We start from the raw sequence: 52622 nt of genomic DNA, 5'->3' as shown, positions 1-52622 counted from the left end.
GGAACTCCATACAGTCTGACTAGCTCTCAGATATACAATCTAGCGTAGTCCTCAGCAGTATATGATGTATGAACAGGCAAGAAATGAGTAGACTTAGTCAACCTATCAACCACAACCCAAATGGAATCATAATGGTGTCGGGAATGAGGTAAACCAATCATGAAGTCCATATTTATCTCTTCCCACTTCCAGGTAGGAATACTAAGCTCTTGAATCATACGACCAGGTCTTTGGTGTTCAACCTTAACCTGTTGGCATGTTGCACACTTAGCTACAAATGCTGCTATATCTTTCTTCATGCCACTCCACCAATAGATTTCCCGCAAGTCTCGATACATCTTGGTGGAACCAGGATGAATAGAATATCACGCCCCATGCGCTTCAGCCATAATCCTCTGTCTCAGATCATCAACATTTGGGACACACAATCTACCCTGCAATCTCAACACACTATCTCCCCCTTGGGAGAAAACCTCTTCTTTTTGTTCCTTGACCGACTCCTTCAGTCTGACCAAACTAGCATCTTAGTATTCCCTTTCCTTCACTTCTGAAACCAAGGAGGATTCAGAACTACTCTGAACCCCTATACTACCTTCAGCAGAGTCAAACAACCTAACCCCTAATCTAGCCAACCGATGCACATCACGAGCCAACTCTTTCTTACCTTCTACCACATACGAAACACTACCCATGGACACTCTACTTAGGGCATCTGCCACAACATTGGCCTTGTCCGAATGGTACAGCACATTCATATCATAGTCCTTTAATAATTCTAACCATCGTCTCTACCTAAGATTCAATTCTTTTTGGGTAAACACATACTGCAGACTCTTACGATCAGTGAAAACATCAAAATGGACACCATACAAATAGTGTCTCCAGATTTTCAAAGCAAACACACTAGCAGCCAACTCAAGGTCATGGGTGGGGTAATTTTTCTCATGGGGTTTCAACTGTCTAGAAGCATAAGCTATCACATTACCCTTCTACATGAATACGCAACCCAACCTAACTCTCGAAGCATCACAGTACACCACAAAACCATCAATACCATCAGGCAAAGTCAAAATAGGGGTTGAAGTGAGTCAAGTCTTCAACTCCTAAAAACTCTTCTCACAAGATTTGGACCACAAGAACTTCACTTTCTTTGGGGTCAACCGAGTCATAGGAGACGCTATAGAGGAGAAACCCTCAACAAAATGGCGGTAATAGCCAGCTAAACCCAAGAAACTTAGAATATCAGTCAGAGAAATAGGTCTAGGCCAATTTCTAATAGCTTGGTCTTTTGGGGATCAACTCTAATACCCTCGAAAGAAATGATATGACTCAGAAAAGCAATTGACCTTAGCCAAAACTCACACTTACTGAACTTGGCAAATAACTTCTGATCTCTAAGGGTTTGCAAGACAGTTCGGAGATGATCAAAATATTCATCCTCACTACCGAAGTACACCAGTATATCATCGATGAACACTATGACAAATATATCCAGATATGGCCTGAACACTCGATTCATGAGGTCCATGAAAGATGCTAGGGCATTAGTTAACCCGAAAGACATAACAAGAAACTCAAAATGGCCATAACGAGTTTGGAAAGCAGTTTTTGGAATGTCACACTCCCTAACTTTGAATTGATGATAGCCGGAATGAAGGTCTATCTTTGAGAAATAACTTGCACCTTGCAATTGGTCAAACAAATCATCTATTCTCGGAAAGGGGTACTTAATTTTTATGGTGACTTTATTCAGTTGGCAGTAATCAATGCACATACGCAAAGAGCCATCTTTCATTCTCACAAACAACACAGGAGCACCCTAAGGAGAAATATTGGGCCTTATGAAACCCTCATCTAGTAGATCTTTGAGTTGCTCTTTCAACTCCTTAAGTTCTGCAGGGGACATACGGTAAGGAGGAATAGAAATAGGCTGCATATCGGGAAAAAGATAAATCCCAAACTCTATCTCTCTATCAGGAGGTATCCCTGGGAGATAATCTGAAAAGACATCAGAAAACTCATTGATGACGTTAACAGACTGGAGAGTTGGAGTCTCAGACTTAGTGTCTTTGAATCTAACAAAATAGTAAATACACCCCCTGGAAATAAGCTTTCTATCTTTGAGGTAAAAGATAAAATAACTCTTGGGTCTCACATAATTCCAAGACCACTCAAACACGAATGCACAAGGAAACTAAAACTTAACCACTCGCGTTTGACAATCAATAGAGGCATAAGAAGAATACAACCAGTCCATACCCAGAATCACATCAAAAGCTACCATGTCTAACTCAATCAGATCAGCCAACAAGACTCTATGAAGAACGGTAACAAGACACTTTTTATACACTTTCTGGGCAACAATCGAATCACCCACTGGGGTAGAAACTAGGATAGGCTCAGGAATAATCTCAGGACTCATTTCAAAATTCACAGCAATCAAAGGTGTAACATATGAGAAACTGGATCCAGGATCCAACAAAGCATACACATCAAACTGAAATATATGAAGCATACCAATAACAACATCGGGAGAGTCCTCCTGTTCCTGGCGGGATGATAAAGCATAGAATCTATTCTGGTGCTGCCCACCAGCATTGTTAGAAGAGGCGCCCTGAGCTGGGGCTGGGCGAGTCGCTGAAACTGGACCACTAACAGCTTGAGTCTGGGTCTGAGGGAGATAGTCACAACGCCCTTGTCCATCCTGTGGACAATCTCTAACTCTGTGACCCATGTCACCTCACCTGAAATAACCCCTCTTCTCACCCCAACACTCACCCGAATGAGCCCTACCACACTTAGGACACAGGGGATGATTTGGCTTACTGCCAGCACTGTACTGGGACCTTAATGCATATGACCTGCTACCTTGCTCCTGCCTACCTCTAGGCACAGGAGCACTAGCAGATGACAGTGCTGGCATAGATGAACGATCCTGATACTGAGGGAGACTCCCTCCCTCCAATCTAGTCTGACCTTGTCTGTGCTGCTCGGACCTAGCTCTCCTATTCTCTCTCATTCTATCTCTTTCCTTAATCTTGTCAGTCTCAATCTATTGGGCATAAGTCATCAGCCTAGAAAGATTCATCTCACTATTCCGCATAGAAGACCTACACTTCTTAACCACATAACTAGACACTCCAGTCACAAACTTACTCATACTAGCCCGATTATCAGCCACTAAGTCAGGAGCATACTTGGCCAACTGATTGAACTTTAGACAGTACTCCCTAACAGTCATAGAGCCCTATCGCAGGTTCATAAACTCCTCCACCTTCGCCTCCCTCATCTTCAAAGGGAAAAACTTATCCAGGAATGTATCTTGGAACTCTTACCAAGTTGTAGGGATAGCTCCCTTACCTCTACCTTTCCTCCAAGCAACAACCCAGTCATAAGCAAGGTCTTTCAACCTATACGCATCCAAATCCATACTATGTTCCTCAGATACATGCATCACCTGAGTAATCTTCCGCACCTCCTCTAAAAACAATTGTGGATCCTCATCAGAATTGGACCCATAAAATTCCAGTGGATTCATCCGCATAAAGTCACAGATCCTGGTAGTAACTGAATCACCTCCCTGCTACGGTGGAGCTAGGGCCGGGTTGGCCTGAATATTTGCAGTAACAGCTTGGGCCAGCGCCTGAAAGGCTGCCCGAAATTCAACATGAGACAGATTTTCATTCAATGGGTCAGCGGGTTAAGGTTGCTGACCATCATTATTTTTTCTCGCTCGATGTAGAGGCATATTTCTGAAAGAGGAGAGCATGAATCAATAGTAGATAAAGACACTTTAAGCATGATAGACTTCTGAAAGAAAGAATCACATTTTTCCTAAAACGTCTTGTAGCCTCTTGCTCGTAGATGTGGTGCACTACACACTGATGATCAAGACTCTACTTAACGCGGCTTGTTAGACTCCCTAGGACACCTTAAAACCTTAGGCTCTGATACCAAGTTTGTAACGCCCCAAAAAATAGGTCCCAGAGCATCACAAAGTGCTTGAGGCTACGAGTAGCCCCAAGCTAACCCTTTGAGCCATTTTCATTAAGTTCAACACAAATCAACGGGGTTTCCATAAATAACTTTCAAATATCAACAGAGTAATCACCATCTAAGAATAAAAGAATTTCAGAAAGATAGCAAAATACGACTTATTAGTCAACTCCCAACATCTATACTAGTCTGACAAGCCTCTAAGAAAATCAATAAAACCAGCGAGCCATTGAGATATGCCCCAACTGACTCATACTCAGTTATCAAATGTAAACAATTCCGTGAAATCAACATCAGACATCACGTCCTTGGAACATGAGGACTCACAACAACAGAGGATGTAGAACAGTGTACCCAAAGAATAACTGTCGAACCTAGAACTAAGCATCTGAACCTACATTCCGAGAAAATGCAGCCTACATCCAAAGATATGGGTCAGTACCATGGAAAGGAACCAAGTATATGGGGGTGTATGCAGTTGTATAAAAATCATCATCATAAATATTTATAAGAAATAAGCAGGATGTATGAAAGACTCACATAGCCCGAAGAAAATCATCATAATCATGAGAGGATAAAATAAGTAAAATAACACATGTGAGTCATCATATAATTTGTCAATCACTTTCAGTTCATCAAGAATATCAATTCTCATAATGTAAATATCATTTAAATCTTTCGAAAGAATAACTTTCACAATTCCACTTTCAAATTACTTCACCATTCACCATAGGCACATGGAAACACACACACACGGGGAGATCCTCTAATCGACATAAACCATGTGAGCTACATGGAGTCCAATGTACAACCCACGTTAGGGAGAGCCGTCCTATCCTTTCATCAGAGTAGGTCTATCGATATCAAATCCACACAAACTAGTGATCACTATATAAATCAGCCTCGAGCTCACTCCTATGGGGGCACGTAGTTCTAGGGAAGTAAGGTCGCTTTATACCTCCCACTCGGTGCTAAAGATTTCTCTCGAACTTAGCTCAGATTATTTCAAAGACAATCCACAACAAAACAATTTAAGTAATATATAAATATACATCGGGAGCCATCATGCTTCCCATCTATCAAAATCAACCATGTTGTGGATTTCTTTCACACTCGAGTTCAAAACAACTCCATTAAGACCAAAAGGTCAAATTATTCAAAATATCACAAATATTCAACATCAACGTGGTTATAACACACACTTTCTAAAAAAAACACAATTTCCAATGGGGATTCATGACCTAAATATCAAAATCATGATAAATATCATTCAAGATTCATGCTTTATATCTCCACACATGTAAATTCATCTTTCAAAATCATAAACATCAAGATTTCATAATAATCATCATAAGACATAGGTTCATGCTTCAAATTCGTAAAAGTCAAATAAAAAGCATGCCTTTGTAAAGAAAATTACTTTTGGGCACAAGAACGAAAGGAAGTTCTTGTTGAAAAACCCCACATACCTTGAATGATGAACTTTAGATCGATACTCATTTTTGAGATGTTAATCGTGCCTTTGAATGATGGTTCTTGGAGTTTTTGAACTAGGAACTTGGAATCTTGAATAAATTTGCAGAATTAATTGTGAACTTTGGAGGTTCTTGAAGTTGGATGTGGGAGCTTAGGGTTTTCTTTTTGAGGGAATTTGATGAAATATAACATATAATGCTTCTAATAGGCTTTAATATAGGGTTTGGATGGATTTTGGGTGAGGGGGAATGACCAAAACGCCCTTAAAAATCAAATAATTCTCAAATCTGCCCTTTGGTGGACTGTTTTGATAGTCTGAAGTAGATCAACCATAAAGTTTTACTCCGATATCCAAATTGGATGAAACCAATTTCATTAGAAAGAGGACTCTCATACATTTCTGTTTATATATAGTATCTCACTCAGATCATTGTGTACGAGGAGTTATGATCATTTGAATTTGACCCAAAAATTCACTTTCGATAGGCTGAACTAGATCAACCATAACTTTTTGCTTCGATAGAGAAATTGGATGAAACCAATTTCATTAGAAAGAGGACTCGCAGATCTTTTCGTCAATATATAGTAGATCACCCAGATCATTATGTACAAGGAGTTATGATTGTTTAAAGTTGGAGCTTAAAGTTGGAGCAAATATGCCTGGCCTTAGTACTTTTTCCTGCACGTTTTACAATTCACTACTATTCACGGTTCGATCGGAATGTTCATAACTCGTCGCTCGGATTTCCGTTTGGGATTATACACATATCGTTGGAAAGCTTATTTGATACTCTACGCAATGGTGGGTCATAATCTAAGACATTCCGGATGGAAAATTTATAATTCATTCTAGAAGATAGAACCCAACACGTTTACGCACAAAATTTCAACGAAAAACTTCCTAGGGTATTACAATGGGGTATCTCCCCCATGGGACCTATGTCCCTCTATGAATTCTCAATTCACTAAGATACTTAGAAAATTGAGGCGATGCACAGGGCACCTACGAATTGAATCATAACTGAACATTTGGAATCTGAATTTAATGCATGATGTATGAACTGGGCTATACTCGTAACTACTGGTATACTCTATCTTGGAATAGTAGCATGTCTGAGATTTCGAGTAGCATGAATAAGTGCAAAGACGAGAAAACAAGTCATGCAAATCTGACTGCTAAACTGACTTATTGGTCATACAGACTGAATTATACTACACCCTCATACTTAACTGGAGTATCTCTTCAGCACAATTATCTAAAGAAATTCTAACAGTAATAGGGAGCCATGAATCTTGGGTATGGATTACACAAGACATCCAACTGAGGAAATCACAACATTGACACTACTCTGCAGTCTGGAATATAAACATATAACTCCTAAATTAGGATAGAATTTTCAGACCTTTGGCAATACAACTTCTTACTTTCAAGCTTAGTGTACTTCCTGAATATCCCTTAACTAAACTATTCCCTATAAATATCATATTCATTCAACTCAGCTTAAAATTCTCATATGAGCATTGACAAATCTTTCTACTAATGTCGGAAATAACTTAATCCCTTCGCTGTGATCAAGCCTAACTCTAAGTCACAAAAAATACAACATGCCAGACCATGCTATTATTCTAAACCATATGATGCAATCTTCTATATCTCCTTTAAAGATCACATCCTAAGTATAAAATGCCTTACCACTTCAATGACTACTTTGAACTCTTAATATGAAGTCGCTAATGCATATTGCGACCTTCCACTACAATCCTAAAACCTTATTCAAGCCTAATTTATAACCACATGTTAACTCCAACGCAATCACCCATAAATACATACTTCACATAGTTTCTAAACTATTATCAATATAACTCCCACGCGCTATCCTAAAAACATACACACACCAACTTTTCCACTAACCATCACATGTATCAAACACTTGGCCCCAAATCTTACTTCATACTTATGGCCTTATCTAAACAAGCATACTATGATCTTCCATCAACAAGAAGATTTACATCATCACCACTATCATTGCATAGGAAGGGTCACTAAAAGGTTAAAACATAAGACCCTCAAGAGTGAAAAGATCTTTATACAAGACTGAGCACACTATAAAGAGTGAGTACATGCGTCATGAGTTGCATGACCTCAACTAGACTTCATAACATAAGGAATATGATTCCGACTACTTGAATGAACTAGAACTCATTATCTTGGAACTGGAAGAGTACGTGACTCTCTATCATATACCGAAATCATGAACTATTATCACAAAACTGAATCGTAAGGCAAGAGTAAGCATTCGGATAACTAAAAAAAATACTGAGGTAGGAATGGGTTGAGATCCACCCTCACTTTCCGATGTTCTAAATCATACTGCATCACTACTAGAATCTGAGAGCCTTACTTGGTCATTTGTTCTATCATCTCCCCCTCAGCTTCACGTCATCATCTAGAGTTTGGGAGATCCTTTACCAGATTCTAACTGAAATACACTTACTGCACTCTAGGGTCTAAAAAAAATGACAATGCATGCATATCATAGAACTTAACCCGAATGAATACCTTCTGGGATACATTAGTTTGCACACTTATTTCTATCGGTTCAACCTTCAAAACTCAAACTTAGATTCTAACACTTAACATGCATATCACCAAGCCGTTAATGAACCAAACCACTTTTGACATAGCGTACTAATATCGCGACTCCCAACTTATGCCTCATTACTATAAGAATCAAGATCATATAAAAGGCTCAACACTATCAATCAAAACTCTTTAACCTAACTATTTAGAACCCATATAACATCTACTAGTCTTTCCCCATCTAGCAACTCAACGGTACTACTAGCCATACGCAATATGTAATAGCCTTAGAAAGAATGCCGCAACCTCATGTTACCTTAGGCATACTTCTACATCACACATACAATATCATACATCACTACAAATCAAATAAACTTAATCTATTGCATACACTGTTTAAGCCTATTAGATCACTTCTATACAACTAGTATTCATTAACCAAGAAATCTTCACATCCACCTTCATGGACATCAACTATTCAAACTTAATATCTAGTGCTATGCATGATTTACAACCTAACCTACACAAAATTTTCACTTTGAAACTATAAATAAACATCACGAAACACTAGTGCACTAGAACTTCATAATCACAATAATCGATCATGACCTAATGGTTTTCCTTATCATAATCGATTAGCATGTACTATTTCAGCACCTCAAACCTACTAATTTAATCCCACAAAACATGCATCATCAAACTCTTGCCATTATTTACCACCACACCATTTAAATTCAAGCCTACAGTTTGGTATCAATCATCTACCACCAATGAAGAATGCAACATAATATAAATATACTAATCCATCAAATTGGGATATTCTACCCAAATATCTCAAAAATCTACTACATACCTTCTTATAAGTAGTACTAGTTTACAACTACCAATTAAAAGAGGGTCAAGGGGGTTAAAGCCTCATAATAGACATGGTCAACCTTATCCTTATATTATAACCCCGTATAATCGTATCTACTTATACTACTTTCTCACAGCACAATTACTTACCCAAGCGTACATTTACACTACCTTCAAAGTCTACAACAACCATGAGTCTATACTTATAACCTACTGGCTAATCTAGCCATTTTCATACTTCAATCAAGGACAATTCACCTCACCTAATAACTCTTTCTCTATCTTCTACTAATTAACTAACACACAAAGACGAATCATCTCTTTACCGGCCCAATCTCATCTAACCAGATTCAGCTATACATACATTAAACTACACAAGAACAACAAGTTGGACAACAAGTTGCTAGTGAATCGAAATAGGCCTCACACGGCTTCACTAGACTTTGATTTTGTATTTTGAACAAGAAAATGGGATGAATGACAAGTTAACTATTCTAGTGAATCGAAAGAGCCCCACACGGTTTCACTAGACTTTATTTTTCAACAACACTTTGATGACAATATTTCATGAGATAGAAATTTAATACTCAATATTCAATGAACTAAGAATACACATCTTACTCTGTAGAAATAAAATCGGAGTCAAAACACTTCCTCCATGGACTACCATACTATCAACACATGCTGCTAGCTACCAAATTAGTTTATCACTATAAAGGGGTAAATCATCCTCACTCTGACTTCTAACTTTTTGACTTCACATCACCAACTTCTTGGTCTAATTTCATTACCAATAGGTCATGACAACAACACTTTAAGACACACTACTATTCAGGTGGAAATACAGTTCCAACATTCTGCTACACCTTATTACCTCTGAAGCGTGACACTGGCAACATAAGTTCTGAAAAGAAATGAATACACTTAATACTGTATGCTGAAAAGCATAATTTCATCAAAATCAAGGTTCACACTAGAACCAAAACACACTGAAGCACTACCAGAGTCTTCTCAATTCCTTGCGAAAATCTTATATGATTCGATCAGAACGAACCATACCATTTAGACTCTAAACTTCTGCACTTGAATCAGCCCAAATAATGAGACATGTCTGAGAATGTCCGAGTAAGGAAAGAATTAGGATGACTGTTACTTTTGTATGGGCAACACTATAGCATGAATTTGAGAATGAAAGAGGAACATTCTGACTCTATTGCACGAACTAGAACATGAAGAAAAAGAGACATTCCTAAATGCCTAGTAGCCTCCTGCTTATAAGTGTGGTACGCTACACACCCATAAACAGGACTCTACCCGATGCGATTTCACAGAAACCCTGGGACCATGAACCATGCTCTGATACCAAGTTTGTCATGACCCAAACCGGGGCCCTGGCAGTGACGAGTATCCCAAACCATAAAGGCCCGAAACACCCCTATCTGTCTGGTAGTCATGCACATAATTCATATGAAAAAAAAATGCGGAAGATAAACAATATTACGGAAACATGGTCAGGAATCATACGAAAGCAATAATGGGAAATAATGTCCCACAATCTCAACACAACATCTCTATAACGTCTGCGAAATCTCTACTACATGACTGAAACAAATATCTATCTGAAAACTGGGACAAGGCCCCCAGTAGACCCAAAACTAATAAATGATAAATGAAACTGCCAGATATCAGGCCTTCCAAAATATAGAAGGATCACCAAGTTACTCTGCGAATCTGTCTGAGGAAATCTACTGATTTTTTGGACCCCTAGAGTGTGCCTCCGAACCTGGGAGGGAAGGGGATCAATACAAAAGTACTGGTACGCAGAGATATCAAAACAAAACATAATATTTTTATAAAATATAGTTGAGAGCCATTATAAAGTGATTTCATATCAGGTCACTTAAAAATACATGGGCGTAATGTAATTGTTTTCAACAACAATTCAATGCAGCTGAGCTAGGTGGAATACCCTACATATCATATTTACAACAACTGTCAAACCTCGGTTGCCTCCGAGATCAGAGTATAAGTGAGGGGAAGACACACAAGATCACACAACAGGGTGTCTCAACCCAATGGTAGTGCACAAGATTACCTAGCAAGGCTTCTAACCATAGTCGCAATTTGGGAATGACATAAAGTCAGGTACGCAAGATCAAAAAGTAGAGTACCAAATTCCTATGTCGGCAAACACAGTTTCCAGCGATGAGCCCTTACACTCAAACACCTTCTTCGGGCATCCATCTATCTCATGAAAAATCAATGCATTCAAATTTTATCTGATTCAATAACATATCATATTCTATAGGGTATCATCATACCCGACTTGCAAGTCATCAGTAACATATTATTCACTTCATTCAATCATCATATGCAACATATTTCAACATAAATAAAACAACCCTCTCTTTGAAAGTCAAAAACCTTATCCAAGTCATGACATTTTTAAGATATTTCATGACATGCATTTCAAGATGATTTCAAATGATTCATATCATGTGAAAACTGAAAACAATATCATATCAAGAGAGGGGTTCCATGTAAATCATGCTCTCAATTTATCATCATTATGAAACACATGCATATCCATATATAATATATCAAATCACATTGAAATTAGGCCTAAAGACCAAATCAATATGTTAAAACGTTTAAAACATAATCAAATTCATAATTTCAAAACCCCCATTTTGAAAACTTGAATTTTTAAAGCCCATGAGATTTTTGAGATAACCCCACGTACCTCGATTACTACGAATATTAGGTGCTTCTTGAAGCCTAGTTGCGGAGATTCCAAATCTTCAATTTATTTTGAAAACCCATGGTTGAATCTTAAACTACTTGGGTTTTTATTTTGAAACCCTAAGGAGAATTCTTGAGCACTTTTAATGAATGAAGGTGTATTTTAGGATCTTTGGAACTGAATTTCATGTTTAAGGCTAAGTAAGGGTGGAAAAGGACCATTTTTCCCCAAAAATGGAGCGTTTAAGTCACTTAAAATCTTTACATAGGCACCGCCTATGCCATCGCCTATGTTTACATAGGCGCCGCCTATGCCAATGCCTATGTTTACATAGGCGCTGCCTATGCTATCGCCTATGTTTACATAGACGCCGCCTAGGATATCACCTATGTTTACATAGGCGCCACCTATGCTAGCGCCTATGCTTTCCAGTGTCCATGTGCGATTGGTTAGGTGACGCATAGTACTTTGAAAGGCCATAACTTCTTGCTTGGGTGCCGAATTTTAGCAAAATTGGTATCGTTGGAAATCTAACTCGAAGACCTATCATTTGACACATAGTAGGCTCTCTAATTCGACATATACAGAGAGTCATGGTCGATGGAATCTAGCACAAATTACAATGTCCACTAAAACTTAATCGATCAAAACAGTTTCAACTCGTCCTTGAGTTGAAGGACCTCTATGGTCTAAATTCAAGCTTGAATGGATTCACATACTACACAAATAATTAACATTCCATATTGGCATAGGATTTATGTCTTCGGGATTATCAACACATCAGAGTCATGGTTTTTATTCTAGCCCGAAATGAGGAGTGTTACAAAAACATTTCATGTCATGCTTTTCAAGATGTTTTCAAACAATCTACATCATATGAAAAATTAAAACAAATTCATATCAAGAGAGGGATTTCATAATAATTCATGCTCTCAAGTTCACATCTTTTCGAAACGCATGCATATGCATATATAATATATCAAATCACTTCGGGAATAGGCCTAAAGACCAAATCAATATAGTTGAAACATTTAAAACATGATTATATTCGTAATTTCAAAACCCTCAATATTAAATATGAATTTTAAGCCCAAGAGATTTTTAGGATAACCCACGTACCTCTATATGCGAATATGATAGGTGCTTCTTGAAGCCTGCGTTACGGAGATTCCAAATCTTCAATTTGTTTTAAAAACCCATGGTTGAATCTTAAACTACTTGGGTTTTTATTTTGAAACCCTAGAGAGAGTTCTTGAACAATTTTGATGAATGAATGTGTATTTTGGGGTCTTTGGGAACTGAATTTCGTGTTTATGGTTATATAAGGGTGGGAAAAGGACCATTTTGCCCCAAAAACGGAGTGTTTAAGTCACTTGAAACCTTTACATAGGTGACGCCTATGCTATCGCCTATGTTTACATAGGCTCTACCTATGCTATCGCCTATGGTTTCCAGGGGCCATGTGCAATTGGTTAGGCGACGCATACTACTTTGAAAGGCCATAACTTCTTGCTCGGGTGCCGTATTTTAGCAAAATTGGTATCGTTGGAAAGCTAACTCAAAGACCTATCATTTGACACATAGTAAGCTCTGTAATTAGACATATACAGAGAGTTATGGTCGATGAAAGCTGACACAAATTACAACATCTACTAAAACTTAATCGATCGAAATAGTTTCAACTCGTCCTTGAGTTGAAGGACCTCATGATCTAAATTCAAGCTTGAATGGATTCACATACTATGAAAATAATTAACAGGCCATATTGGCATTGGATTTATGTCTTTGGGATTATCAACGCATCAAAATCATGGTCTATATTGTAGCCCAAAATGCGGGGCGTTATCTGGGCGCAGGTGACGTGACTGTATTAAAAAAGGTGCCTTTCTGCTGAACCAATGTATATTTCTGAAAGGACACATTAAAGGCTATAAATACCTGATATATTCCTCAGGTATAGGCATGATTTTTGACAGCAAAAACAGTCTTCGTCTATACAAAAACTCTGTGATAATCATTAAGCTATTGAGTGAGTTTGACGAATCCAACAATTTGAGGTATTGCTATTGTTCAAATTGAAAGCCATTTTATCCTGGGAGGAAGTTTTGATAACCTCGGGTACAGTGAGGGGAATTATTCCTTAAGGACACTCCGTGAAGTCGAGGGACTTGGCTTTACATTTCTATTTCATCTCATTTTTGAAATATAAAATACTTCTTGGATAGATTATTCATAATCTTGTGTTGAAGGTGTTAAGGAACTTCATAAGTGTTAGAGTACGCGTCCTACTAATTGCCTATCTGTGGAACAAGTAAGTAAATGTTGTTTACAGAAGTAAACTCAACACAGTGTTTTTACGTGGAAAACACCTGGCTCAAGAAAGGTGTAAAAAATCATGACCTGTACCTCTACAGAATTTAACCCAACTTTACTAAAATACTTGAGCCTCAGCAATCAAAAAAATTACAAGACTTCTTGTAACCAAGAAATTAAAACTTCTAACTCCTATTACTACAAAAACACTAATCTTCCCAAGATAAGTGTAACCAAGTCTTCGAGTTCCCAAACTTGAAGACAACAACTCCTAACTCAGTTTATAGATTACTGAGACTAGAATCAATGAATCATTACAATACCAGAACCTAACTACTATACAGTTTATGACCTGCTAAGTAAGAGGCTTGGTTCTTCCTCAAGTATGTATGCTGATTGTGGATTGACTTTTTCAGTACGTGCGTCAGTACTGGCTTTGAGTCATGTTTTTTGTATTTAAGCCAACCTGTGATAGAGTGCTGCTGCTCGGTACTCTACTTCAGTGGTTGACAAAGACACTGTTGGTTGTCTTTTGTTACACCAAGAAATTTCTCCTGACCCAAGCATGAAAACATACCCGATAGTTGAGCGTCGAGTATCATGGTTACCTACATAGTCAGCATCACAGTAACCAACTACTGTACAATCTTCACCTCTTTTGTACATAATACCATAGCCTAGCATATTTTTCACATATCTCAGAATTCGGCGAACTACTTCCAAGTGAGGTTTCTTCAGATGTTGCATGTATCAACTCATCATACCAACTGCAAAAGAAATATCTGATCTTGTTAAAGTTAAGTAAATAAGACTTCCAACCAACTGCTGGTACATTGCAGCATCTTCTAAATCTTTCCCTTCATGAGTACATATTTTAGAGTTTGGCTCTATTGGCATCAAGATTGTCTTACACTTAAGCATTCCGAAATTCTTTAGCAAATCTCTGAAATACTTTTGCTGATGGAGAAATATTCCTTCTTGAGAGTAACTGAGCTCTATACCAAGAAAATGCTTGAGCTGTCCAAGTTCTTTCATTTGGAAATAAACTGACAAGTTTTCCTTAGTTTAGAAAATTTCTTCTTCATAATCTCCTGTGATGATTAAAACATCCACATATACTAGTACAGTAGCTTTTTTCTCTTCTTTATCTTTGACGAACAAGCTAGCATCTGCACTAGTCACCAAATACCCACTATCGGTAAGAAATTCAGCAATTTTACCATATCAGGCCCTCGGTGCTTGTTTTAATCCATAAAGTGCCTTCCATAACTTACACACATACTCAGGGTAATCTTGATTTTGAAAGCCAATTTTCTGATCCATGTATATCTTCCGATTCAACTCCCCATGTAAAAATGCATTCTTTACATCCATTTGCCACAAATTCCAATTTTTACAAGTTGTAAGTGCTAATAGGACTCGTACAGTTGTAAACTTTGCAACTGGACTAAAAGTTTCATCATAGTATAGTCTATATTATTGAGAAAATCCACGAGCCACCAAACGAGCCTTATGCCTTTCGATTGACCCATCTGCTCTATGCTTTATATTGAAGACCTACTTGCAAGATATTGGCTTCACATCACTTGGTTTTGGTACAAGCTACCAAGTCTGATTCTATTTTAGTGCTGTCATTTCTTCTTTCATAACTTTACTCCCACTTCTGATCCTGAGATGCTTCTTCAAACGTCTCAGGCTCATTTGCACCTTCTTTCTCCATTAGTGCAGCATTGGCATACTTTGGATTTGGCTTTATGAATCTTGTTAATTTTCTAAGCTGAGTTGGTGTTTCCACTCCACTAGGTTCAGCTTGTTCACATGGTTGTTGATACACACCAGTTTTCCAGGGACATTGGGTTGCACCTTCTTCGATATTGTCTTCATCATCTGCATGTTTTGCTTCTCCTAAACCCAATTGGATTTGAGAAGATTGCACCACATCTTTAAGAACATCTGATTCTGGCAGTACTTCCTTGTCTGATGACCACCATAGAGAAGATTCATCGAACACCACATTTCAGGATGTGTTACACTTTTCGGTTGTCGGGTCACAACATCACCACCCATTTTTTTGACTATCATATCCTACAAAAATACATCTGACAGCCTTCTTGTCCATTTTGCTACGTAAATGATCAGGTACAAATACATAGCAAACACATCCGAAAACTCAAAAATAACTAACTGAAGGTTTCATATTCCATAATTTTTCAAAAGGTGAAATAAAAAATAACCTTTGTTGAGGAAGCCTATTGATCACAAATGCAGCCGTCCTCATTGCTTTTGTCCAAAAATATCCTGGTACGTTCTTCGCGTGAAGCATGCTTCGACAAATTTCTCTCAGGTTCCTGTTCTTCCTTTCTGCTATGTCATTCTATTGTGGAGTGCTAGCACATGTGAACTGATGACATATTCGACTTTCTTAAAGGAAATCAGAGAACTCGTCTGAGGTATACTCTCCCACATTATCACTGCGTAGACAAGAAATTCTTTTGCCAACTTTCGCTTCTGCTACCTTCTTAAATTCTTTAAACTTTGAAAAAAATTTAGATTTTTCTTTCACAAAGTAAATCCACACATACCTTGAGAAGTCATCAATAAAAGTCACCATGTACTTCATCCCATCGATGGAAACTTGTTTCACAGCCCAAACACATCGGAGTGCACCAACTCTAATGGTTCTCTTGCTTGAAAGTGGGATTCTTCAAAAGGCAGCTGATGTGCTTTTCCATACTGGCAGCCTGCACATACTGTGTCTTTTCTCACTTCAAGTTGTGGAAATCCCTTCAACATCAACCTCTTCATCATCACCTCTAATTTGTAATAGCTAATGTGACCCAGTCGTATGTGTCATACGTGTGTTGTTTCATTTCTTTTTGTCTTATCTACATATGCAAATTCTGTAGACATTACATAGACTGATTCCAACCTTTGTCCTTTCATCACCCGTTCTTCTATAATATCCAAGTCCCGATAGAACTTCACATCTTGTGGTCCAAATAGGATAAAATGGCCAAAAGATGTTAACTATGCTATAGAGAGAAGATTTTTCTTCATACTTAGGACATGGTAAACATTTTGGAGTGGTACCTCATTATCACTATATTGAGTAGAAACTACTGTATTACCAATGTGAGCTATCTGTAACTTTAAGTTGTTTGCCATTATGACTACCCTGCTGCCCTTATACTCTAACAGGTATTGCAAATTTTCTTTGTTACCCGTCATATGATTTGAGCATCCCGAGTCAACAATCCAATCCTTCTCGTAATCAATTGTCTTTGTCATTGTAATGAGAGCCAATTCTTCTTTTTCAATAGCAAAGATGCATCTGCATCCCACTCTTCTTCACTATTTGATGTAGCAGTATTGCTCTCAACAATCTTTTTCTTTGACCAGCAATCTTTTGCCACATGACCTCTTTTTCCGCAATTATAACACTTCCTGGAAACTTCTTACCGTCGTCTTAATTCTGTGAAGCTCCTCCTACACAAACCCTCTCTCCACCTTGATAACTTCTTACCATATCATTATTCTTCTTGGATATACCAATGGTATGCTATTTGGAATTCCATCTGCCTCGATTGGCATAGAGTGCCTCTTTTTCCTTCTTCAACGAGACTTCTCCCATTTGCTTAGCTAAGGTTTCTTGACCAGCTAACAAATTTTTGAATTCTACCAGCGACGTTTGAACTTGCCATCCTTGTATGGTAGCAATGAAACTCCTAAATTCTGGCTTTAAGCCATGAATGATGATGCGCTTCATCCTAGTATCACCAATAGGAGCCTCCAGATCCAACTCAGAAATCTCCCGGCATAGAAACTTTACTTTATGAAAGTACAGTGAGATCTTCATGTGGCGTTATGACACTAACAGCAACTCAGACTCTAAGATTTGGAGCTTTGTATCGTTCTTCTTGGAGAAAATCTTGGCGAACGTATCCCAAGCTTCCTGTGGAGTTTTGGCATCACGTATATGCTCTAGTACATCTTCTTCGACTGTGGTCTTCAAGGCAAACATTGCTTTACCCACTTTGATTCTCAACTTCTGTAAGATACCATTCGTGTCTTCAGCCTCTGGAGACATAACCTCGTTTCCATTTACTACTTCCCACAAGTCTTGGCCTTGCAAGTACAACATCATTCATGTAGACCAAGAATTGTAGTTTTGGTTGTTGAGTTTATTGATTCCACCAACTACTTGAAGATCACCCATCCTGGAAGCACCTAGACGAACCTGGCTCTGATACCAGAATATTGAATATTAAACAGAAAAAAACAGCCAGAAAAATTGATAAAAAAAATTGAGAACTCGTTCTTTATTGAAGCAAATAGCCTGTATATACACTTTGATAGATAAGCGGCAATAGGTAGGGTAGGGAGCATACTGTACAACGGTAAATCTCGTCACATAAGATGCAGACATAATACCATTAGAGAACTTCTCTCTAATGGAATTATCACTGTTGACTACATAAATTCAAAGGATAATGTGTCAGATCCATTTACAAAAGGCCTATCTAGAGAAGAAGTGGAAAGGACATCCAAGGGAATGGGTTTAAGGCCTAGGACAAGTCAACATAGTGGTAACTCTACCTAGAAGACTGGAGATCCCAAGAGCTAGGTTCAAAGAGATCAAACAAAGTTGTGTCTGATAGGTTCAACATTGTTAATAGGCCAACCCATTTTCATGATGTAGACAATATGTAGTAAACAAGGATAAGACTTAAGGTGAAAACTCATTTAATGATTATCTAAATTTGGAAGATTTTACCAAATAGTTTAATCTACTAGCTTGACCATTTAGAAATCACCTATGTGAGGGCGAAGTGGAATCCTCTTCAAGGAGAATGTTAGTAAAGGCCTATTCCCTAATAAGCTCTCATGAAACCGGGACGTGTTCATGGCTGAAAAGAACAAAACCGTGAGAACTATAAACAGTAAAAGGCTGATTGTGTGACATGTGTTATCTAGGTGTATATTAAAGCTCGATGGTTCAAAGATATCAAATCTACCGATTGACCGAGTGCATCCGATGCATGTTCACTACGAAAAGTTCAAAGGAAAACCTACTTATCCAGATGCAATAAGTCTTTGCTAAATGATCACATACTTGTTCGTAAATTCTTCAAAAGATAGTCATTCTCCATTCATGGGGGATTTTTGGGTTCAATATGTGTGTGTGAATGGAGAATGGAGGGAAAAATAGTGAAGGGAAATAGAGTAACCAAAATAGAAAGTATACTCTTATATTGGAAGGTTCACTAATTCTCTCACATTAGTGAGAGAAGGAAACTTGTAAGTGTTTATAATGAGGAACACCAACTCCACATGGATAGTGAGGCAAGAACAAGGTGGTCCCTCGCGTCTTCGGCGTCGTCACTCGCTCGACTCGACTCGACTTCGGCTTTGGCTTTGGATTTATCAATCGATAAGATCTATCTTTTTAGACGAATTTTATTTGAAACTTGTTTTACACGTGAAAAATTTAATCCAAAAATCTGATATAATTATTTTTCTCCAAGTACGGGCGTATTTCGGATGCCATGCAAATGCATACGCAACGCATCACGAAGGGATGCGACCCTTCAAGGGAAAAGGCGCACTGTTTTGCGTTGTTGGGTGATCTGCACGCGCAATTCAATGACCTACGGATGCAGGTGCAGCGCAGATGCTCACTGGAATTCGGAGAGTGTCACCTGCGGGCACAGTTCGGGCATAGTTTCAACACAGACTGGGCGCAGGTGACGTGACTGTACTGAAAAAGGTGCCTTTCTGCTGAACCAATGCATACTTTCTGAAAGGACAAATTAAAGTCTATAAATACCTGATATATTTCTCAGGTATAGACATGATTTTTGACAGCAAAAACACTCTTCTTCTACACAAAAACTCTGTGTGATCATTAAGCTATTGAGTGAGTTCGATGAATCCAACAATTTGAGGTACCACTATTGTTTGAATTGAAAGTCATTTTTTATCGTGGGAGGAAGATTCCATAACCTCGGGTACAGTGAGGAGAATTATTCCTTAAGGACACTCCGTGAAGTCGGGGGACTTGGCTTTACATTTCTATTTCATCTCATTTCTGAAATATAACATACTTCTTGGATAGATTATTCATAATCTTGTGTTGAAGGTGTCAAGGAACTTCATAAGTGTTCTTGTCTTAGACTTGAACTTGTATTGAAGTTGTTGTTGCATATATACATATTCTTGTACCCAAAAATATTGAAAATAACACTTAGGTCACAGGTTTGAGCCTCGAGCCATGCAAACTAAGCCTTGTATTGGTATTTAAACAGAGAAGGACAGAGGGGCGGACCCATAATTCTCTGTAATTTTGAAGCTACGGTCGGTTTAAGTGCTGACCCTAGGCGAATTTCTAACAATTTCAATTTTTAGGTGAGATAGATTACACAGTTCAACTTGGTATCAAAACCATACTCGTTCCCACTCTTGATTTAACCAATGTTAGTCCCCCATGCTATATTGTACATGCACCAAATTTCCAATTTTGGACGCGCAATAGGGTATTGAATGGGCCACACTGGTTCGTACAATGGGCAAACTACAGTTTTTATCCAATGTACATTGCTCTTTTATTAGTTGTTGCCGTTTACCCAGAGTTAGCTATGCCTCTTCTTGTTTTTGATGGTTATAGTAATCTCGTAGTATGTAGCTACGTACTTTAAATAAACCTTGGTTTTGATGAAGATGTCTATATCTATGAATTTGCAGCGAAACCACAAAAAATGTGCTGATTACCACTTTATATTTACACCTAAAGCATAGAGAGCATGATAGATATACCTCTAAGTTTCCAGCGTTCAACTCAAGAATTCTACTTTCTGGTCCTGCAGGTTTGTTGCTTTCTCAGTAATCATTTAACTTATTTTGAATTGTTATTAATTATTTCATTTCTCTCACTAGAGTGCTTGGTAGATATTAATCTAAGGGTACTGATTAGTTCTGCTTTTGTTTTCCAGGATCGGAAATATATCAAGAGATGCTGATGAAGGCACTTGCTCGTTATTATGGGGTTAAACTGATTATTTTTGATAGCCAAGCTTATTTGGGTGTAAGATCACATTACTCATTATATTTTTGAAGAACATTGCAAAATTACAACTTATTTTTCCTTTTTTGTTGTTCTTGACCCCTCCTTGAAGTACTACTAGTAGCCCTAGCATTTAAGACGCACTTCTCTATAAGTGGACTTTGGTAGTTATTAAAGGGGCCGGGGAAATTTTCTGCGTCTTTTGAGTTATAAAGGGAAAAGATCTCTAGAGGAGCTATGGACATATTGAGGGATGTAAGGGAAATCTTCTTTTCTTGTTTTTTTAGTGTGTGTATTGGCGGCGGTGGGGGTGGGGATGATGATTTTGCATGTCATCTTATTTCTCAGAGTTGGAGTCTTTTCAACTAAATCGAGAATCATTGGACTATTAAAATATTTCGCATCTGTTTCTGGACTTGGTTATTTCCTTGGTCGTGTACTGTTCTTGCATTTTTATTTATGCGGTCAGACGCAAATCATGGATATATTTCCATATCATTCAGGGGCTATCAGCGAAGGCTGCTGAGCCAATGAAAGAGAGATATAGTGCAGACAAAATCGCAAGCAAATTGAAGCAAATTCTTGGGGACCTACTTGACTTGACCGAAGGCACTGAACCATCATCTAGCCAAACTGCTAATACTAACTCTTTGGATGGGGCATCGAAAAACACCCTCTTTATGGCAGGTATTGTCGGCCTTTTGGTTAGTCCAATTTGAATAATGAGATAAGCATCCAGTACTCCCCCCCCCCCCCGCCCCCCGCCCCCAAACTATGGCCAATTTTGCTACGATGCACTCCAACTTCACACGAGTCCTATTACCCCTAAACTCAATTTAGCATATTTTTTCTCACCTTTTTGTGCTGACGTAACACCTTTATTACATAAAATGGAGCCCACATCAAAGGTGTCACGACAGTTAAAAAGGTTGAAAAGATTATGCTAAAATTTAGTTAGGGGATTCCATGAAGTTGCAGTGTGTCGTAGCAATTTTGGTCATCGTTCAAGGGTACTAGATGTTTTACTCTTTTTGAATATGAAGGAATTACATTTTTTTCCTTCAGCCTTTTCTTTTTACTAATAACTATTGTTGAAAATGTTTAGGTGATAGGGTCAAGTTTGTTGGTTCTACTTCTGATGCACAGCGCTCGACTCCCGTCAGGTAAAATTCTAATTTTCTTAGAAACCCAATACCAACTTTTTTATACTTTTAAATGATCTGTACCTTCTTATATTTGAACAAATTTCTTATGTTATTTTGTGATGGTCTGTTTGTCATCTTCTCCCTTTCAATTTTGTCTTTCCGGTTTCTCATAAATGAAAATAATATTCTTGAGGCATATCTCTTAATGTCATCCATGGAACTGCGTTATCCAAAAAAAAAAAAAAAAAAAAGAATCATTCTTGATACATATACAAGTAACTATATGGTTTAATGATAATTCGAGTAATAAACAGGTATGTGGTCTTATTGAAAATGAGTATATATGTTCATATTATCCCCTTTGGGGTGTGGGAGTTGGGGGGAGACATAAAAGATGGAAAATGAGTACAGAGAAAACTACTAGGTCTGCTAAGAGTCTAAGACATTTGCTCCAATAAACGACGACTTAGCTTGTTTATTCAATTATTTCCAAGAGTAAAATATTTCTCCCTCCGTCTCAATTTATGTGACACTCTTTTCTTTTTAGTTAGCCCAAAAAGAATGACACCTTCTCTACTTAGTCCTCCCTCCGTTTCGATCAGTTTGCCTTAGTTTCTTTTTAGTTTTGTTTCAAAAAGAATTGTGTTTTTCCTAATTTGGCAACTCTTTAATTTAAACATCTCTCATGACGTGTTAAGACCACAAGATTAAAGAGCAATCTAAGCAGATTATACATAATTTAGTTTAAGATTACTTTCTTGGATTCTGTGTTAAGTCAAACTATGAAAAAATAAATTTCTGCATTTTCTAGACAGTGAATTATTCTTCATCTCCAGCACCACATGTTGTTCTGCAGCCTATAACAACCCGAGGCTGTAATTTTTAACCTTCTCCATCTTGTTCCATTGTTCCAGGGGACCAACATTTGGGACTAGAGGGAAGGTGGTATTGACTTTCCATGATAATCCATCAGCAAAGGTTGGCGTAAAATTTGATAGGCCTATCCCTTATGGCATTAACTTAGGTGGACTTTGCGATGGTGATCATGGATACTTCTGCGAAGGTACTTTTTGGAATGCCATGGCCTTAAATTATTGCCTTTCGTTTATTAAGTTAACGACATTCCTAATTGCGCAGTCTTAGTTCACTTTCAATGCTTTTTATCATCTCTTCCTCTCAGTTAGTGAACTGCGGTTAGATGAAGCCACTGACGTGGACGATCTGGAAGAATTACTCACCAATACATTGTTTGAGGTGTGACTTCTTTCAATAAATAGGAATAAGTTCATTTGAAAACTAATAGTGCTATGTGGGATTTCTGTTTTCTTGTAAACTTTACGCTTTACATTTCATTCTACTTTAATTTTTCAGGTTGTTTCCAGTGAAAGCAGAAATTCTCCAGTCATTTTGTTCATAAAACATGTTGCGAAGTCTGTGGCACGAAATTCAGTATCTTATTCAACATTCCAAAGTCGGCTTGAGGAGCTACCTGATAATGTAGTCATTATCGGTTCTCATGCTCATACAAACAAACATAAGAAGGTACTATTTTAGATCATAATGCCCAAGAATAAATGCCGGTGATTATATCTTTCCTGTTATAATGTGTACACAGTTTATTAAGTGGCTTGCTATGGAAATTTCTTATGGATCAAATTTCTTGGCTTTAGTAGTTATTGGTAGCAAAACTTTGTGAGACTGATGCTTGATCGAGAGAAAGAGAGGTGACTTATTACAACAAAAATTTCAAAAGACCATCTTCGAAGCACAAAAGAGACATTAGGCTAGCTATATATATCGATGCATGCATGCACATGCAGCATACACAGACACACACATGCACACACATATATGTATATACATACTACATACTGCGGCGTACACTCACACTCTCAAGAACTACAACAACAATGACATACCCAATGTAGTCCCACAAGTGGAGTATGAGAGGGTAGTATGGACGCAGACCTTACCCATACAAGGTAGAGAGACTGGTACTGATAGATCCTCGGCTCAAGTAAAAGCTTTACAAAGCAATTTGAAAAAATAGATAATGGGAGTGAAGAAGACAACAAAATACTAAAGAAAGAATGACCAGCGTTATTAAAAGCGAGAAGCACAAAAAAACTCTAAGGCTCGTAGGGGGTGCTACAGTCTCACATTAGTTGGGTATTAGAGTGGTGATTTGTTCACGGACTTGGGTAAATACTCCCCTCATGAGCTAATCCTTCGAGTCTAGTTATGCCCAATGCCATATTTTTACACATATGGGTGGGGGAGAGGAAGAGTTATGCCCAATTCCTTGACAAAATAAGGTCTAAACATGATTTTCCATTTTACTCTTTGCAGTCAGAGACTGGAGGATCGCTCTTCACCAATTTGGGCAGCACTTTATTTGATCCCGCCTTCCCGGTATAAGCTCTTCAACTTTTTTAATAATTTTCAATTAGTGCTGAAAATATCTTGTAAATGAGGATGTCGAATTATAAATAACGGGAAAAGAATCCTACTTTACATTTAGGCCTGTGTTCTTTTTCATCTTTTTTTTTTTTTGGTCCTGTTGGGCATGTTGGGGGTATTAATTTTGGAAGCGTGCTATGTCTTTTATATTAATCTAAGGCATTTGGATACGAATTAATACTTTGTTTGTTTGGAAACTAAACTTATTTTTGAAAAACAAACTAAAAGGATTTTCGAAAACCATCAGCATGATCTAGTTTTCTAAATACAGATACTTCTTTGATAAATGTCGCAACAAGTATTCTATAAAACCAAACCACAAAATAATTCTAATTCTAACTAATACCCATTTGCTTATGGCCGTGAATTAGGCCTTTCAGTTCCTTTACTCTTCATTTTAGGCGCTTTTTCCGCTTTTTCAGTGGCTTATAGTTCTGAATTTTGATACGTTCAGGATAGTTTTGGGGAGATGCATGACAAGGGGAAACGGTCTGAAAGGACAAATAAATTTTTGATGAAACTTTTCCCAAATAAAGTGGTTATTCACATGCCACAGGTCTGTTGTTTAAATTCTATAGAATTTTATATGATCTTGTTCTTGCTTTAGCAAATCACTGAGTAGCTTTAAGTATTGCAGGATGAAACACTTTTATTGACTTGGAAACAACAACTGGATCAAGATGTTGATACCCTCAGAATGAAAGAAAATTTTAATAGCTTGCAAAGAGTAACGCTTTCTGACCTTTAAAGTTATGAATGACTAATTTTAATACATTTGTGACTCCCCTCAGAAAGTACTAGAAGTTTCCTTGCTGCTGGTCAGGAAAAACAAACAACTTCAAATGGAGCCTTGACTTCGGAAATATGTTTCCAATGCCAGTTGGAACCCTGTGTAAAAACAATAAGTTGACCTTACTGTAAAGATCGTCTTAATGTAGCCTTTCAATGTTAAGTAATCTTCACTGTCTGTTGTCCCCTGGAACACCTCCAGCTGCTGCAGAAGTGAACTCTGAAACTGAAATTCCACCCTTGTTGACTCAATACATCTGCTATATATTCCTGATTTCCCCATAAATGCTGTCAACGTATTTCCAGCATTCTAAGACTGGGTTACTGCTCTCTGATATTTTCTTTTTTAAAAAAAATTGTGTGAACAAGTTGAATGATTGATTTCTGAATTCAATAGATTAAAAACTTATTTATATATGATTGTCACTCTTATATAGGTTCTGAGTCGGATTGGATTAGAATGCAGTGGACTAGAGACATTGTGCTTCAAAGACCAAAATTTCTCTGTTAAAAGTAAGCTGCTGCTTTCACTGTTTTTCCTTTTTCTTTATATAGTTGTGAGAAGGGGGTTGAGGGATGTGTGGGATACTTTAGATTCTCAGTATAGTTTCGTCACTATGTCTTTTAGATCCTTCAAAATCCCTACCACATCAGTGTCAATCCAACATGATTTGGGTGTGGGTGTAGAATCTATACAGTATTTGGTCGAGCTCTATACAGTATTTGGTCGAGCTAACTTATGTGCTTTGATTATACTAATGGCTAAGAACTATAGGTTGATCGGATATTAAGTGTTATCAAAGAGTTTAAGGATTCTAATTTAATTTAATAACTTATATGAATTGTCGAAAATTTACTTACATACATGTCGCAATATATATTGGTTGTATCTTAATACTCGTACCCATACTCCTATCAGTGTCCTCGCATCCTAAGATTTAGGTGTTGATGAATCTAAATTTTAGATGCATTACATCAATGTAAATACATCCAAGTGTTTTTTGCAAAAAAAGCTGAACTTAATACTGTTTTTGGGTGCTTGAAGGTGCCGAGAAGGTTGTTGGATGGGCGTTGAGCCATCACTTGATGCAGAACGCTCAAGAAGATCTTGACATGGGGCTAGTCTTATCTCCTGTTAGGTAATAAAAATAGCAGCACCTATCCATGATTTTCTTCGACTGTAATAATTGTTGAATTGAACAATTGCGGGAATCTTTTGTGATTTAACAGCATTCAGTATGGGTTAGAACTCTTACAAGCTAAGCAAAATGACACCACTAGCTTGAAGAAAGTTAAGGTGATTATAATATTCCTTATCTGATGGTTCGCGAAGTTTGTATAAGAAGCTCCTTAATTTGATATGGCGAATACTAACTTGTGAACTCATGAACAAATTTGTGTCCAACTCAGGATGTTGAGACAGAAAATGAGTTTGAGAAGGCACTTCTCGCTGATGTTATTGCCCCCAGTGATATTGGGGTGACATTTGATGATGTCGGTGCACTTGAAAATGTGAAGGATACATTAAAAGAGCTGGTCATGCTTCCCTTACAAAGACCTGAACTTTTCTCCAAGAGTCAACTAACCAAGGTTTACATCTGCAATTTATCCATATTTTGCTCGTCTAATTACATTAGTTTGTATAAAAGCTTGGAAGTATTTGACCTTTTTGTTCAAGGATCAATTACTCCAGCTTTGTTTTTATCCATTTGTTTTTCCCACTAAAACAAGACTATTACCTAATAATATTGGTTTAAGTTTGACCACATTACTTCCACAGTTAACTTGAAGATAAAGACAATTACCTATATTTCTTATTACTCTTTGGTTTGCTTCTTGGTTATAATTTTTCTCAACTTCATCTGAGCGATTTGCCTAGAAGTTTGTGCTTGATGAAAAATGTTACTCCAACTGTTGTTTCGCCTTTTGGGACTTGAATTTTCAAGCACTATCTAGATATTTGTAATTATTTAAGAAAATATTTCTCTTCAATTTTGTTCACAGCCCTGCAAAGGAATACTTTTGTTTGGTCCTCCTGGAACTGGGAAAACCATGCTGGCAAAAGCCGTTGCCACTGAAGCGGGAGCAAATTTTATTAATATTTCAATGTCAAGTATCTGTTCAAAGGTTTGTTTGCTTGGAGTTTATTTGTGTTCTATTTAGTATAGGTGATGTTGTTCATAGTAGTTTCTTCACATTAGAACAACCTTAATCTTTTTCTTTTCCAATGCTGCAGTGGTATGGTCAGAGTGAGAAATGCATAAAAGCTGTCTTCTCGCTGGCTAGTAAAATTGCTCCCAGCGTTATTTTTGTAGATGAAGTAAGACGTTAGCATATTTCTTTGATCTTTCCTGCTTTAAAATTCTATACTTTTTCAGATCCCTTTAGTCTCCTGTTTGTTTATGCGGCTTTCTCAAGGTTGATAGTATGCTGGGAAGAAGGGAAAATCCAGAAGAACATCAGGCAATGCGCAGATTGAAAAATGAATTCATGCTGAATTGGGATGGGTTGCGCACAAAGGATACTGAACGAGTTCTGGTACTTGCAGCAACAAACAGGCCATTTGACCTTGATGAAGCTGTTATAAGGCGACTGCCACACAGGTAAAAGAGGAACGACTAATTTGCAGATATTATTGAAGAAATTATTTTTAACACTTGCTTAATGCCGTTTTCATGTCTTTTCTGTACAGGTTGATGGTCAATTTACCAGATGCTCCAAACAGAGCAAAAATTCTAAAAGTGATACTCGCAAAAGAAGACTTGGCTCAGGATGTTGATCTGGAATCAGTTGCAAGTATGACAGATGGATATTCCGGAAGTGACCTTAAGGTGTCTTTGCTATTCATGTTTGCTTGGATAAATGACTAGTCCTTGTTTCATCTTTCTGATGTTTGAATTTGCTGTGTTTTTCTAATTTAACTCCTTTATCATGTAGAATCTGTGTGCAACTGCTGCATATCGACCTATTAGAGATATCCTAGAAAAGGAAAAAAAGGTACTATTTTTCTTTTGTTTGATGTTTGTTCATTGATTGCTTAACTGAGGTAGAAAATAACATGTTGGCTGTTCCGGTGGATTTTTTCGGCAGTTCTGCTATGGATGTCTATTACACTTTCTTTAGATAATTTCTCATGGGCTTTAGAGGATCCCATTGAAGCAACTTAATTCAACCATCACATATCTGATGTGTTTCGGCCAACATGTAAGGTTCTGGGGGTAATGTGGAATTTTTCTTGAAGTTCAATTGTTTGGTACGTATGGTCCTGATTTGGTGAAGAGGAGTTTTCTTCTCAAAATCATGGAGTTAAACTCTTAAAAACTTGGGTTTGAGATAAGAAAAGACTGTCTGGTGCACAAAGTATCCAGGTTCTCGCAAGGTCCAGAGAATGGCCGCACTCCAATGGGGTGTGATGCAAGAAGTCTACCTTCATTCAAGCATTAGCGGCTGATTTCACAGCTCAGAAAAACCATAAGTTTGAGGGGCAACTTACTTGGTGGGCTCCCCTAATGTAATTAAAAATGTCTAAAGAATATCTAACAACCTAGAAGGAAGAAGCAATATAGATTCCTTAATGGTTGAGTTGGCCATTCTGTTCATCTGATTTGAGTTGTACTTGCGAGTATGATGTAGAAAGCAATTTAGGAGGCTCTTATGTGTGTATATATGTGTGTTTACTAAATCAGGTATCTAATGCTTACATTGATTATAGGAACAGGCTGCAGATCGTGCTGATGGTGGACCACCTCCAGCACTAAGCAGCAGTGCAGACTTACGGCCACTAAATATGGACGACTTCAGATATTCTCATCAGCACGTGAGTTGTAAAATTCTGGTGGTATCTTTAAACTTTCTAATTATATAACTGCATAAGCATGCTGACAACTGGATTGTGATTGCCTGTTCTTGTAGGTTTGCGCAAGTGTTTTATCTGAATCTACAAATATGACCGAGCTTCTTCAGTGGAATGATCTGTATGGAGAAGGGGGATCTAGAACGAAGCAATCCTTCAGTTACTTCATGTAAAGGTTGTCTCAATATGTGTGAATTTTTGTCAGTTGTCTGCCCTTTTGGGTTGCTGTGGCCTTGGTCATTTGTACAATGAGTTTTGACATGTTATAGTGGGGGAGTTGGCTCTGAAAAATAGCTACTTCATATGCTTATGTCATAAAATTATATTTTTTTTAAAGGGGAAACAAGGGAGGGTATTATAAGTGGGGAATCGAACCTTCACCAATAAGGTAAAAGGTTCAGAGTATTGCATTAAGCTAAGGGGTCGTTTGAACAATATGATGTAATGTTGAGATTATTTCTCACCCACACCCAACCTCCCAATTTAAGATTGAGCTTTCTTCTTCCTTTGTTGGTTTGCCTTGCAACTTCTTGATTTTTCTTCTCCAACCACAACCTCACCTTCTCATGTAGCTTCTTCATGGCCTCAGCCCATTTGCTTCCATCTAAGCTTGTCACAAGATCACTTGATAAAGGGTTTAAATCCAAAGAGATGAGGGGGTTGGTGCCGTATACACACTCAAAGGTTGTCATCCCCGTGCTTGTGTGTATAACACATTATAAGCAAACTCAATCAACGGTAAGTGCTTATCCCAAGAAGTAATTTTTCCCTTAACCATGGACCATAGCATAGACCCTAAGGTCCTATTTACTACTTTCATTTGGCCATCGATTTGTTGGTGGCATGAGGTCAAAAATAATAACTTAGTACCGAGCCTACCCTATATAGACTTCCAAAAGCCTACCCTGTAACCCTTCCAACTGGGTTACAGGTTGGACCCCAACTTAGCAAGAAGGGGCATGTTGGTTAAATGAATACTTCCCACAGTCTCAGATTCAGAATCACTCTGTAAAGGAACTCAGTTCAGTAGTACAGAGTAAGGACTGTCAGATACAGTCAATCATTATGATTAACAATAGAATCAGAGATCACCCGCTAGGACTGGTCTCAGATTTAGTTAATCATCTTCAGTATCATCAGATGCAGAGATAACCCACTAGATAGGACCAATCTCAGTTAAGTCAAATCATATTCATTATCAGTATATACAGATATCATCGCTAGATAGGACTAATCTCAAATTCATCTAAGTACTCTCATTATCAGTAGATACAGAGATCACCCGCTAGATAGGATTGATCTTTGATTTCAGTCGAGCATTCCCATTATCATTAGATTCAGAGATCATCCGCTAGATAGGACTGATCTCAACTTCAGTACTCAGTTATCAATATCAGAAGATTCAGTTATTCAGTATCTCAGTATTAGTAGTGAGTTCAGATATCAATAAAGCAGTATCCGAGTATCAGTATTCAGAGTCACGATGATTTCAGTTATGGTTTGTGCATTCATGCATATGTCCTTATTCAGTACTCTCATGTTAATCAGTTAAGCTATATTTATGCATAAGCACTTGCATTTAGCCTTACCTTATCTAGCATACCAGTATATTCAAAGTACTGATGCATACTTTTCTTTTGTGCTATGGTGTCTTAGACCATAGGTTCAGTAGCGCGAGATCCAGCGCATCCTTAGCAGTCCAGACTCAATCTGCAGTAGATGTAGCATTGAGTCCTCTTCATTAGAGGATGATCCTTATTTTATCATGGCATCAGATTGAGTTTATTTTTCGTAGACAGAGTTAGTTGGGGACCTGTCCCATTAGCTCCATAGTTCAGACAGTTAGAGGCTTTTTGGATAGATGTATTAGTATTCAATTTTCTGCATTGATTATTTTCGCTGTTTTGAACCTTATGGCAAGTTTTCCATCATTTTTTTGCATTATTTAGTATTTTTATATAGTTATTGCAACAGGTACGAGATAAGGGTTAGCTTGTGGTCCTTCGGGACTATGAGCATCATGTGGAATTCCGTTTCTAGAAACTCAGGGCATTACAGGTTCCCTCTATTGTCAAGATATCACCTACACAAGCAACAAATAAGTTAGTTTGAAACCCCTCTCCTCACTCACACTCTCTTGGTTCACTCACACTCAAGATCCACAAGTGCTGTAGATTGGCAAGTAACCCGTGAATACTTAAGGTATGAGTATGCTCTTGTCCGGAATAGATTCTTGTTTGAAAGTCAAAGAATTCCCGTTGACCTAGATTCAAGGAGTTATAACATATTTAAATGACAAAAGCACACAAACAAATGATGACACGAATACAAGGCTTCAAAGAACTAATTGACAACCTAGTAGGAATGTACTAGCTTGCTAATTAGTTGTCAAGTCAATTAGAAGAAACTAAGAATCAATAATTAGAAACTAGAATATCCAAATTGAGATTAATTAATGATGTGAACAGTGATTAAGGTGACATGGAAGCATAGTATTGGTCCCGGGTCCATACATTTTGTTCAACAACTTGAAGCCTTAATCTTCACAATTTTGTAATGGATGACTTTGCTTTTGGAGGGAAAGTAAAGTCTTGTAACTTTTCAACTTTTTCCAACTCAAAAAGATGAGGCTTGACTTTACTAGTTCCACAAGACAAGGCTCCTTGTTGTAAGGAAAAGTGGTTGTTAAATCAAGGAAGTGATGTTGGCAAGTCTTCTCACAAACAACTTTACAACTTTGTCTTGCAACCCTTTTGGATCTATTTTAGTCTTTATACTGGTCAAAATATGAGATGAGGGGAAGATCTAGATGAACACAACAACAATACTTTAAGAACAAAACTACAAATCACCAACAACAGCCCACTTTAAACGTCAAGCAACAACAACACATAACTCGACCTACTTCAAGTTCATCATACTACCACTTCAAGTCCACAATAGCAATGTCAATATGTTAAGCTCCACTTATCTTTAGACACATTTTGTGCTGATAAGAAAGCAATCAACACAAGAAACAAATTAGACAAACAAAAGAATATCTATATCTAAAAAGACAAATACCAATCTCGGCCAAGACAACAACACAACACAATTTTCTCGGCCAAGAACAAGATGGATAGATTTCTCTTTTTTCTGGAATTTTCAGATTTCAATAACTTATTTTTTTTTGTATTTTTTCAACTACCAAGCCCAAGATTGATTTTGTTGCAACAAAATCAATCACAAGATTTGATACCAAATGATACAAAGCTACATGTGTATCAAGAGATTTTAACCAACTCAAGAACAACAAGTTTCTAGTGAATCGAAATAGGCCTCACACGGCTTCACTAGACTTTGAGTTTGTGTTTTGAACAAGAAAATAAGATGAATAACAAGGCAAAAATGCTAGTGAATGAAAATAGCCCCACACGGCTTCACTAGACTTTAAATTCAACAACACAAAGTTAACAAAATTACAAAAGAGAAAGAAACTTGACATACAATATTCAAAGATCTAAGAACCCTAACAATGAGAAAGGACTATAAGAGTAGTGAATATGAATACCAAGTTCTTACTTGGACAAAGAGGAACTCAAGAGCCCCAAGATCCTAGTTCCTAGTTTCTATCCAAGAGACAACACTAGTATCACTCTACTAGTGAGTTTTCAAAATTGGGGCTTCTCCAATGGAAGAGAGAAGTTCCAAACTATTTCAAGTGTTTTGTTGTCTTCCAAAATATGAATGCACTAACTAAAATACTAGCCCTAATAAATGGCTTATATAGTCAATTACAAAGGAAGGACAAAAGACCAAAATACCCTTGACATTAAGTGGGTGGTTTGGGGTATTTTTTTGGGCCTCTTCACACTTTAGTAAGTATAGGCCCTTAGATGGGATCACAAGGGCCTCACACATAGCCAAGGATATGAACAAGGCTTGGAGTCATTGCAACTCACGCGCTTGACTTCATGTGAAAGGTCTTGAGCTAGGAATTCTCGTATTATCATCACTATCTTGAAGAGAATTTGTCCTCAAATTTGGCACATTGTCATCCTCCACCATTTCCACCCGAGAGAGGTCACACACGTTGAAAGTGATGTGCACTTGATATTTTGGGGGTAGATCAATCTTGTAGGCATTTTCATTGATCATTTCTAATACTTAGAATGGGCCACTACCCCACGGCATCAACCTACCATTCCTTTTAGACAGGAATCGATCCTTCCTTAGGTGCAACCACACCCAATCTTCTGGTTCAAGAATAAGCTTTCTTCTTCCTTTGTGGGTTCTCCTTGCAACCTCTTGGTTTTTCTTCTCCAACCACAGTCTTACCTTCTCATTTAGCTTCTTCATTGCCTCAGCTCATTTGCTTCCATCTAATCTTGTCACATGATCACTTGATAATGGGGTTAAATCCAAAGGGGTGAAGGGGTTGGTGACGTATACACATTCAAAGGGTGTTATCCCCGTGCTTGAGTGTATAACACAATTATAAGCAAACTCAATCAAAGGTAAGTGCTCCTCCCAAGAAGTCATTTTTTCCTTAACCATGGACTATAGCATAGACCCTAAGGTCCTAATTACTATTTCTGTTTGGCCATCAATTTGTGGGTGGCCTAAGGTCGAAAATAATAACTTAGTACCGAGCCTACCCCACATGGACTTCCAAAAGTGGCTTAGGAATTCAGAATCCCTATCACGTCCTCGAAACACCATAAAGTTTTACAACATTATCAACAAACAAAGAGGCTACACTAGGCGCATCATCACATTTAGAACAAGGAATAAAGTGTGTCATCTTGGAAAACCGATCCACCAAGACAAAAATACCATCCCGCCCCTTCTAGTTATGGCAATCCCAACACAAAGTCCATTGATATGTCAAGCCAAGAGTGCAAAGGGGTGGATAATGGGGTGTACAACCCGTGGGGTTGGATCCGTGACTTGTCTCCTTTGTACTCAACACATTAGCCGCAAATCCGGGACACATCCTTGTGCATTATAGGCTAATAAAATTGTTCTTCAAAAATTCCGAGGGTCTTCTCGATCCCAAAATGGCCCATTAGACCGGAATTGTGTGCTTCCCTCACAAACAATTCTCTCTGCGGACTTTAGGGAACACCCAATCGTCTACCCTTAAACAAGTATCCATCAAATTTGGTATAAGGATGGGAACCCCTATCCATAAGCCACCTATCCCTATCCAACTATTCACTTTTCCTATAGATAGGAGCGAAGTGAGGGTCCTCGGGATATAAAGACATAAGGCTTCAAACCCCATCAACTTAGACGACAAAGTAGATACAAGAACATGTTTTCGGGATAAAGCATCGACAACCACATTGTCTTTACCCTTATTGTAATGAATAACATAGGAAAAGTTTCAAGAAATTCAATCCATTTGGCATGCCGCCGGTTAAGCTTATCTTGTGCCCGTAGATTCTTCAAGAATTCATGATCCACTCGGATCACAAATTCTTTAGGCCACAAATAATGTTGCCAAGTGGCCAAGGCTCTAATCAAGGCATACAACTCTAAATCGTACGTAGAGTAGTTTAGAGTTGCTCCTTTGAGCTTTTCGCTAAAGTAGGAAATAGGCTTCAATTCTTGCATTAAAACCGCACCTATGCCAACTTTGTTAGCATCACATTTGACCTAAAAAGTCTTGTCAAAATTTGGCAATTCCAGCAAAGGGGCCGAGATGAGCATATCTTTCAAGTCCTCAAGGCCCTTAGCTTGCTCATCTCCCCACTTGAAAGACCAATCCTTTTTAATCACTTTGGTCAAGGGGCGGCAATGGTGCTAAATCCTTTGACAAAACGTCTATAAAAACTAGCCAACCCATGGAAGCTTCCCACTTCACCTACAATTTTGGGAGATGGCTAATTTTTAATGGCGTAAATCTTAAATTCATCCACTTAGACCCCTCTTGATCTCACCAGAAACCCAAGAAATACAACGTCATGGACACCAAAAGAACACTTTTCTAGATTAGCATATAACTTCTCTTTTCGAAGGACATCAAACACACATTGTAAATTGTTTACATGCTCATCTAAGGATTTACTATACACCAACACATCATCAAAGTAAAAAACAACAAAATTTTCGATAAATGGCTTCATCATATAATTCATTAGCCTCATGAAAGTACTTGGAGCATTTGCTAGGCCGAATGGCATAACCATCCATTCATAGAGATCAAATTTGGTCTTGAAGGTGGTTTACCGTTCATCACCTAGTTTAATACGTATTTGGTGATAGCCACTCCTCAAATCAATTTTAGAAAAAAAAACAGGAACCACTCAATTCATCAAGCATATCATTTAGCCTAGGAATAGGGTGATGATATTTTACCGTTATCTTGTTGATGGCTTGGCAATCAACGCACATATGCCAAATCCAATATTTCTTGGGAACTAGTAGCACCGGAACCACATAAGGGCTCATACTCTCTTTGATGTACCCTTTGTTGAGAAGTTCCTCAACTTGGCATTGCAATTCCTTGGTATCCGTCAGGTTGCTTCTATAAGCCGGTTTGTTGTGCAATTGTGAGACCGGCATAAAATCAATTTATTGCTCAATGCCCTAAAGTGTATGCAATACTTTCATAAATTCCTTTGGGAAGACATCCTCGTAATCCTGCAAAACATGAGAAATAGGAGGAGAAATGGAAACATTAGCGGGGTTAGTATTAAAACAATAAGCCAAGAGGAGCATCAGAGTGTCCTCATCATGATCCACAAATTATTCCTTCCTCTTAGCCAACACCACCATGATCCCATGCCCCTTAGAATTTAGGGGAACCTCGGCTTCCCCTACCCTCTCACTCTTAGATTCCCCTCTCTTTCCCTCAGTCCCAACCTTCTTTCTATTTTTCCTCAATTCTTGCATCTTTTGGTGTAAGTCATTCACTTGGGAAGGCAATAATGGATGAAGAGAAACCTTTTGGCCATCCTTCTCAAGTGTATACCAATTGGACCTTCCATCATATTTAGTCGACCTATCGTATTTCCAAGGCCTTTCTAACAACAAGTGACAAACTTGCATTGGTATCACATCACAAAGCACCTCGTCATAGTAGTTGGCTACCTTAAAATGTATCACTTATTTCTTTGTGTCCTTTAATTCACCGGATTGATTCAACCATTGTAATTTGTAAGGACTAGCGTGAGGTGTAGTTGGTAATTTTAAGAAGTTGACCATTGCAACACTAACCAAATTCGTATAACTTCTACTATCTATCACCATAGTGCACACACTTTCTTTCACAAGGCATTTAGTATGGAATAGATTCTCCCATTGGCTAGGATCATCTATCACCTTGCCAATCATGGCATGCCTCACTACAAAGTTTGGAACCACGCACTCTCCTTCTTGTGGATAAGCATCCTCACAATCATCATCATCATCATGTGGCTCCTTCTTATCCGTCTTTCCATCTTGAGGCTCAGCCTCACTCTCATCACCCTCAATACCCACTTCTTTACCAAACAAATACAATCTATCTTACCTTAGGATTACATTGATTCGGTTAGTGCATTCATTGGCTTTATGCGTCCAACCTTAGAACTTGAAGCATTGGAACCCTTCTCGATTAGGATGCTTGTGAACTTTTTGCCTCAGAGGGATTTTGTGGTCTGTTTTGGGCTCAGTCAGCCTAGTAGTGGCGGGTTGGTCATTGTTTTTGGGCAAACCCGAAGACGATTGAACCATATCCTTGCCCCTCTCTAACCTAAGGTTGATTGTCCCTTTGCTTTGAATGACGACCTCTCTTTAAGTTCCCTTTCAATCTCAAGAGCTACTTGGAAAATACCTTCAACGGTATCAAACTTGTGAAGTGTCAAGTGAGTGGAGATCTCTTTGTTCAACCCACACTTGAAGCGAATGATGTCATAACTAATTTGTTCCCCACGATGATCAAGTTTCAACATGAGTTGTTGAAACTCATCATAATATGCCATAACACTTCAATTACCTTGTCGCAAGTTATACAATCTAACAAAAAACTCATGATGATAGCTTTTGGGAAGATACAGTTGCCTGATTAGGTACCTTAACCGAAACCATGGTGGTGGTTTCTCCTCTACTAACTCGTTGCCAGACTACTTGATGTATTCCCACCAATTGTTAGCATAGCCTTTAAAATAAGCAATGGCATAATAACTCTTCTTCTCTTCTGAGATATTATTAACTTGAAAAACTTTATCATACGCTAACTCCCAAGAAAGATATACCTCGGGGTCACTTTCACCCTTAAAGATATGTAGGATCAATTTGATGGTATTGATGCCTACATCTCTCTGTTAGTGTTGGTTTCCCCTTTCTCCATACACTCGATATCTTCTTAGATCTACACACCCTCCTCTCATCTCCTCCTTCCTCATGTAAGCATCATCAAAGTCTTCATACCTTTCAAAATCCTCTATGATATTTCTCAAAGTATACAGGATGGTTTTGGATGTTTGGAACTCAATTTGGAGGGATTGGGTTTTATGGAGGTGGTGGTCTTTGGTTTAGTGGGGCTCGGAAGGGTGGGTTTGGATTTAGTGGAGGTATTGGACGGCCAATTCCCTCTTAATGAACTTGAGGATTTTGGGAATGGGTTGGTCTATTGGAGTCTTGGTTTAGGGGGTTATGAGTAGTTTGGCTTTCAGCATTTAGTGGAGCTAGTGAAGAATTTGGCAATTGTGGCCATGTTTTGGGAGTAACAATGGCGGAGAAATTTCTATCATGTCCACTTGACGAAACATGTCGAGGAGTAGAAGGGTGAGAGTTCCTTTGACTCTCAACTTGTTCTAACCTCCTACTAATAGTCATCACTTCTCCTCTTATGGCTCCTACTTTCGTACTCAACCTTTTAAGAGTCAAGGTCATAGCCTCAAGAGTGACCCTTATATTCTCCATTTCATTAGAATCCACGGTTTGAGATGTGGTTCCCTCCATTGTCAATGTATCACCTACACAAGAAACAAATAAGTTAGTTTAAAACCGCTCTCCTCACTCACACTCTCTTGGTTCAATCACACTCAAGGTCCACACGTGTTGTAGATTGGATAGTAACCTGTTAATCCTTAAGGTATGAGTATGCACTTGTCCGGAATGGATTCTTGTTTGAAATTGAAACAATTCCTGTCGGACTAGATTCAAGGAGTTAAAACATATTTAAATGACAAAACCACACAAACAAATGATGACACAAATACAAGGCTTCAAAGAACTAATTGACAACCTAGTAGGAATGTACTAGCTTGCTAATTAGTTGTCAAGTCAATTAGAAGAAACTAAGAATCAATAATTAGAAACTAGAATATTCAAATTGAGCTTAATCAATGACGTGAATAGTGATTAAGGTGACATGGCAGCATAGTATTGGTCCAGGTCCATACATTTTGTTCAACAACTTGAAGATTTAATCTTCATAATTTTGTAATGGATGACTTTGCTTTTGGAGGGAAAGTAAAGTCTTGTAACTTTTCAAATTTTTCCATCTCAAAAATATGAGGCTTGACTTTACTATTTCCACAAGACAAGGCTCCTTGTTTTAAGGAAAAATGGTTGTTAAATCAAGGAAGTGATGTTGTCAAGTCTTCTCACAAAACAACTTTACAACTTTGTCTTGCAACCTTTTTGGATCTATTTTAGTCTTTATCATGGTCAAGATATAAGATGAGGAGAAGATCTAGATGATCACAACAACAATACTTGAAGAAAACAACCACAATTCACCAATAACATCCCACTTTAAACGTCAAGCAACAACAACACACAACTCAGCCTACTTCAAGTTCATCATACTACCACATCAAGTCCACAATAGCAATGTCAATATGTTAAGCTCAACTTAGCTTTAGACACCTTTTGTGTTGATGAGAAAGAAATCAGCACAATAAATAAACTAGACAAACAAAAGAACATCTAGATCTAAACACACAAACACCAATCTCGACAAAGACAACAACACAACACAATTTTCTCGGTTAAGAACAAGATGGACAGATTTCTCTTTTTTCTGGAATTTTTAGATTTCAATAATTTATTTATTTTTTGTATTTTTCAGCTACCAAGCCCAAGATTGATTTTGTCGGAACAAAATCAACCACAATCTTTGATACCAAATGATACAAAGCTAAGTGTGTATTAAGAGATTCCAACCAACTCAAGAACAACAAGATGAACAACAAGTTGCTAGTGAATCGAAATAGGCCTCACACGGCTTCACTAGACTTTGAGTTTGTGTTTTGAACAAGAAAATGAGATGAATAACAAGGCAACAATGCTCATGAATCAAAAACTCCCCACACGGCTTCACTACACTTTAGATTCAACAAAACAAAGTTAACAAGATTACAAAAGAGATAGAAACTTAACATACAATATTCAAAGATCTAAGAACCCTAACAATGAGAAAGGACCCCAAGAGTAGTGAATATCAATACCAAGTTCTTACTTGGACCAAGAGGAACTAAAGAACTCCAAGATCCTAGTTGCTAGTTTCTAGCCAAGAGACAACACTAATATCACTCTACTAGTGAGTTTTCGAAATTGGGGCTTCTCCAATGGAAGAGAGAAGTTCCAAAATATTAAAAGTGTTTTGTTGTCTTCCAAAATATGAATGAACTAACTAAAATACTAGCCCTAATAAATGGATTATATAGTCAATTACAAAGGAGGGACAAAAGACAAAATACCCTTGACATTAAGTGGGTGGGTTTGGGGTATTTCGTTTGGCCTCTTCATACTTTTATAAGTATAGGCCCTTATATGGGTTCACAAGGGCCTCACACACAGCCAAGGATGTGAAAAAGGCTTGGAGTCCTTGCAAATTACGCGCTTGACTTCGTGTGTCAAGCTAAGAATTTCCATATCAAATCTAGACACTAAAATATTTAAGGTTACTATTTTTAATATATAATACATTATTTCCTCATATTTCATGCATAGTTGTGTTGTTACATCATTATCTTGGTGTTTTTATATTTAATAAGAGTTTTATGTGTAGGAAATTCATTAAATGAACACGATCAAATTAAAGTGATTTTGGATTGTTTTGAAGCAAAAGAAAAAGAAGGATGGCCAGACTTATCTAAGGACCCCATGAAGTGTGATAGACAGAAAAGCTAAGAAACAAGAGAAAGTTTAGAGCTGCCCAGGCTCATCTGTAATCCCCGCAAAGCTTGATCTTAGACGAGTCAGAAAAAATTGATCCTGCAAATTTTAATAGGCTTATTTGAATTCCCACACATCTTAGGTCATAAAACGTTAGAAAATATATTGAGGAGGTTGGCAATAAAAAATGCAAATGATTCTTTGGGAGGTCTCCCAGTCGTACTATGGATCAGAATGCACAGACAGATGAGGTTCGTCCTACTCATAGGATGAGGACCCAAAATAGAGCTCAGACTCTGGAGATTGATGCTACTCTGGGAGTCCCACCTACTCAAACCAGCCCACTTAGGGCACCCAGAGCTCCTCGAATGGGACTAACCACACTCAGCCTCGTGAGAGAGAGGTATCTAATACAGAATTCAGATAGTCCATTCATATTCCTACCCAGTTGGTAGCCACACAAACTTAACGGTCAGAAGATATTGGGTCTGCATCTATTACGTCTAAGGCTACAAGAGTAGGTCAGTTCATCTGGATAAACCCACCCAAGTTTATTGGTACCAAGGTATAAGAGGATCCACAGGATTTTGTCGATGAGATAGAGAAGATCTTTAAGGTGATGCATGTAGATGAGGTAGAGGGGGTTGAGTTAGCGGCTTACCAGCTTAAAGATATAGCAAACCAAGGGTATAACGAGTGTCAAGATTCAAAGAGTAAGCATCCTGAGCCCACAGTTTAGGCGAGCTGAAGGAGTCCAAAGCCAAAGAGTTTAAAATATAAAGCAGGGTAAGATGAGTGTCTAGGTGTACACTCTAAGGTTCAACCAACTAGCCCGTTATGCTCCAGAGATGACTAGTAACATGAGAGCCCGAATGAGGAAATTTGCATCCGGCCTTTCAGATAACATAGTAATTGAATGTCAAGGAGCAATGTTGAATCGGGACATGGATTTTGCCAGCCTACCAGTCCACATGCAGCAAGTTAAGGAAAATAAAAAGAAAATCACTAAATCTAGGGAGAAGGACAGACAGGAAAAGAGAGCCAAAATAGTAAACTAGAGCTACAGTCAGCAGCAGAGTGGGAATTGGGGTAATAAATGGCAGAAAAAGAAAAATTAGGGTAATGCGCAGTCTGCAGCCAGTGCCCCGATGACCAAACCCGTAGCTGGACAACGCACTCAGTATTTTCAATATAGGCAAGGGTCGAGGATGCAGGGTTCACAATTTCAAGGATGTGTAGCTCAGACCTCTCGGACAAACCTGTGCTACGAGAAATATGGGAGGAATCATCAAGAGAGATGTCAGTTTGGCGCTATGGTATGTTATTTATGTGGCCAACCAGGCCATATCCAGAGAGAATATCCAAAATAAAATGGTAATATTGGTGGATCCAAGTCACAGGCTAATTCTTATGCACCACCAGCGCCTCAGAAGGGTTCCACTTCAGCTACCAGAAATGACTGCAACAGGTTGTACGCCTTGACTAACCACCAAGAGGAAGAAGCCTCACCGTATATAGTTACTGGTACATTGCAAATCTTTTCCCGTTATGTTTATGTGTTACTTGATACCTGGTCTACCCTGTCTTACGTGACCCCTTATGTGGTTGTTGGTTTTGGGTTTGAGCCCAATGTAATTGCCGAACCTTTTTCTATTTCCACTCTCGTGGGAGACTCTGTTGTGGATAGAAGGGTGTATAGAAACTATATAATGACTGTTTGTGGGCGGGATACTATGGAAGACCTCGTATACTTAGACATGGTTGATTTTGATGCTATCTTAGAAATGGATTGGCTTCATTCGTGCTATACCACGCTAAATTGTAGAACCCAAAAGTTTACTCTCTCTTTTCGTAATAAGCTAGTAATAGAATGGGAGGGACATTCTTTAGCACCTAGAGAGAAGTTTATCTCTTGTCTTAGAGCCCGTAAACTCATTTCTAAGGGTTGTTTCATCATCTTATTTAGGTTAAAGATACGAATACCAAAAGCCCTTCTCTTCAGTCCATCCCTGTGGTGAATGAGTTCCCAAAAGTTTTTCTAGATAATCTCCTAGGAATACCACTTGATAGGGAAATAGATTTTGGTATTGATTTGTCACCAGATACCCATCCCATCTCTATTCCACCATATAAAATGGATCCTATAGAGTTGAAAGAGTTGAAAGAGTTGAAAAAGCATCTACCAGGCCTTCTAGATTAAGGTTTTATTCATCCTAGTGTTTCTCCCTATGGTGCACCTGTACTCTTCGTGTGAAAGAAAGATGGTTCCCTATATATGTGTATAGATTACCATCAACTGAATAAGATCCCTGTTAAAAATAAATATCCTTTTCCTAGAATTGATGATATTTTTACCAGCTTCAGGGTTCTAATTATTTTTCAAAAATAGACCTTCGTTCGGGATACCATCAGTTGAAGGTTAGAGAGTCAGGTATTTCTAAAATAGCTTTCTGAACCCGATATGGTCATTATGAATTCTTAGTCATGTCTTTTGGTTTGACTAACGCCCCTGCGGCTTTCATGGACCTTATGAATAGGGTGTTTCGTTAGTTTCTAGATCTATTTGCTATAGTTTTCATTGATGATATTCTGATTTATTCCAAGAGTGAGGTGGACCATGCCAATCACCAACGAATCATCCTTCAGACTGTCAAAGATCATGAGTTGTATGCAAAATTTTCCAAGTGCAAATTCTGGCTTAATGCTATTGCTTTCTTGGGGCATATCATGTCTAGTGACAGGATTAAGGTTGATCCCCAGAAGATTGAGGCAGTGAGAAAATGGCCCAGACCTATGACTCCAATTGATATTCGAAGCTTCTTGGGTTTGGCAGGGTATTTTAAAAGATTTATAGAGAGTTTTTCTTCCATAGTTGCACCACTTACTAAGTTGACTCAGAAAAAGGTGAATTTTGTGTGGTTTGACTCCTGTGAGAATATTTTTGAGAATTTTAAAGATAAGTTGACAACTGCTCCTATTTTGACTCTTCTAAAAGGTACAGAAGGTTTTGTTGTGTACTGTGATGCATCCCGTATGGGAATTGGGTGTATACTTATGCAGCATGGTAAAGTGGTGGCTTATGCTTCCAGGCAGTTAAAAGTGCCTGAGCGAAATTACCCCACCCATGACTTGGAGTTAGCAGGTGTGGTGTTTGCGCTCAAAATCTGGCGGCATTATCTCTATGGGGTACATGTTGTTATATTTACTGACCACAAGAGTTTGCAGTATGTTTTCTCATGGAAATAATTAAACCTCAGGCAACGGCGTTGGTTGGAACTTTTAAAGGATTATAACATAAGCCTGCACTACCATCCGGGTAAGGCAAATATGGTTGCCGATGCCCTCAGTAGGCTATCTATGGGCAATCTTTTGTATGTTGAAAAGAAAAGAGGGAGATGGTTAAGGATATTCACCGACTTGCAAATCTAGGAGTGCGACTCTTAGATTTCGAAGATGGGGGAGTAGTTGTTCATGAGGTAGCTAAATATTCCCTTTGTGCTGAAGATAGAAGTAGGTTGAAGATCCCATCTTGATGCAGATCAAGAAAGATATGGGTCAATAGAAGGTGATATCTTTTGAAATTAGTGGTGATGGAGTTTTGAGATACTAGGACAAACTATGTGTGTCAGATGTAGATGGGTTACGAAAGAGGATCCTTGATGAAGCTCACACTTTGAAGTCTGTTGTTCACCCAGGCTCTACTAAGATTTATCATAATCTGAAAGCTATTTACTAGTGGAATAATATGAAGCATGATGTGGCTAATTTTTTTGCCAAGTGTTTGAATTCTCAATAAGTGAAAGTAGAGCATATGAAACCAGGTGGTACTTCCCAGGAGATAGCTTTGCCTTTGTGGAAATGGGAGATGATCAATATGGATTTCATCACGGGACTTCTGAGGTCCTGAAGCCAGAATGATTCAATTTGGGTGATTGTTGATCGACTGACTAAGTCAACCCACTTTCTACCCATTAGAACTAACTGGGAGATGACTATGTCAAACTGTACATTGAGGAGGTATTCCATTAGCATGGAGCACCTATATCCATCATATCTGACCTAGGTATACAATTCTCTTCACAGTTTTGGAGGTCTTTTCAGAGGGGTTTAGGTACCTAAGTGAACCTAAGTACTGCATTCCACCCTCAGACTGATGGGCAAGCTGAGTGCACCATTCAGACTCTTGAGGATATGTTAAGGGCCTGCATAATTGACTTTAAGAGGAGTTGGCTGGATCACTTGCCATTGATAGAGTTTGTATATAATAACAGTTACCATTCAAGTATTAAGGTGGCTCCTTTTGAAGCATTGTATAGAAGAAGATGTAGGTCGCCAATAGGGTGGTATGAAGTGGGTGAGACTCAGTTTTTTGGTCCTGATCTTATTCATCAGGCAATGAAGGACGTGAAAATTATTAGAGAACGACTTAAGACAGCCCAGAGTCGACAGAAGTCCTCCGCCGATGTTAGGAGAAGAGACTTAGAGTTTGAGGTTAGTGATTGGGTGTTTCTCAAAGTTTCTCCTATGAAGGGAGTCATGTATTTTGGGAAGATAGCTAAGCTAAGTCCTCACTATATAGGGCCATACCAGATTTTGAGAAGGATAGAAAGAGTTGCCTATGAGTTAGAGTTGCCTGCAAGTTTGGGCTCTATTCATCTAGTATTCCACAAATCCATGCTGAAGAAATATATTGGAGACCATTCCCTAGTGTTGCCTATAGAGGAGATCAAGGTGACAGACTCATTAGCATATGAAGAGGAACCTATTGCAATCTTATATCGCCAAGTTCGGAAGTTAAGGAGCAAAGAGATAGTGTCAGTTAAGGTGTTGTGGAGAAATTAGAAAGTTAAGGAAGCAACTTGGGAATCAGAAAATGACATGAGAGATAGATACCCAGACTTATTTGATCCGGTGGATGACGAAATGGAAGGTACAATCCTAGTATTATTCTTTTATGGCCTTAGTATACTTTAAATCGTGTTTGTCTATGTTTTGCGTCATTATTCGGGGATGAATCATCCCAAGGGGGGATAATGTAACACCCCGCAAAAATCGTCCATGCATTAGCTCATGGTAATATGCTCTTACAGTTAAATGACTAGAGTTGTGTCAAAGAAGCTTAGTCTCATTTTTGACTTCCAAAGTGAGTAAAGTTTAAACCATATATAATTTCCATAATTTGAACTTTTTATCATATGGGAAATTGAATGAGCTTTCCTTCGATAAAAGATTCGCCCAAGTCCGATACCCGGGCAAGAAGTTATGGCTAATTTAAGTTCTAGTCGTAAAATACCATCATTTTGGTGCTTGGCGTGTCGCGAAGGGGGCCTATTTAGAAATTGTGAAATTTCAGTAGCATAGCGCGATTGTGGCGCATCGCACTAAAGTTTCAGGTCCCAACCAGTAGGACAACGCGATGGCTCTGCGTCGTGGTAACCTTAAGAATCCCACTCGTCAATTTCCAGTGAACCACCGCTATTGTGGCGCATCGCGGTAGCCCATGAAATCGGGCTCCCAGTTATATTTTTAGTCCATCTCATTAAGTATATAATGGGTATTTTCTACCCCCTTATTAGCCTAAACACGGGATTTAATCCCAAATGACCTCATTATTGATATTTTCATCAAAAACCTTCAATAACACTCCTTATGGTTTCAAACAAGAAAATCCAAATAACTCAAGATTTAACCGTGGGTTTTCAAGATTGATTGAAGATTTGGAATTTTCAAATCGTAGGCTTCAAGAATCATCCATCAAATTTCTAAATTAAGGTCCGTGGGTTTTATCCTAAAAACTACATGAGCTTGTAAACACTAGAACATGATTTAAAGATTATCAAGCATGAATTTAAAAGGGGGGTTTTGAAATTATGATTTATTATGCATTATGAATGTTTAATTGCATTGTTTATTTGGTCTTTAGGCCTTTTCCCCTTAAATTGAATTACATGTATATGTATGAAAATTTAGATTTAAGATTGTTTGAGAGCACAACTTATGAAATCCCTCTCTTATGATGACTTTAAGTTTATGATCTTAATGTGAAGGATTTGAAATGCATGATTTATGGCTTGAAATTTGTTTACTCAAATACCATAGTATTTTGAGCATGATTTAGAGATTTAAGAGAGGGAGTTTCTTAATGTAAATATATTTTTTTAAAAGAGAAATATTTGCATGAGATTAAGAGATTTGACATAACCACCTTGCTTTATTGAAAGTTTGACCAGGAGAGTTGTATACATGTGTTTACATGAGTTTTAGAGAAAGAGTTCTTTGAAATGATTTACTGATATGGTGGTCCCGAATTTATGTTTTGAAAACAGAGATAGTAATATGCTAATAATGGTTCAGAGATGTGACTTGCAATTCAATGGTATGATGATACCATAAGTATGTATGCCATAACAGAGTATGTTTTCAGAGTTTGATTTTAGAGAATGCAAATTTTAAAGAGTTAAAATTGGGCTTAAAGAGGGTTAGGTGGTTACCCGAAGAAGGTTTGAGTTCAAGTAACTCTTAGCCTAAAATCGTGATTTGCCGATCTGGGTATATTATTTTTACGTTGGCGACGGCCGTGTGGCGTAGCAGAGTCAGAGACTCTAACCCTTACGGAACACTTGGGTTGGAGGCTTCCCCTTCGAGTCAATGGCGGATTCCATATAGCCCGTGGAATTTCAGAGTTGTAGGGTATACCACATAGCGCAGAAGTAAAACAAAGAATGTCTCAGAGTTAAGATAATTTTCTTTCAGTCTTTCAGAAATGCCCATGAGATTTCTTACTATATGATATGCTTATAAATTGTTTTAGATTTCTCTCATATATGTTGAATATAAATTATTGTTTTGAATTTGCTCTGCGTACCAGTACATCTGTATTGACCCCTACCTTTCAGGTTTGGAGGCTCAGTTTAAGGGTCTGGCTAATCAGTAGAGTATTCCAGAGAGAAGTGATTCGTGCAGTGGTGAGCCTTCTTTGTTCCGGAAGGCCTATTATTTCAAATTATGTTATTCTGTTGTTTTGGTCTACTGGTGTTGTTTTGGTCTACTGGTGGCCTTATCTCAGTTTTCAGAACAGTTTTGAGATGTAGTTGAGATTTTGCAGACTGAGTCAGATCTTATTCAGATGTTTTGAATTGCAGTTTTCTTTCTTATGTCTTGAAACCCAGAGTTAATGACCATGTTTCCGTATCAGATTATATTTTCGCATTTTCTTTTATGATATGAATGTTGTGCATGATTACCAGATCAAATAGAGTAGGACTTCTGGGCCTTCATGGTTCGGGATGTCCATCACGGCCAGGCCCTAGTTCGAGTCATGACAATTAGTTCACGGTAGAATTAGACTCCAGACTTAAAATCAAATTATATTTACAATGATGACTTGACCTTTTCAGGACGAGTTTTTGGCGTAATTAATATACAATAAATACCCCCCCCCCCCCTCAAAAAGAAATAGTTGGCTTTTGACCATGTTTCATTGTGGAAAATAGAAAAAAAATTGTTTTTCTTTTCAAAGTGAACCATGATATTTAAAAATTAAAGTTGTGCTTGGAAATGGAATAAAATTGAGTTGTTTTTAAATTTTTGTGGGTAATTTGGAGTAAAAAAGTGACAGCTTCTTTGTTGTTTTTGGAATTTTGAAAAAACTCGCAAAAATAAAAATAAAATTTTCAAAATTTTATGACCAAATATGTTTTCTGAAGTTCAATTCAGGAAAACAAGAAAAAAAATTATGATCAAACGGGTCCTTAAAAGATATTTATATTTTTTCTTAATTACAATAATAAATGACTTATGCAGTAGAATACTCCTTATTAATGTTAGCTGATTAAAATGCATAAAAAGTCAATTTTTTTGAGTTAATTTATCTTTTGCCCAACTATGCTTACCTGTCTATACTCTAAATCTTTCAAAAAAACAACACTACTGAAGTATCAACAGCAAAGTTGAATAAAGCAACAAAGCAAGAAGCCAAAACACCAACCTGTTCCTCTCTTTCACTCAACAAAAATGGTATCGCCAAAACGACCGACCTCATCGTCGTCTGATGATGTACCTCCATTTTTGAAGCATTCAGAGGTTCACATAAATTTTCAATTCATTCATTTTTTTTGTTTTAGTTTTTTGTTAAACATTCGATGACTGAACTGATTCTTTTTTTTTTCTTCCTTGATTGTATCAAATTCATTTTTTTAGGTGGATGATGCACCTCCTTCTGTAAAGCGTCCAAAGGTCACTCAAATTTCTACTTCATTCATTTTTTGATTTTTGTTAAGCGTTTGGTTAGTAAATTAATTTTTTTAGGTAGATGATATACCTCATTTTCTGAAGCGTCAAAAGGTTCACTCAAAGTTATACTTTATCTTTCTTTATTTTTTTATATTTTTTTTTTGTTAAGCGTCGGGTGAGTAAATTAATTTGTTTTGGTTCTTTTCAATTGGTGTGAATTGATTTTTTAGAGAGATGACAATGTGGATGCTTTGGACAAAGAATCGGTGCCGTCATTGGAAAATCCAAAGGAGTTATGCTCAACTGATCAACCAGAATTTGGAGTTGGCAGCATGGCTGAGCAAAAAGTTAACGACACTGCTGACAAAAAAGTTGAGGCTGCAGCTGATGGAAAAGTAGATGCTGTGGTGGACGGAAAAGGTGACACTACGGTGGAGGGTGAAGTTATCATACCTGTCCCAGTAGGCAAGTGTTTTTTTTTTGTTTTTACTTAGTCCATCCACTTTAGTCACACCATACAGAAGGCAAGGTATACTAAAAATATAACGTCAACTTTTTACTTTAAAAATGATTTACCTATTTATTACTAATAATTTATCCTTGCTAGTTTACAAATGATTTCCTTTTATTTCTAATTTATCCTTATTATTAATTATAATCATTTCACTATGTAGTTATTGAATTTATTAATTTCAAAAAGGTGATATATTAAAATTGTCTTTGATGTCAAGTCAATAATGGACAAGTAAAAAATGAACGTAGGAAATGCTTTATTATTTATCTTTTCTATTTTCTTCGGAAGTTCTTTTCTTTTTTGCTACTGTTCTTGTCTTTGATCATATTCAATGGGCGTCATTCAGGTTTTGTATCGGCAAGCCTTGGTGCCGACTCATATCAGAGTATCCGGTGGTTTTATTTTAGTAGTATTTGTTTTTCTTTAACTATTTTTCTGTTGAATTTTGGTTTATAGATTTGATATCTAATAAAATGTATATACTGCAGAACCCAACAGTAGAGGTTAATAAGAGTTTTTTGGCAGTTGGTGCGAACAAAGAAGCTCCTGCTGCTGCGATGACGTGCTTTATAAGGCTTGTAAATGTAGTGCTCTAAATTTGGACTGCCTTGACTTTCCTCTTTGTTCAACAGTTTAAGTCTGTTTGCCATAATGTAAAAATATGCTGTCTACTTGTGATAACTTTAGTACGAAGATGCTACCCGAAACAAAAGAAATCATTTTTTTCCTGATGCTGACGCACACATATTTTCTCGATTGGAAATATCTGTGGTATCTTCAAGAATTCTCTTTGAGCACAGCTATATTCCTTGGAATCTCTTCAGGCAGTTGGAGCAAACTATCTTTAAGCACTCTTCTTCCTGAGAGATTGCCATATAATTTGAATATGAACATGTCGCATATCGAAGGACTGCATTAGTTGACATTTGTTTGACTATTTTCTAAGGTTGTGAACTTCATAATGTATATAGATTACTCATTGTTTGTGGACATGATCAGCATCAAGGCAAGTGGGTGGCTTTGCTTGATAGAAAAGGAAGCGGCCATGTGCAAGTCAATGGAAAGACCATCAGCAAATATTCTTTTTGCTTTCTCAATTCAGGCGATGAAGTTATCTTAAGTCAAGCAGAAAATAATGCTTACGTATCCTCTACATGTTGCTGTAGGAGCTATTGTGATTCCATTTGTATTTGCTCAATACTTATGGTTTTTGTGATTCTTTACTATTTCTCATCTATATGATTGAATATCCTTGACATTATTCTATATAGATTCTTCAGTTACTATTGGAGTCACCTTCAAATGTTGGGACCAGTGCCAGAAAAGGAAAACTGTTGAATATCAAAAACCAGGTAGAAGATGCTTTAGCTATTGCTTGTGCTTTTGATTTGTCAGTATTTTCAAACCCATGTCGAGATCTATTTTCTTTGAAACAGACATCTCAGGTTAGTGGTAAAAAACACCCAAGAAATGAGCTGCATGCCTCCTTCCCTGTTATTCATGATATTCTGATTTTGAATTATCCATTGGTACAAGCTTGATGGCCCTGAATTAGATTCAGCTGCAAATATCGGCAGCAATAATGCTGCTAATTTTGAATTATCCATTGGTACAGGCAATGCTAAGTCATTTGCTGAACCATTTCTTTTGGCCTTCTTGATATGAGCTCGCAGACTGATCCATACATAACTAAAAAATGTATTTATTAACAGATGTTGGAGGAAAGACGGGCTATTACAGAATCAATGCCTGCTTCAACTTCAGAGATGTCTTTAAAATCTGCTGCAGTTATGGAAAAACTTTATGCTGCAATCATTGACGGACAAAATATAGAAGTGTCATTTGAAGACTTTCCATATTACTTAAGGTGGGCAATTAGGCAATAAGATCACATAGCATAATCCAGTTACCATTGTATATCTGAAGTTCTACTTAGTTTCCTTTAATGTTTTTAGTCATTTTTTGCTCTTGAGTTCTTTGGTCTTTTAGGCATTTCCTGACATTTCTTATATTCTAGCTAAGAAATAAGAAATATTTTATTTTCATCATAAAAATATTTTCACAATACGTTCTTTTGGCGATGGGTTTTAATTTTGTTTACGTTAATTTATTAGTGAATTAATTAATTTTGCAAAAAATAAAAGTTGGTATATAATATTTGTGTTAGAAAAAAATTTGAAACCTTTGAGCTAATGCAGATCAATTTAAATAGTGACTTCGTAAAAAGGAAAAGATTATCTAAGCCAATCTTGATTACTTCTATGTTTTGTGAATGTGGAAAGGTCTCTAATCCTGGCCCATTGATTACTTCTATGTTTTTATCTAAGCCAATCTTGGTTCTTGTTTCTGTATGATATGTGTAATTCGCAAAAAAGCAAAGAGATTGGTTTTTAGGGTATTACTTTCTTTCTATACTTAGGTAGACTGGTTTTTAGGGTATTACGCACTTCCTTTCTACACTTAGATCACATATTTGAGCCTCGTGCCATGCGAACTAAGCCACATATTGGTATTTACATAGAGAAGGGTGGAGACATGGACCCACTATTCTTAAATTTCAAAGCTACGATCGGTTTAAGGATTGGCCCTAGATGAATTTCTCTGTCAGTAAAAAAAATAATTAATTGTTGGTTAAAAATCGTTAAAGGGAATAACGCAGGAATTCAATTCAAAAGCTAGCTACGAAAATGGAGATATATGGAGTTTGAAGAAGAGAATATGCAGAGAGACAAATTATTTTCTTGTTAAAAGACCGTCTTTAATTGATCATCAACTTAGCAACTTAAATAGTTGCTATTACAACTAAAAATAGGATAAAGAAACAACCTATTTCTATCAAAATTAAAATAACTAATTAGTTTCCTACCAAAGATAGGACTTTGTACGTAAAAAAAACTGGAGAGAAAAAAACAAAGAAAGACATGTATTCCTAAAGCAACTCTCAACACTCCTCCTTGCTTTATGAAATGCCAACTTCAATTTTCTGTCTAAGAAGCTCAAATTTGCTGACAGGTAACGGCTTCGTGAATATATCAACCCATTGTTCTTCCATCTTGCAGTAGACAAGAATCACATCTCCATCTTTTTGAACTTCTCTGAGGAAGACAAACTTGATATTGAAGTGCTTAGATTTTCCATGAAACACAGGATTGTGAGAAATAGCTATTGTTGCTTGGTTGTCCACGAACACTTCAATGCTTCCTGTTGGTTTCATATGCAGATCAATCAGAATTTTCTTCAGCCACAATGCTAGATTTACCGCTCCTGTAGCTGCCACAAACTCAGCTTCGGCAGTAGATTGAGCCACAATGTCCTGTTTCTTACAACTCCATGAAAAAATCCAGAACCAAGACTAAAATAGTTCCCTTAAGTACTCTTCGATTCATCTTTGGAACCTCCCCAACCACTATCAGAGTACCCAAAAAGCTTCACAGGTTGACTCCTTCGAAACATGACTCCATAGGTGATATTTTCTTTGATGTATCGCACAATTCTCTTGGTTGCCTTCAGA

The 52622-nt window shown here is 37.7% G+C and overlaps 2 protein-coding genes across 2 annotated transcripts; one reads left to right on the top strand and one right to left on the bottom strand.

The window, feature by feature from the left end:
* Positions 1-14420: 14420 nt before the first annotated feature.
* LOC124899618 (uncharacterized mitochondrial protein AtMg00810-like) lies at positions 14421-14999 on the bottom strand. The gene is made up of 2 exons (XM_047414564.1): positions 14729-14999; positions 14421-14641 (listed from the first exon to the last, which is right to left on the bottom strand). Exons 1-2 carry the CDS (start codon positions 14997-14999, stop codon positions 14421-14423), a joined length of 492 nt encoding a protein of 163 aa, XP_047270520.1.
* Positions 15000-19505: 4506 nt separating this feature from the next.
* Positions 19506-29539, top strand: LOC107873903 (peroxisome biosynthesis protein PAS1). The gene is made up of 21 exons (XM_047414563.1): positions 19506-19708; positions 20706-20827; positions 20954-21045; positions 21528-21711; positions 22130-22187; positions 23084-23232; positions 23350-23423; positions 23541-23711; positions 25084-25185; positions 25267-25356; positions 25856-25931; positions 26464-26557; positions 26649-26715; positions 26829-27008; positions 27423-27545; positions 27655-27738; positions 27837-28021; positions 28111-28249; positions 28356-28415; positions 29131-29235; positions 29331-29539. Exons 1-21 carry the CDS (start codon positions 19506-19508, stop codon positions 29442-29444), a joined length of 2472 nt encoding a protein of 823 aa, XP_047270519.1. The 3' UTR covers positions 29445-29539.
* Positions 29540-52622: the final 23083 nt, after the last annotated feature.

Source organism: Capsicum annuum, chromosome 6 (genome assembly GCF_002878395.1).
Source record: "Capsicum annuum cultivar UCD-10X-F1 chromosome 6, UCD10Xv1.1, whole genome shotgun sequence".
Lineage (NCBI taxonomy): Eukaryota > Viridiplantae > Streptophyta > Magnoliopsida > Solanales > Solanaceae > Capsicum > Capsicum annuum.
The sequence above is the reverse complement of the archived record's forward strand: the minus strand, read 5'-3'. Positions and strand labels throughout refer to the sequence as shown.

Coding starts and splice junctions, on each gene's coding strand:
- LOC107873903 (XM_047414563.1), top strand. CDS start 19,506: ATGCCATGCAAATGCATACGCAACGCATCACGAAGGGATGCGACCCTT. Junction 20,828..20,953: donor TCTACTTTCTGGTCCTGCAG/GTTTGTTGCTTT, acceptor TTTGTTTTCCAG/GATCGGAAATATATCAAGAG. Junction 21,046..21,527: donor ATAGCCAAGCTTATTTGGGT/GTAAGATCACAT, acceptor CATATCATTCAG/GGGCTATCAGCGAAGGCTGC.
- LOC124899618 (XM_047414564.1), bottom strand. CDS start 14,999: ATGAAAGAACTTGGACAGCTCAAGCATTTTCTTGGTATAGAGCTCAGT. Junction 14,642..14,728: donor AGATATTTCTTTTGCAGTTG/GTATGATGAGTT, acceptor AAAATATGCTAG/GCTATGGTATTATGTACAAA.